The 68,373-nt window shown below is 39.6% G+C and overlaps 2 protein-coding genes across 5 annotated transcripts in view; both read left to right on the forward strand.

Moving 5' to 3' along the window:
- atp2b2 (ATPase plasma membrane Ca2+ transporting 2) overlaps positions 1-3,411 on the forward strand; it is a 145,647-nt gene extending 142,236 nt beyond the window's left edge. Inside the window, exons 23-25 of one of the 4 annotated variants that reach the window (XM_068315036.1) lie at positions 1-26; positions 335-384; positions 3,278-3,369. The exon at positions 1-26 is cut by the window's left edge and continues 164 nt beyond it. In XM_068315036.1, the coding sequence (XP_068171137.1) occupies positions 1-26; positions 335-342 (34 nt within the window). In that variant the 3' untranslated portion in view covers positions 343-384; positions 3,278-3,369. Of the gene's footprint in view, positions 27-334; positions 388-3,277 lie in introns of all 4 variants that reach the window. The other 3 variants (XM_068315037.1, XM_068315038.1, XM_068315039.1) reach the window with 3 other exon arrangements.
- Positions 3,412-32,238: 28,827 nt separating this feature from the next.
- slc6a11b (solute carrier family 6 member 11b) lies at positions 32,239-56,661 on the forward strand. Its single transcript, XM_068314721.1, has 15 exons — positions 32,239-32,418; positions 32,936-33,163; positions 33,519-33,653; positions 33,823-33,963; positions 34,099-34,180; positions 37,158-37,290; positions 41,501-41,635; positions 47,566-47,669; positions 47,898-48,022; positions 48,987-49,099; positions 52,025-52,162; positions 52,892-52,994; positions 53,454-53,554; positions 53,943-54,113; positions 54,714-56,661. Exons 2-15 carry the CDS (start codon positions 32,953-32,955, stop codon positions 54,855-54,857), a joined length of 1,836 nt encoding a protein of 611 aa, XP_068170822.1. The 5' UTR covers positions 32,239-32,418; positions 32,936-32,952; the 3' UTR covers positions 54,858-56,661.
- The last annotated feature ends 11,712 nt before the right edge of the window (positions 56,662-68,373 follow it).

The following is a 68,373-nucleotide window of genomic DNA, read 5'->3' on the forward strand; positions in this document are numbered from 1 at the left end:
TGCTACTGCTCCTCCCACTACTGGCCGTGAGTCAGATCTCTGTCTGCTTCTCTGCTCTGTTTGCTTCAGGGGTGCCATCATGTACCACAACTTATGTTTCTCTGTACATTATCTGGGTTATTATTCTTAAAAGAAATTACCTTGACAGTCTCCATTTTGGATTGGCATCTCTGAAGATTTTTGTTTTTCTTTCTTGCTTTTGTTTTTTTTCATTTTTGCTCTCTCTCTCCTGTCTTTTTTTGCTGTTCATATTAGATTTCAAATTCATCTTGATATCTCTTCCATGCTTTGGTGTACTGTCCTCTCATTGGTGAATGTATGTTTGTTTCCTCAGAGTGCTAGGACCGCGGGACTAAGGGTGATACCCACGGCGTGACATTTCAGGTTGTGAGTTTGTCTCCCTCTGCCCATCCCACCATCCATCTTCCCATTGTCTAGTCCTTCAAATTACATCTTGACAGAGATTAATATCAACTAATTCCAATCAACTCAAAAGGGGACTTGGTAAACATTCAAGTATAAGTTGCAATATTTTCTGATTCCATCTGTGATGTTCCTACATTTTGGAAATATGACAAATCACATTGCATTCAGTTAAAGCTGCGTTTTACCTGCCGTTTCATATATTCTCCAGTAACACATTGTCTGCAATTACCAGAAAGCATAAAAGAAGTTACAATATGTGCAGAGGAGGAAAAAAACATCAAAATGTTCTTTCAAATGTGGGTCCCATGTGGTGCAAATAACTACTGCCAGTATCAGGGACCATTTCTGTTTAAATCTGTTCATCCCCACTTCCTCTCTTTTAGTACCCCCCACCCCTCTCTCTCTTTCTCTCATCTTAATTCATTTGATCAATATCTTTGTAAATCTCAGTGTGTGGACAGGGACTGGGGGACAGGGGCATCATCGGGAAGCAGTACAGCACCTATAATTCATCCTGTCTTGTCGCTTCATACTGTCATCACAGTTGATGCCATGTTGCCATAGTTACGAGTGCATATCTTGTCCAGCACCAGCAATGAAAACCCCCACCTGTTTCTGGCACCCCATCAGTGTCACGTGTCAGACAGCCTGTCACATGTACTCATCAAGATACAGAAGGCTCTTATTATTATTTTTCTCTTGGCTGTTTTGTGTCGTAATACCTTACTCACAGTTATTAAACCACCAGTGCTGTCTATGATCATATTATGCTGTATCTCCAGTTTATATATAATTTTATGTAAAACCTAACAATACTTGTGCTTCACTTATTAAATGTAGGTAATTGAAGTGCAAAGTGTGTATTTTATTTTACAGTTTAGAGATATCATTTCCAGGTATCTTCATGAGAGATTGTTCATGATTTATTCACAACAAACATTCGAATTGAACCTCATTACTGAGTAAACTTTTTTTTTTTCTGTTTCAATAGTGCAAAATTGATAAAAGAAACAATTTAAAGATGCCACTTTCAGATTTTTTAAAATTACTGTTTTCACTATTTTGTAGTGGGAACAAGAAATCTGAAATAATTTGTAATAAAAACTAATATTGACTCACATGATTAAAATAGGGTAGCACAATGGCGTAGTGGGTAGAGCTGTCAACTCACAGCAAGAAGGTTCTGGGTTTGATTCCTATCTGTAGATAGTTTGTATGTTGTCCCCGTATCTGGGTTTTCTTCAGGTTCCCTGGTGTCCTCCCACCTCCAAAAACAAGCAATTTATATGGAGTAGTCACACCAAATTGTCTGTAGGCATGAGGGTGTGTTTGTTGTTTTTAATGTGGGCCCAAAATGAGCTGGCATCTTATCCAGGGTGTACCCCACATCTTGCATGTAGCTGGCTGGGAAAGGCAGATCCGTAACCCACAAGGCAGATAAGCGACTATCACGTGCACTCATCAAGATTATGATCGCATCGTCTACAAGAAAATAGATGAACAGATGAAGAAAATATCTTTGTTCAGACGTATCATTTTGGAAATAGTGTTCTGCTTCCACTTACTTTGAGCCAAGAGAATTGACTATTTTTCCATAAAACTTCAGTATTTGTCAGATTAGTTTTAATAATCAACATCTAAAGGCTCACAAGAGTGTTTATGAACAGATTCATAAATAATGATCCTAGAGATGGGCTGCATTGATTGGATTGAAACATGACCGATTCAATCACATTGACATAAATCACATTGTTTTAACATGAATCAGTATCCTGTGAAAGATCCTAATACACACAGCTGAGGTTTTGATTCTAGCATAATGCACAGGTTAAGTGAACTGACGTACAAATACTGTTGTTTCTAAAGGTTCACACAGCTGATTTGGGGCCTATACTTGAGTGTTTACTTAGATGTGCATGGAAAACATTCTCTGACATCAGACCTTTGACAGTTAACTTATTATTTTTTATTATTCACCTCTCCATGTCAGTGTTGCAGTCCGTGTGCCGCTGTCCACCTCCTCGCCATCCTGTCGTCTTATTGCATGTTGTTTGTTTTGACCTCTGTTCATAATGTCCCTACCTGCTGTGTTTGCTTGTTGTCCACTTGCCACTGTCATGCAGCTATTGTTACTGTGACACTCCAATGCTAGTGTTGAACCAACCTCCTCCTGCAGGCTTGAGTTTGACTTTGTCCATTGCTATGTTTGGAACCATGCTTTACCCACCCTGTGCTATATTTGTGTGTTTCGTGTGTCCCACCGGAGTCTGTGTGGATATTTTCACAGACAGTGCTCTGGTACCTCCAGAAGTTTTTAAGCCACCTGATTGGATCTCTCAGATCTAACCTCCTTCCTTCTTACTGACCTTGACCACCAGATTTCTTCAAACTTGCATGTGATATTCTCCTTTTAATTTTTTCTGTGAGCATTCCATTTATTAACGTGGCTTGTTTCTAGGTATACAGCACATTGGACTAAAGCGTATACTTACAACGAGCGCTTGTGTTGCTTTGGTATTTGTTTTTCTTGAAATGTATGATTTTGTTGTGTTTTTACGATTGTGCTCCTCACGGCTTTTCTTAATGCACGTCAAAATTGAGTGATTTGTGAACTGTAGTCATCTTGTGTGAAGGCAGAGCACAGACTGCAGTTACCTTTTATTATTGCTCCTACACCTTCTCTTCCTTCTCACCACAAATGAGAGGTTTGCTTCTTCCCCACTCTATCCCTTTTTTATCCCACTTCCCTCTGTTACTCTCATCCCAGGGGTCCCTCCAGCCCCTCATTTCTATCTCCAACATAACCTCTCATTGTTTTTTCTTTTCTTTTCTTTCCTCCTTTTTACCACAGATCCGCGTTGTGAATGCGTTCCGTAGCTCCCTCTATGAAGGCCTGGAAAAACCAGACTCAAGATCATCCATCCATAACTTCATGACACACCCTGAGTTTAGGATAGAAGACTCCACACCTAACATCCCCCTCATCGATGAAACAGACGACGACTCTGCTCGTAAGAGGGGGAAGTACTCCAGCCAGCCCTCATCCCCCAACAAGAATAACAACGCTATCGACAGTGGCATTAATCTCACCATTGACACCAGTAAATCAACTGCTTCCTCCAGCCCAGCCAGCCCCCTCCACAGCTTGGAGACCAGCCTCTAACCTCGCTTCTAATTTAAGCTCCTAGATTCTAATGTCATTTCCTTGCAGTAAGGGACTCCTCTGATTCCCTCAAACCTTAACTGCAACCTTGCACCTTGTCACCTAAAAATTTCACCCAGTCTATCTGAATCCCTTCCCTTAACACTCTCCTATGCTTGAGCTCTTAAAGCTCTCAGCTCCTCAAAATGGAGCAAATCTAAAGTAATAAGGCAAGGTGGAAAAGAAAACAAACTCAACATGCAATCCAAAAAGCGCCACAAAGCCACAAAAACCTACACAGCCATCCTGCTTTTGTGGTTGTATGTATACAATGGCTGTAGCGACGGTGTGTATGACTACATGCGTGCTAGCATGTAGCTTCTTTGCGTGCCGTTGACTGCACATATGTATGAACCGCATCTTTACTGGCACTGCAAGGATGATGGTGAGGACAGACACTGTTGAGGAGTAAAATCACCAACAGGACAGACTCTAAACTCCCCTTATGTCCCCTCCTCAACAAAAACATTGTCTATACTGATGATAGTTTAAATTAAATTGAAAAACATTGTTATTATTCTGATTCTCATTCTGATTATTATTGTTATTATTATGGTTGCTCCTGCATGAATGTACATTACCCCAGTTTTATTTAAAAGGGTTTCTTTTTTTTTTTAGTTCCTCTGTTGTAACAGGCCTTGTGGTGAACTATTGCTTTAAAGACAGCTTCTCTGAGTTCCTGGCCTGCAAAGTTCCCTCCTCTGTGTGGCATGAACTTGTACCCGACTGTAAAAATTTATTTCATCTATGAATGGAAATCTGTAAAGAGGTGGTAGGGCTCAACTTGCACAGTAGTTTTGCACCTGTCGGAAAAGAGAAATGCAAAATAATATTGGTGATCATAGCATTTATGGGATATATTATATAAATATAAATACATATAAATATATTTAGAGAGAGTTTATCTTTGTTGGCATGTTGCCTTGTTCTTGCTTCAATGGCTTAAAATACTTTGACTTATTTATGTCTTCAAGAGAATGTAATTTGTTTACAACCTCGTAAAGATAAACTTTCTGGAGAGAGGTGAAGCTGGAACTCAGAGTTGTGTTGGTGTGTTATTACTGAAATGCCATGTGCTGGAATTTGCCTGCTATCTTTTCAAATATTGTGGATGTTTTAGAGGATTGACAGACAAAAAGAAACCAAAATATAATGGGGAATTAAGTAAATATGGAATCTTAGTATTACACTCTATGATTGTTGGGATCAAGTTGGAGTGGCTTGCCTTTTCTAAATGGAGGCCTCCTTTTGGTGACAGAGGGGGATTTTTTTTCTTCTTTTTTTCTTTAGGGATGTTTTTTTTTTTTTTTTTTGATGGGTAAGCACTGACTTAGGGTCAGGGCTCGATTCAAAGGCTGATATCAGGACCTTCACAGTGACATGTCTACAGCATAACCTTGCTTGTTCAAAGGACTTCATGTTCTGAAAATATATGTGACCATCATCAAGACTGCAATCAAGTCATGATAGAGATCTGCAACATTATATTTGACTCGTGTGCTGAACGGAAATCAGACTTTATATTTCTGTTTGAAATTAATTTAATTTCGATTCATTTGTGCTTTAAAGGATTTCCTTTCCCTCTAGTGGAGAGAGACACACACACAACCATACAAAGCTGTTGGCATTTTTAACATTTAAAAAAGAAAAAAAATAGACAAAAAAATCAAATTACAACAAAAATGGAATGTTGCTTTGACTCTTTTTCTATATATAAAAAAAGATGATCCTTTTCCGCACTATCTGGTTATGAATGAAAACTTCTGTGGTGTATTTATAGATGTGCTTTTGTGTGTTTTAACCAAGCTTGTCTTCCTGCCGTCACAGAATATACAGTACTCTAGCATCTCAGCTGTACTCACTAGTTGTTATATATTTATTGTGCTTTGACCAATCAGACATTAGCAGAGAGGAGTTACATACAGAATGCACATTTATCCTGTCTTATTGCACTCAGAAGGACAAGGCCACTAAACTAGCCTGTACTGTTGTTCTTTCTATTACTAACTGAAGTCAACGACAAGCATGACGTGATAGGCTCATTATGCAACTTGAAAAAAATTAACAGATTTTCTACTTTCAAAAAATATGTCTACAGAACTACAGTATATTCAATCATTTATCTGAGCATCTTATTTTCTTTTTATATCCTCCTCCTCTGTCATTTCCCAGTCGATCCATCTATCTGGAGAGGGTGCACAAGCTTTACCAGTCAGCTCAGGCGTGTTGAAAAACAAACGTGGACCGTGTGAATAAAATCTGTCTTATCTAATTTTAAAGAATCTGGATTATGATGCTTTGCTTAAGATATTGATTTACTTTATTTCCAGAGATTTAACTTGAGACTTTATTTGTTTATTTGTCTGTAAAAAGGTCAAAATAAAAAAAAGCATAATTTTCAATGAAAGGTGACTCACATTCAACACTATCAAACCACTTTTACATCCACGAGGACATTCAGCTTTAAGAAGATGCAAAGACGTCAAGATTAAAAATAAATTTTGTAAATACAGCAATGAATCCCTTGAGGACTGACACTACATGCGGACTTGAGTGAAAACAGGAGCTGTTCCTGACCACATCTACCATCGTGCAACACAATGAATCATACTGCCAACGCAGCTGATTGGCTGCATGTAATCAATCACTGCTTGTGATAGAAACACTCCAGAATGTCATGATTCCACAAAAAATTATGTTGACAATGAAACTGAAAATAATGATGATGATAATGATGATGATGATGATGACAATGACGGTGATGGTGACGATAATGATGATGATGATGACAATGATGACGATAATGACGATATCAATGGTACTTCTTGCAATATACCCTCACCTGCCTCGATGTACTGTATTTAGCAGCATGCAGTTTGTGGAACAAAGAAAAAGAGAAATGCCAACAGATACCTTTTTGGCATACTTAGCCATTTATGGGTAAGTGATTTAAGTGTTCATCTTGTTTTTATGATATTTTTTTTATCTAAACAATAATTGTAAATAAAGAACTCAATGTCTTTGTTCATTTACTACTATGCAAAAAGTCATGCTTTTTTGATTGTTACCCATCCTTAATCCTGAGTGTGTTGCTGGAAAGTTTGTGGTATCAAAAGTCAGTGCAAACATGTGATGTAAATTATTTGCTAGCTTGAGGATAAAGTCAAATGATGATGAGATTATAATGATGATGATGATGATGATGATGATACTGATATTACGAGAAGGATATTGATAGTAATAGTTATTGTAGAGATGATGATGATGATGATGATGATGATGATGATGATGAACTGTGACTTGCTGCTTGACTGTCCCATTTACCACACTCCTGACAGGAGCGCGAGTGAACAACATAATAAAAACAAAAAAAAGAAAAATCACTAAATAAATCTCCCAGAGCAGCATGACCCAGCATGGTGTGTCCTGGCCCGTGTGACATGTCCTCTTCTGATTCGTTGTGCTTTATTTACCTCTGCCTTTTTAGTTTTTTTATTATTTACACTGATTAGGTGCTAAGGTTTCTACTTTTAGAATTATAACTATGATGATGATAATTATTGTTATTACTGTTATTATCATGGCTATTATTATTATTATTATTATTATTATTCATTCTACACTTTCAGCCAGGAGCTTTTGGCTTTTCAAAGTGAAGCAGTAATGGATTTGTTCATAACCAGATGATTATGAACAGTGAATCCATCATTATGGTTTTCAGTGTGGCTGATTTCCATTTCTGTCAACTTTTTACTCTGTGTCTGCTTTTTATTCCCTAGACTTGGGAGGTGAGAAGTAGAGGCCCGTAACTTGCCTTGCATGGTATTTTGAACTTTGGGCTAACACAAGTGTTTAAAAACTACGGCCCCCGGCCATGTACTGCCTTGTTAGCCTTTGCAATTGTGCTTGCCAAACTTGTATATCACTACATGTAATGACTACCAAATTCCACAATTTTAATTTTATATATAGTGACAATTCTTACATTTCATTTACAGTAGTACAACTACAACACTCAATATATCTGCTCCTCAGCTAGCCTGCCTTTGAAATTGTAGAACTCTGTTTGGCCCACCACTCAAAAGGTTTGCCCACCCCTAGGCTAACAGCATACTGACGTACTACCCAGTGCCAAAGTTAAATACACTGACATAGAAGATAGCAGATAATTTAAACTGGTCTTTGCAAGACCAACCCACCCATTTTTTAAATAAGAATTGTGGGTGGATGGATGGATGGATGCATATATGGATGGATGGATGGGTGGAATCTAAGACATAGCGCAAAAAAAATGTATGTCCACTGGAGGGCAGGATTCCTCTACAAATAACAGACTGAACACATGATCACCAACGTCAAAATCTTTACATATTCCATCAGCACTAATGTTTTCAACATGTTTAATACTCCCCAAAAAGTGTAAAAACAGCACAAAATTTTTGTGAGTGGTGCAGAGGGAACAGGATCCAATGGAATAGAGCCCCATCCATTCTCTTCATCACTTGTTTTTTTTGTGTTTAACTTCCAGTGAAACATAATGATTCCAAAAGATAGAAAGTCCCTAGAACTTTAGTTTTGATTGATCATTAGTACTCAATACCGGGATTAGGGTCAGGTATTAGTAGGCCATCACTGTGCCTGGGCTTTTCACTCTTCGGCTTGATTGCAATTGTTTAAGTTTTTCAGACATATTTAGTGATTGCCAAGTCAATATTTAAAACTTTATATATTACTAGAATAATTGGAGCTCTTTGAAGCTTTGCGTGACTTCTGGGACAATTTTTTGTGACAGAATAGTATTGATTTTTTTGTCCTCTTAAAACAGGACTATGAACACAGATTAAACTATTAGTTACTCACTCAGTGTTGCTTTAATGGCCTAGAGACACATTACCAAAGGTTCCTTGAACAGGACAATGATTCATTTGCTGCCATACATCAGTGTTTAATACAACATCATGGATCTACCGTGAACTTTAGTGTATTTGCAAATAATTTTTGTCTGTGAAACAACTGGCTAGTGCTTGTCCTTTATTAAAAGAAAGGCAAAGGATAAGGTTTTAAAATATGAACATTGAAACATCTAATCTATTTTGTTTGTCAATGTACCAACTTAAACTGAGAAGCTATCGGTATGCTAAAACATGACTATTGTTTGTTTTTATTATTTTGTCCTATTTGCTGACATGGTTTGTTCATGGTGAATGTGGTCACTGATTTTACTTGTGCATTTGTCACTGTTGTTTCATTGATTTCATATGTTTCATTCAAATATGTAGTACTTAAACTAAACTAAACTAAATTAAATCAGCTAGAAATAAGAAAGAGGCAGTCCAGCCTCCTCCCTGACATTTCTGAAAAAGTCAACTCAGTTTTCATCATCTCAGTAGATATATTGTACTGTGTTGTACATCTCTGGTTGTTCACATACAGTTACAATAAACTCATCCTCCATTTATGCATCAATGTCTGACTAACACTTGGACCTGTGACATCCAGAGGACCTGAACACTGATTCACAACACATTGTCATCCTTTTCTTTGTGTCACTTTCAATTTACATCTCTCAGCTTTGCACTGACTTTATAACAACTAAGTGTGCCATCAGCAAAAGGAGGAGCTGCCTTTATGTACTCAGCTATGTCTGTGATCAGGAATCCATTGTTTCAAAAATCTTTAGGGTTTATGACTACATTCCATTTTGACGCCATACAACAGAGGGTTACAAAGCCCCTCGCTACAGGTGAGGGGCTTTGTAACCCATCAATTTGTTGTCAGTAGACCTGTGAGGAATGAGTGAGTGTGCCCTGATTGACCAGTAACATAGCTATAAAGGAAATAGATAGGAATAGGCCTGTTTTGTGTTACAAACTTCACCTAGGACTATTTAAGGAGTTGGTTTATCTAAATGGCAAAAACCTGAAAAGAGGAACCAGTCAAAACCAGCTCCATGGCTTGACACCAATGAACAACAAAATATTACAGGTCTGTGACTTCATGATAAGTTTATTCAAAAGAGTTTGTTTCATATTGGCTGTACTTTGAATGACAAAAAAAAACCCAACCATACCCTTTTGTTAATTTAGAGTGATCAAGTACCTTTCTTATTTGTTTTTTCAGACACACAAATTCAACCAATGCGTTAACCCTGAGTTAGCTTTAGCATTGGTCTGATGGGAGGTGTTTTAGATCAGCATGCGTGGCTGTGCCTGCTGGGTGGCACAACTTGTGAATACAGAGTGGGCTCCCACAGCTCTGAAGATTAGTGTCCGAGTGTATTCAAGCCCATGTGCGAGGGCTGATTTCCAGGAAGAATAGTCCTTTACTGGGCCCCAAGTTGAATCTCACTGCTTCCCTTTGGCCTAAAAGAAGGCTGCAGTAACTGACAGCCCTTTACAATCAGCCCACACTGGTGGAGGTTTTGGGGCTCTCATTCTTGTTTTCACTCTTTTTCTCCAAAAGGATTGATTTGAAATTACTCCTTCTCTGAACGGTGTGTCTTTGGGTTCTTACATTTGTGTGCATTCGTCCATATGTAGTGGTTTTTATGTGTGTTTGCACACACCCACCCTCACCCACATCCCACACCCGCATGCACGTTTGAATGCCATTCTCCGCAATTGTCTTAATGGGATAAGGAGAGACTATGGTTCCTGTTTGGGGGGAATGAGACTGTGAGAATGACATGGGAAAACACACACACTCTGAATTCATGCTACCAGCAGCTGTGCTGTTGAATGTTTAAAGCAAATGTGATATGTAGCGACCCTTTATCACCGAAACACACCTAAGCACCTCAGCTATTTTGTGAAATGAAACAAGCAATATCAACAACAGCCCTAATAATAATAATAATAATAATAATAATAATGATGATGATGATGATAATGATGATTATAATAATAATAATAATAATAATAATAATAATAATAATAATAATAATAATACATGTTTTTTCAGATTTAATTCGTAATGTTGGACCTTTACTTACTTTGCTGCTGTTTCGTTTCTTTTCACATAGTGAAACACCGAGGGTCATCTGAGGAGAATAAACTACATGTAGTTGTGATTGAGAATGAGAAGCCGGTGGGTGTTGGTATGACTCACTCTGACCAGTAGGGGTCATCAATGCTGTAGTATTCCTAACACGTCTGATCCAGTAACTATCAGCTTTTATGCCTTTCAGCCAATAAAACAAAATCAAACAGACAGAATAAACTTCATTTGAGCTCAGTGGGCAAAGTGAATATATTTTTCTTTTCTTTTCTTTCTTTCTCATGATTGATCAGATCATAAGCTCTGACACACTCATGTTGGGAGTCTCTAGCCTCAGGGTGGCAACCACTGTTTCTGTTTATAAAGGCAAATCTTTTCCTGAGGATAAAAAAGCTACAAATTCACAATCTAGGTATATCCACAGGTGGTGTTCTGTGTTTGAAAAAGAAGAAAACGTTTCTTCCAATGTTTTCTGTTTGAAAACCAGTTATTCCCTCCACTTGGCTGGACCACATTTCTAAAACAGTCTTATCAAAAATTTACTACTCTTGATTAGAGATGCTGGCTAACCAGGTCCTTCCTTAACTGGCAACTAGACACCAAATTATATATAGTGATCATAGTAATCAAACCATGTGGTAACTGTCTAGTCACATGATCAGAACGTCCAAAAAAAACCTCAGAAATAACTTTGCTAGTTCTGAAATAATTTCCCAATTACTCTGTTAATCAGGGTTTGTTATCCTTGAATTCATACACAGAAATCACCCCCTTCAATTTGTCTTCAAAAATGTAAAAAAAAATTGAAAAAAAGAGTATGGAAGGATTACAGAAAAACAGATTTTGTTATGTGTTGTTGTGTCTGACCTGAACTTTTTGCCTTTTTCAATGACATAGAAAAAGAAAATAAATGTCATTTGAAAAGCTATTCATATTTAGCAAATATGCTTTCTAAAATAATCATTGAAAATGTCTGCAATTTCTTATCTCTCTTTTCATAATCAACTTAAAAATAAAAACCATGAGAGCATCAACTATTACCATAATCTTGTCCCCCCCCCCCCAAAAAAAAAACAAAAAAAACATGGTTATGTGATAATCTGCTAAAACCATTTTAAGAAAAACATTGTCAAGAGCACAGCATAACATTAAATTTAAGTTCTGTTATTTAATGTGGAAGACTTGCTGATTGAAACAATTTCATGTTTGTTAGAATGGCATTTGTGTTCATTATATAATTGAGCATTTCTTACATCATGCTTGACTTGGTTAATTGATGCTTCTGCCCAGAATGAGGGGAGTTGATTGGTGAACATATTGAAACTGTAGATTGAAATGAAACCCTGCTGTGCATGGATGGTGATAATTTGAACGCCTGTGGTAAGGATTCTCCAGAGATGTGTTGTAGGACCCACAGTTTTATTCCAGGTACCATTTACACAATTGAGATTTCTAGCAGGATTGCTTTCCGTTGGTCACACCTGGAGACACAATTATACTCCAAACCTTGGTGGCTTCAGATGGACAGGTATGTGATAATCATCCCACATTTTAACCTCACAGGTATTACATGTCATTCTGCCTTCAGTTTGTTGACTTAGTCGATGATAAGTGAAATGACAGATCCAGAGGAAGATGAGGCGGGTGTCATGTCTCTCCAACTGATCAACCCATCTTGTGTGGGATGAAAGAATGATATGGTGGTTGATGACAGTGTGAGGAAAAGACTATAGGCAGTTGTTATTTGTGTGGAATCCAGAGTTTGTCATCCATGGTCCATTGCGCTCCAGAATTTGCTAATGGCGCATGAATCAAAAGCTGTCTGGCAGGTAAGCTTGGTGACAGACAGCACTAAGAATAGCTGAATGCGTAATTGGCCATCAGGTTTACTATTATCATCTCTCATGTGGAATTTCCAGGGTTAAGAGACTTGAAACCAATTATTACCTTGGTGCTCATGAAGCTGCTGACTGTGAGTGATAATTACAGTTATCAACACTGACAGTTTGGTCTACATTTGACATTTCTGTCAAAGAACTGGACTCAAGACTGTTTAATCACAAAATCTATTCAGAAAATCAATGAAATCCAAACTATTTGACTTGAGTCAACATGCAAAAAATAGTTTCTATGCATTTTCCTGTTTCTGTCATAAAATGAGTTCATTTTTAAAATTATTTATTGCACAGAATGTCATGTCATACTCATTACGACATAGGTAATGAAAAGATGGGGAAAATGAGAGGTAAAAAAAAGTTCCTTTAACCCATGAATTCATGTAACCAGTAAGGAGATATTCCATCTTACGTCAGGGGATGACCAACTTAACCAGGTTTTACCCTCTAGGGACTATGATCATCTAATCATCTGAACAAAATGTAACTGTAATCACGTTCAACCTGGAACAAAGTTGTGACTGACTTGCCAACGTGAGCATGATATATTTAGCAATGGTGGTTCTGACCTATCAGCCCATTTCATATTTTGAACCAAAGCAGCACAGAATGAATGAATTCTGTGAAATCAAATTATTGCAAATTGTTATGTGTCATTTAGGATTAGTAAGGATAAAGTGAGGGAGGAGAGGACGAGGACGAGGAATGGAACAGCTCTTGTTACAGATAACATACCTGTAGATATACAGAAATGTTAAGGGGAAATGTCAATATGATTTCTGACTAGACTGTTTCACTCAATCATAGAAAGTGAGACGATGCCAAAAGAATAGAGAAATTATCTGATTCCCAATAGCAAGAGAGATTACGGAGCAGTAGTTACTTCAGAGCAGGGCTTTTAAATATAATTTTTGCCAAGTGGTTCGTTATGAACAGAAACAGTATTACAGCATAACATTTCCAGTGTTATGTTCTACCCATGAGAAAAAAAAAAAAATTCCCAAACCGGTCAATAATTCATTCATTCATTCATTTTCCAAATCCGCTTAATCCGCTAACGCAGGTCGCGGGGTAGCCAGTGCCTATCCTGGCAGTCTCAGGGTCTGAGGCGGGGGACACTCCAGGCACGACGCCAGTGCACCGCGGAGCCACATAGAAACAAACAAATCATTCACTCACACACTCACTCCTATGGTCAATTTGGGACCGGCCAATCAACCTGAAGCGCATGCTTTTGGAGATGGGAGGAAGCCGGAGAACCCGGAGAGAACCCACGCAGACACGGGGAGAGCATGCGAACTCCGCACAGAGCGGGACTCGAACCCGGGTCCGCCGTGTTGTGAGGCACCGGTCAATAATGTTCCTTGTAAATATAAATAGGTAACAACAAAGTTTCTGAAACTGGCTGCAGCCAATGAGTTAATGTCTAAATCAAATATTGTTCCAGATTGACAGACTGCAGTGTTTACCTATTATGAATATAACGACACTGGGAGACTGCCTTTTATTTGACCACTAGTGATACACTTCAACTTCTCTACACTCTCATCATGCCTTGAGAAACATGAGGTAAGTTATTATTTTCAGCAAAAAAAAGGTATTAACCGGTTACTATTATTTTGAATAACTGATTCTGTTCCAGAACATTACAAAAAACATCACGATTTTGGTTTTGGTTTTGTTCCTGGTAAAATACACTGTGGTGTAGTGTTTAGCACTGTCGCCTCACAGCAAGAAGGTCGTAGGTTCAAATCCACCTGGGGACCTTTCTGTGTGGAGTTTGCATGTTCTCCCCATGTCTGCGTGGGTTCTCTCCGGGTTCTCCGTCTTCCTCCCACCTCCAAAAACATGCACCATAGGTGAATTGGTCAGCCTGGATAAATAAAGGTTAAATAAATATAATAAAAAATACAAAAAGTTTCAGGTTTTCGTTTTTGTTCCATGAACCGGTTCAAAGCCCTGCTTTAGAGGAATAATGTGGATCAGTCACAGCATGAAGATGCTGGAAACAGTAGTAGAGGCTATATGAGGCAGATGATCAGTGAGCAGCAGTATGGTTTTATATCAGGAAAGAGATATACAGATGTGATTTTGGCTGTGAGAGTTCTGATGGAGCAGTACAGAGCAGGCCAGAAGGAGTTCTATTGCATCTTTATAGTTTTGTAAGAAGCATATAATAGAGTGCTGAGAGAGGTAGTTGCATATGGAGGTGGAATGGCAGACAATTTTGTCAGAGTGGTTCAGGACATGTATGAGGCAATGCAGTACAGGCTTGGTGTACTGGATGGAAAAAATTGCTCTGTGGCAGGCAGAAGAGTCCCTGCAAGGGTGAAAAGGATGGTAGTGAGACCAGCCTTGCTGTATGGTTTAGAGTGAATACAGTGAACAGATTGTCATTTTAGAACCAGTCTAAAATCCTACTCTGTAAGGCAGGTTTAAGTATACAGGTATTTTGACATATGTTGTCTGTAAGCAGCTCATAGTATGGTGGCTCGGCGGTAAAGCGCAGAGTAGTAGAGCGGGTCGTCAAGTGTTCCAAGATTGGCAGATCGATTCCCGCTCCCACCCAGCTGCCTGGAGAGTGAGCTGACAGTGGGAGGTGTCAGCTCACCTTCCGAGCACTGCCGAGGCGCCCTTGAGCGAGGCGCTGTCCCCCTTTACAAGTTGCTCATTTGGGGTGTACCATGTAGGATCTGCCAACCACTCTACCTCCCCCTGCATGCGTACAGGCCCCCTTGTGTGTGTTTGTGTGTGTTACAGGGGTCTGTACATACTAACATGTATATGCATGTGTTGTTTTTTTTCAAAACTAGAGTGTGCTCCCTTTCCCTTCGGGGATTACTAAAGTATACAAAAAATAGATGTTCCACATAGTTTGATCATTGTTTTATTTGTTTTCTTTGCTCCATCTGCAAGATTCGGTCAACAAAGTCCCATCTGCGTCATTCAGTTACCAGGACATCAGATTGACGCTGCTTGACTCAGCCAAAAGAAATAAGCCACATTTAAGCTCCCACCAAAGCACCTACTTGAATTTTCATTCTGACATTTTTATGATTTTGACTCAGCTGTTGATTCAGTTGTTTTCAACTGGTTATCATTTGCACTTACAAAATCACAAAGTGGAATTACCTATGCAGTGAGTTGAAGGTTAATGTTGTGTAGAGAAAAGACTCATTTTGCTCAGTCCTATGTTTGTCTCTTGATTTGTTTTTATATGTTAGCATTTGTCTCTGAAACTATTCATATTCTGCATACCATATCAGACCTCAAGCTTCATTGGCATGTCTTGAGTGTGTTAATGGCAGATCTCCCCATTACTGGGTGGCCTGTTTGGTATCTGCTAAAGAATCCCCTCCAGCCAATGAAAGAGAGCTGTTGGACGTGAGGAAAGTAGTCAAGGGTGTGTGTGTGTGTGTGTGTGTGTGTGTGTGTGTGTGTGTGTGTGTGTGTGTATTATCACACCCTCATACCATTATCTGATACTGTCACACTACTGCTTTGAGTGTAAATACGACCTTTTATTGGGCACCAGAGCAATTGTAGCAAATGGATTTAAAAAAAAAGCTGAATTCAAATGGACTGAATGGATGCAGTCGATTGGCTGTAGCGAGTTTGTTGAATCTGTTTTGGAATCTGTTTTGCCGAGCTCTTTGTTCTTCCCCCTAGCATCTTTTCTCTTTGCTTTCCCTTTAGCTGTTTGTTGAAAATTGTACATCAGTGTAGTCTCAAGCTTTCCAAGTGAAGTGACCCATGTTTAAGTGTTCTAGGGACGTCTTATTGAACAGCTCAAACAAATCGCTGTTGATTTGAAAATGTGGGATGGTGTCTTCTATTCAGCTGCGTGTATGTGGTCTTGGCAGAGGATTACTTTGCAAGCTGCAGACTGGCAGGTCTGGCCGGAGTTGTGACTCCTAACATCTCAAACACACCATAATTAGATTTATTCTATTCAACGTTGTTGCTTAAGAATGAATTTGTCAAAAGTTCAATTAAAAACACTATTTCAACAGTTATATTGTCTTTTTCCACTGTTTACGCAGTTCATCGAGTGTGTCAAAAGTTTCTTAATAATTCCCATATTCTCCTCAATGATTAAAAAAAGTATGAAATAACAGACAGGTTGTGACCAAGTTTTCTTCAGGGAAGCATATACTGTAGTCTGCATTGCTGGTTTTAATTTTCAACTCAAACTGTCAGCAGTTTCGATGTTCGTCAACATCCCCATACACAGAAATACAGTGCCTTAGGAAAGTATTGGCCCCCCAAAAACTTTTTGACATTTTGCCACATTTCAGGCTTCAAACTTAAAGATAACAAACTGAAAATATTTTTCAAGAATCAACAACATGTGAGACACAATCGTGAAGTGGAACCAAATTTATTAAACATTTTATATTGTGTTTACAAATAAAAAACTGAAAAGTAGGATGTGCAAATGTGAGACCAAATGACACACAGGTGCATTCTGTTTGTCATTGTTGTCATTTAGGTCAACATTGGATCATTCAGAAGTCATCAGAGAACTTCTGGAGTCAGTTAGCTGAGCTGAGAGAACAGGGGGCCAATACTTCTGTACATCCTACTTTTCAGTTTTTATTTGTAAATACAATATAAAATGTTGAATACATTTGGTTCCACTTAACAATTGTGTCTCACATGTTGTTGATTCATGAAAGATATTTTCAATCTGTTATCTTTAAGTTTGAAGCCTGAAATGTGGCAAAATGTCAAAAAGTTCTTGTGGGGGGCCATTACTTTCGCGAGGCACTGTACATTGTTACATTCGTTCCCTGCTCAGAATTTCGCAGACATGTTTATAAAATAATGACAAATTGCTGTAGATGGGTTATTTTAACATGCCATGAGAAATATCAATCTTCTTTTTCTTTTTCTCCTTTCGGCTTTTCCCTTCAGGGGTCACCACAGCAAATCAGTTGCCTTCATCTAACCCTGTCTTCTGCATCCTCTTCTCTCACACCAACTACCTTCATGTCCTCTTTCACTACATCCATAAACCTCTTCTTTGGTCTTCCTCTAGGCCTCCTGCCTGGCAGTTCAAAACTCAGCATCCTTCTTACCAATATATTCACTATCTCTCCTCTGGACATGTCCAAACCATCTCAGTCTGGCCTCTCTGACTTTATTTTCAAAACGTCTAACATGTGCTGTCCCTCTGATGTACTCCTTCCTGATCTTATCCATCCTGGTCACTCCCAAAGAGAACCTCAGCATCTTCATCTCTGCTACCTCCAGCTCTGTCTCCTGTCTTTTCCTCAGTGACACTGTCTCTAGACCAAACAACATCGCTGGTCTCACCACAGTTTTGTACACCTTTCCTTTCATTTTAGCTGAAACTCTTCTATCACACATCACACCTGACACTTTTCTCCACCCATTCCATCTTGCCTGTACACGCTTCTTCTCCTCTTTTCCACACTCTCCATTGCTCAGGACTGTTGACCCTAAGTACTTAAAATCCTCCACCTTCTTGATCTCTTCTCCCTGTAACTCTTCCACTTGGGTCCCTCTCATTCACACACATGTACTCTGTCCTACTGCGGCTAACCTTCATTCCTCTCCTTTCCAGGACAAACCTCCACCTCTCTAGCTTCTCCTCCACCTGTTCCCTGCTTTCACTACAGATCACAATGTCATCTCAAAACCTCATAGTCCATGGAGATTCTTGTTTAACCTCATATGTCAGCCTGTCCATCACCATAGCAAACAAGAAGGGGCTCAGAGCTGATCCCTGATGCACTCCCACCCACACCTTGACTCCTCTGTCAAATCTACAGCACACCTCACCACTATCTTACAGTCCTCATACATGTCCTGCACCGCTATAACATACTTTTCTGCCACTCCATACTTTCTCATACAGTACCACAGTTCCTCTCTGGGCACCCTGTCATAAGCTTTCTCCAGATCTACAAAAACACAATGCAGCTCCCTCTGGCCTTCTCTGTACTTCTCTATCAACATCCTCAAAGCAAATACTGCATCTGTAGTACTCTTTTTTGTCATGAAACCATTCTGCTGCTCCCAAACTCCTGCCCTTAGTCTGGCTTCCACTACTCTTTCCTATAACTTTATTGTATCAGCTCATCAGCTTTATTTCTCTGTAGTTGCCACAACTCTGCACATATCCTTTGTTCTTAAAAATGGGCACCAGCACACTTCTCCATTCCTCAGGCATCTTCTCACTATCTAAGATCCTGTTGAACAACCCAGTCAGAAACTCTACTGCCACCTCTCCTAGACACTTCCTAACCTCTACAGGTATATCATCAAGACTGACTGCCTTTCCACTCTTCATCCTCTCCAATGCCCTCCTCACTTCATCTTGACTAATCTTTGCTACTTCCTGGTCCACAACAGCCACCTCTTCTAGCCTTTGTTCTCGCTCATTTTCCTCATTCATCAACTCTTTCCAGTTTCCAGTACTCTTTCCATCTTCCCATGACACTACTGGCACCTGTCAATACACTTCCATCCCTATCCTTAATCATCCTAACTTGCTGCAAGTCCATCCCATTTCTGTCTCTCTGTCTTGCCAACCTGTATAGATCAGTCTCTCCCTCCCTACTGTCCAACCTAGCATACAAGTCTTCATAGGCCCGTTGTTCGGCCTTTGCTACCTCTACTTTAACCTTAAGCTACATCTCCCAGGGCTCAAAATTGCGACCATTTTGGTCGCATATGCGCCCAAATTTTTATCAGTGCAACTATTAAATATATTTGGGAGCACCGGTGCGACCAGGAAAAATCTGGTGCACCTTTTTTTTTCCTCTTCTCTCTCGCTCTTTCTCTCTATCGATAGAGTTAATACTATCTGTCCCCTCATTTGGGACGTCCCCTCCCTATTTGTGAGCTAAACAACACTAATATGACAGTCAGCAATAATATCCTATCAAACGTGGACTTTCATATGCTCAACTTTGCTTGCTACGCACTACCGCGACAGCTTGTTTGATGCGGACACGTGAGTATGGACCTGCCGGAGAATGTGCGCGAAACAGTCTGAGCAGGACCGCGGTCATGTCAACCAACTATCTACCTTTTCCTGTCATAGTTCCAACATTCAACATCCCTACTCTCAGTCCTATACTCTTGACTTTCCTCTTCTCTCTCTTCCTACAAACACACTTTCCTCCTCTCCTTCTTTGACTAACAGTAGTCCAATTTCCACCGGCAGTCAGGGGTATTCAGTTAAAAGTCCCAGAGGTCAAGTTATTAAAATTTCCTCTTAATAAGAGATCCGAACCCAAGTCCAGTTTGTGTCTTGTAGCCGGCCCCTTTGTCCATGTTTTCAGTTATTATCAATTTTCAATGCAGGAAGTAGACACAGGCAAATAAATTTAAAGCCTTTATATAGGATTGAAAAACACATACAAACCTCAGAATTAGAAATAAAGTGCAAACAGAGCTGAATAACCCTTTTTTTCTCATAAATTAAAGAGGTCCCTAAAGAACTGAAGGCCTACACTTCAAATAAAAAAACATTAACATCTTCAGAAAGCATAAATAAAAAGTAGCTCTTTCAGGGGGAAAATGCAAGCAGACTTTTCATAAATGAGAGAAAGGGGCATGGAAATGGCCTGCTAGTCATTTAAATCTTGGTTGGAATGGACTCATTGTCATTCTCAAGCAGACATGCAGCTGTTCATCGGTGATCCTAGAACAGTATTTTGATTCTGGATTAGCAGTAGGAACTGCTGCCTCAGGCCAAAGCTACTGAACCTTTTCCTGAAGTTTAGCAACTGAATTATTCTGGCCCTGCAGCTTTAAATTGATCTCACTGAGCTGTGATGTGTCAACCAAAAAGGCAACCATATTCATCATGTACTCATCTTGCAAAAAGAGTGAAAACTGTTGCTCTATAACTTTTGCCCTGCTAAAAAGCTGCTATTTCTTTTCGAATAGACAAAAACTTCTCCAGGGCATTGCCTTTACTCAGCCACCTCACATTGTTGAGAAGTAGCAGGTCATTGGCTTTGCCTCAACAGCTTCCAGAAATCCTCTCAGGAGGCAATGCTGAAGGGATGAGGATGTCTTAAGGAAGTTGATGAGTTTCATCGCTGTGTTCATTACTTCAACAAAATTTTTGCATAGAGTGGCAGAGTGCAGTCTGATGGATGAGACAGTGGTAAGGAATGGTACCTGGGTTGACCTCTTTCATCCAAGGCACAGCCCCCCTCTCTTTTCCCACCATGTCCCCATCTGTGGTGACAGAGACCAACCGCTTCAGATCTATGCCCCTCTTTGTCAGCATCTCTTTTATTGCTGCATACATGTCCCCTCCTCTTGTGTGTGTTAGTGGTGTTACACCCAGAAAAGAGCTCCTTGTCTTTGTGAATGGACCTGACACACACAAAAGCTGGACATTACCAGTAACATCTGTAACTCATCAATGGCAAAAGATATGCGTGGCGCTCTATGAATAGCGGCATCAAGCTGTTAAAATTCCTGATTTTCTGGTTGCTGTTGAAGCTGATATCGGGATTTGTTTGATTTTTTCAGACATGTCATATTTGTTGTCCCTCAAATAAAGTCTCAACAACAGCGTTTAAGCACTTCACAAATGTCCCATCACCTAAAGATTTTTTATGTTGCCCCAAAATCCACCATGCCTTTAGTGAACATTCGTTTGCATTTTGATGGGTTATTTTGTCCTCAGCTTGGACTTAAGGGGGATAACTTTGCTCAAAAGTGGCGCTTCACGTCATCATTTTAAATGAATGATACGTGTTCGGACCATATGAGGCACGGTGGCTTTCAACTGCCTCACGGAAGAATACCCATAAATTTCTCCGTCCACTCATTGTTAATCAGCGGTTTTCCTCATTGGCCTCCCTTCATTTAGAGCAGTGGTTGGAGGTACCGAACCCTGCCAGTTTCATATGCTCACTCACCGAACCCTTCTTTAGTACTTTGTTTTTTTTCAAATTTGAGACACAAGTGTATGTTTTACTGGTGCATTTAATGAACTGTGCATTAATGTCACCTTTTTCAAAGAACAAAACCAAGACAGTGCCTGAACTCACATGAAATTACCTACCTGCAAATCAGTGACTTCTGCTGTTGTTCAGGCAAGCTTGGCTTCACCTTGGCAAGTGCTACTCTTATGTCATTTGCACAGCAAAGTCTGTTTCTGTTGTTTTCCATGCAGCTTAAGGAAGTGTTATTTATTTTTGCCAGTGCGATACTAGAGTTGCTCAACTTGAGATTGCAAATCATGCAGAACGATGACTCCCATCATGTTCCGTTATACAGTACATGTAAATTCACGTTGCACATATTCGTCCGACCACTGTCTTTTTGTGCTCAACATAGTTACTATGAATTAAAATATTAAAAAAAGCATGACGTACCATCATGACAGGCATCGACTACTGAGTGCGCAAAATCCCATGTAGCACAGGTAGACTAATCGATGAAGCGTGATCACCTGCAGCCAGTGATGGCTAAGGGGGGCGTGTCTCCACGAATTGACACGATGTGTCAATGTAGACAGAATGTAGACGATGTAGACAGAACTGCATGTGACTGCACTTCGTATGGGAAATGTGGAGCTAACATGTAACTAAAACATCCGACACATCGTGTTGGGTGTTTTGTTCTGATCGTTGTCTCCACTGAACCCTTGTGACCGACTCACCGAACCCCTAGGGAACCCAGGTTAAGAACCACTGATTTAGAGCAAGCTATGCTGTCCTCACTGTCTCCCTTCCTCTGTGCTCCACTGTAACGGTAAACTCACAGTGGTAGCGGTACTTCCAGGTAAACAAATGATCTGATTGGCTGAACTGAGTGGAGCTACTACTGTATTAACTGGAGGAGCAGCATCCGTTGGCTACAGCCACGACTGTCAGAAAAAATGCTCAGAGAAAATCTATTTTCTTGAATCTATCATGGAGTGGTCACGGGTCCCGACAGAACCATCACACAGTCTGGATCTGGACCGCTGTCCGCCATTTGGTGACCCCTGCTGTAGATGAACAGCACGGATGGCGGTCATTGTTAACCTGGGCCTCGAGCGATCCAGTATGGAAGTCCAGGAATCTATAATGTTTGCAGATGACATTGTGATCTGTAGTGAGAGCAGGGAACAGGTGGAGGAGAAGCTAGAGAGGTGGAGGTTTGTCCTGGAAAGGAGAGGAATGAAGGTTAGCCACAGTAAGACAGAGTACGCGTGTGTGAATGAGAGGGACCCAAGTGGAAGAGTGAGGTTACAGGGAGAAGAGATCAAAAAGGTGGAGGATTTTAAGTACTTGATGTCAACAGTCCAGAGCAATGGAGAGTGTAGAAAAGAGGTGAAGAAGCACGTACAGGCAGGATGGAACGGGTGGAGAAAAGTTTAAGGTGTGATGTGTGATAGAAGAGTTTCAGCTAAAATGAAAGGAAAGGTGTACAAAACTGACCAGCGATGTTGTTTGGTTTACAGACAGTGTCACTGAGGAAAAGACAGGAGACAGAGCTGGAGGTAGCAGAGATGAAACCAATCTATGGCTAGTTAATGTCAGTTCTTACAGGCTGTTTGCATTAGGCTAAATTAAAAGTTTCATGTCTTTTTAAGATTGGATTTTTTAAAGATTGGATTTAAGTTTGAATGAATGTTCAACCGCTTGGAATTTAGGCTCATAGGGCATAGCATTAACCTAAAACAAATTTAGACAAGTTTATTACATATTTTTTCATAAATAAAAAAAAAGAGAGCAGAAAAAGAAATAAGAACCCCCCTCCTTTGTTTTTTTGACAAATCAAACCCTGGATGTCTGTATTAGGGTAAAACAAACAGCAACAATTGCAAAATTCCAAATGTTCTTGAAATGATCCCCAAGCTGAATCAACCTTTTGAACTCAATTTTATTCCTGCTTGTTAATGGTAGCTGTCCAGATGAATTTTAAACTACTCTAACCACATGGTAACTGTCACTTGCTGTCCGTCCTGAGGCAGCCGATTCTTGCAATAATGTTGTTCTAAATAAAATAAAAAAATCTTCATAGTGTGATTATGATGGAGGCCTGGCTAAAGAGAGCAAAGGGCATGGGTGGAAGGCCTGTGAAAACAATCAGGGTAGCTACAGGTGCTTAGCAATTTGTATTTTAAAAGCCACAAAGAACATCATGCATCAAGGTGGAACAGACCATGATGACCCTGGTTTCAAACTGGCATCATCTGGTGTTCCAAGAAGTTGTCTTTCACTTGTATGATCAATGAATGCACTTTGTGGTTACATAAAGCTTATTTTTTAAATTTATTTTATTCAACTACTTACGTGTTTGACTCTTCGGGTAAACTCTAAACAACAACAGAAAAGGAAAAACAATCAGAAGAAAACCACCCTTCAGTTCCATTAATGTTATTCTACTAAAAACTGCTCCACCTGACATTTTCAGCTCATACATATGACCTTGCACAAATCATAGTTTATCACAGGTTTTGCCTAAGCAGCTCAATTTATTAATTACTACTAAATAAACTGACAGGGGCGGCAGTAGTAGTGTGTGTGTGTGTGTGTGTGTGTGTGTGTGTGTGTGTGTGTGTGTGTGTGTGTGTGTGTGTGTGTGTGTGTGTGTGTGTGTGTGTGTGAATATTTAGAGGGGAAAAAAGTAATTTCCCGACGGTGATCATTAAAGGATTGATTAGTATGATAATTTTTCGTTTTTCCCTTTTTAAATAAAACTTTCTATTTCATCAAATGCTCTACATGGAAACTTACATTTTTAGAACTATAATTTTGATGTGACAAGGATTTTTTCTTTTAATATTTATTTGCTTCCTTATACAATTTTTTTCTGTTCTTTCCATCTAACAGTCTAATCTCCTTGCTTTATTTCTCTCTAATAAGCAACACCTCATAAAAAGGACTGATGATAGATACCATAGCAACAAGGGCTTTTATCAAGTGTCTGAATTGGACAGCAAAGTTACTCTGTTCCTGCAGCCCAGGAACCAAACAGCAAGTCTTTTATTCTTTGGGTGTGAGGTGGCAAATCAGAACAAGCATTCTGCTTGTACTCATGTGAGTAGTCCAGAAGAACAATAGGTGGAAAAGAGTAACCTGCAGATATCTTGTCATTATGTCATCCAGTGCTGGAGGGAAATGCTTTAACACTTTTTAACACATCACTTAGAGGCTCTCTCTTTCTGTCCACAGCTCACTGGTGACCTGCCTAAAGTCTGACAATGCAATCTGTATGTAACAGGGCCAAATGTTACCTTCATTACCTTCTATGAATACACTTATTTAGCCCTTATAATGTCAACTAAATATGATTCTTCAGAAACACGAGCCTCTGAAGCAGCTTTAGAACTGCAAGAAATTATCAATACATCCTCATTTACAATTACCCTCTGATAACATTGTATAGGACGACATAAACATAGGATCTGAAAAGCACAGTGAGTATTTGCCAGTCGCTTTGGGTGGGCATGCTTTTTATGCATGGCACTTCCTTCAAGCTTCTAATGACGATTGACCCTATCGTGAACAGATTCTTAGAGACAAGGTCAAGCTTTTAGAGTCAGGGGAGTTCCTAGTGGACCGAGTCTATCACGCCTGGAAACCAAGCAATCAACGTGTGCATCACCAAACCACACAAACCATACAAGCTCTTTTTTCAAACCCATACAGAATAAACATTCTTCAAGAAGCATGGGTAACCCAGAGCTTATGATGAGTTGATCATTCATCATTGCTATGTGATAACAATCCAGTGTTTTTAGATCCATTCATGCTGTAAGCTTGTTGCAGCATGATTTTTGGAAAGCAAAAAGAGAGGGAGTTGTTATGCTGCAACAAACCACAGGAGCAGCTGCTTTGACAAGAGTCGTCAATGGACATGAATGTGTAAATGGGTTCAGTGTCTCTTGGAAGTTGGACTTGAATGATCTGCCAACGTCATAGTTCAGTTTCAGTTTCCTTTATTTGTCATTATACAGTACAAGCACCATATAATGAAACAGCCTACTAGTAGGGAGGGTCTGATGGGTCGCCACTTAGGGGGACAGGTCAGTGGGGGAAGGAGCTGTAAGAAAAACTCTTCCCCATGCTTTCCACAGGAAGCCTAATGAGGACTGGCAGAAAAATAATCCCCTTATTTACAACAAATACTAGCACATACTAACACCAATCACATGACAGGTAAGAGCAGAGGGTAGACGTGTGTGGGAGTTATGTCTATGTATGTGTGTTCTGTGGGATGTTCATGGTCTAGATGACACACTGCCAAAGGTGTCCAGGCAGTGACGTGCGGTCAGGTGAGGCAGGTGAAATAGGTCCTCACCTGCCATCATAAAAGACAAATATGGAAAATAGAAGGAATAAATTAAATGGTTATATTTATCCAGTGACATGAATTATATAGTTATTTTCCGTTTAAACGTCACCAATTTTAGGTTATTTTACTCAAAATTGCTGAATTATCACATATACCTCTGAAATACTGAGAAGAGAACTGCAGTGAGGCACCAGCCAGCCGAGCCTCACCATGGATTGTGCAATGGCTCGGCTAATTTTGTTGGCGTGCTATATAGTGAGACCGGAAAGCTATCTCGCTATACGTCGCAGTTAAAATGATCCAACACATTTCCTCTATGAACTAAATTTCCATAATTTAACTAATGTACAATGTACAGTGTTTTTTGTCAACAACTGCATGTATGTAATGTCTTTCTTGAGTTGAGCAGTCCTAAAACCCTAGAAAAAGGTACAAAGTGAGGCATGTTCTTGTGCCCCATAGTAGGGGGCGCTGGTGATCCCAGGGATTTGGCCGAGGATTCCTTTTCCTCAGCCGTAGAAGAATGTGACAGTACACGACAATCTATAGTCAGCGCATCAAGTACAGCCATTCATTTTTTCCCCGCTCGCCTTTGTCACAATCCGCTCCTCCTCTCATCTGCCCAGCTCTACCTGCCTTCCACTCCCACCTCATCAGTGCAACTACCTTCACCTGTGTTTCCTCACCTGATTATCATCTGCCTGTTCGGTACATATACCCTCCCATTTCTCTCAGTCTCTGCCAGATTGTCTTTGTGTCATGCATAGCTCTCTCACGTTTATCTCCAGACTGCTCCCTCAGTTTCGACCCTGCCTGTCTTCGACCCGTCTTCCTCGTCTCTGCCCCGGTAATCTGACCAGCCTTCTGTCTTTGACTGCCCTGCGTGCTCGTTCCTTGTCTGCTACCTGTCAGCTGGGATTCCTGTTTGCTGAGACTGTTTTTCTGGGATATTGCTGCCATTCTGTGCGAAGTTTCAGAATAAACTGTTGGACTATTCCTGCTCTGGTCTCAGTCTGTGCTGTACTTGGGTCCTACCTTGACCTGTTACAGCCTTGCCTTTCTATAAAAAAGGAGCATTACATATCTCAACTCAAATGTAGCCGCAAGAGGACACAAGCCAGTGTCTTATTATGTCGGTTCCAAGCCAGGATAAATATAGAGAGTTGTGTCAGGAAGGGCAACCAGCATAAAACTTTTGCCAAATCAAACATGTGAATCAAACCTATGACTTCCATATGGGATCGGTCGAGGCCCGGGTTAACAACGACGGCCATCGGTGCTGTTGACCTACAGGGTGCAGGTGGAAATTGGACTACTGTTAGTCGAAGACGGAGAGGAGGAAAGTGTGTTCGTAGGGAGAGAGAGAAGAGGAACGCCGAGAGTATAGGACTGAGAGTAGGGACGTTGAATGTTGGGACTATGACAGGAAAAGGTACAGAGTTGGTTGACGTGATGCAGAGGAGGAAGGTAGACATACTGTGTGTCCAGGAGACCAGGTAGAAAGGTAACAAGGCTAAAAGTTTAGGAGCACGGTTAAAATTGTTCTATCATGGTGTAGATAGGAAAAGAAATGGAGTAGGAGTTATCTTGAATGAGGAGTTTATTAGGAATGTCCTTGAGGTAAAAAGAGTGTCAGATAGAGTGATGAGTCTGAAGCTATAATCGAAGGTGTGATGTTCAATGTTGTTAGCGGGTATGCTCCACGGGTAGGATGTGAGCTGGAAGAGAAGGAGAAATTCTGGTTGGATTTTGATGAAGTGATGCAGAGCATACCGAGAAGTGAGAGAGTTGTCATTGGTGCAGACTTCAATGGACATGTTGGTGCAGGAAACAGGTGATGAGGAGGTGATGGGCAGGTTTGGTAACCAGGAGACAGGTAGGAAAGTACAGGAGTGTATACAGAGAAAGAGGTTAGCTAAGAAGAAGTGAGACACTGAGAAGTCTGAGGAGAGTAGACAGGAGTACAGGGAGATGCAGCGTTAGGTGAAGGTAGAGGTAGCGAAGGCCAAACAAGAGGCTTATGATGACTTGTATGCTAAGCTGGACTGTAAGGAGGGACAGACTGATCTGTACAGGCTGGCAAGACAGAGAGACAAAGATGGGAAGGATGTGCAGCAGGTTAGGGTGATTAAGGATAGGGATGGAAGTGAATTGACAGGTGCCGGTAGTGTGATAGGAAGATGGGAAGAGTATTTTGAAGAGTTGATGAACGTAGAAAATGATAGAGAACAAAAGCTAGAAAGGTGACTGTTGTGGACTAGGAAGTAGCAAAGATTAGTCAGGATGAAGTGAGGAGGGCAATGAAGAGAATGAAGTGTGGAAAGGCTGTCAGTCCTGATGATATACCTGTAGAGGTATGGAAGTGTCTAGGAGAGGTGGGAGTAGAGTTTCTGACTGGGTTGTTCAACAGGATCTTAGATAGTGAGAAGATGCCTGAGGAATGGAGTAGAAGTGTGCTGGTGCCCATTTTTAAGAACAAGGGAGATGTGCAGAGTTGTGGCAACTACAAAGGAATAAAGCTGATGAGCCATACAATAAAGTTTTGGGAAAGAGTAGTGTAAGCTAGACTTAGGGCAGAAGTGAGCATTTGTGAGCAGCAGTATGGTTTCATGCCACTAAAGAGTACTGCCGACGTAGTATTTGCTTTGAGGATGTTGACAGAGAAGTAGAGAGAAGGCCAGATAGAGCTGCATTGTGTTTTTTGTTGATCTGGAGAAAGCTTATTACAGGGTGCCCAGAGGGGAACTGTGGTATTGTATGAGGAAGTCTGGAGTGGCAGAGAAGTATGTTAGAGCGATGCAGGACATGCATGAGGACATTAAGACAGTGATGAGGTGTGCTGTAGGTGTGACTAGGAGTTCAAGGTGGAAATGGAACTGCATCAGGGATCAGCTCTGAGCCCCTTCTTGTTCGCTATGGTGAAGGACAGGCTGACAGACGAGGTTAGACGGGAATCTCCATGGACTATGACGTTTGCAGATGACATTGTGATCTGTAGTGAGAGCAGGGAACAGGCGGAGGAGAAGCTAGAGAGGTGGAGGTTTGTCCTGGAAAGGAGAGGAATGAAGGTTGGCCGCAGTAAGACAGAGTACATGTATGTGAATGAGAGGGACCCAGGTGGAAGAGTGAGATTACAAGGAGAAGAGATCAAGAAAGTGGAAGATTTTAAGTACTTAGGCTCAACAGTCCAGAGCAATGGAGAGTGTGGAAAACAGGTGAAGAAGCACGTACAGGCAGGATGGAACGGGTGGAGAAAAGTGTCAGGTGTGATGTGTGATAGAAGAGTTTAAGCTAAAATGAAAGGAAAGGTGTACAAAACTGGGGTGAGACCAGCAATGTAGTTTGGTCTAGAGAAAGTGTCAATGAGGAAAAGACAGGAGACAGAGCTGGAGGTAGCAGAGATGAAGATGTCGAGGTTCACTTTGGGAGTGGCCAGGAAGGATAGGATCAGGAATGAGTACAACAGAGGGACAGCACATGTTAGAGGTTTTGAAGATAAAGTCAGAGAGGCCAGACTGAGATAGTATGGACATGTCCAGAGGAGAGATAGTGAATATATTGGTAGAAGGATGCTGAGTTTTGAACTGCCAGGCAGGAGGCCTAGAGGAAGACCAAAGAGGAGGTTTATGGATGTAGTGAAAGAGGACATGAAAGTAGTTGGTGTGAGAGAAGAGGATGCAGAAGACAGGGTTAGATGGAAGCAACTGATTTGCTGTGGCGACCCCTGAAGGGAAAAGCCAAAAAGAAAAGAAAACACATCTCAACTCAAAATGTTTCCAATGCTGCTGTTCAGAAGGAGCTGCGCATGGACTTAATAAGTAAACATAACATATAAAAAAACATGTAGGCAACAACATAAGGTTTTTATTCAAATGTGCTTATTTTTGTGTTACAGTTTGTATGTGTGAATAATTCTGCTTGAGACTTAAAAATAACCCACTCATTGTTGCTTATTAAATGATGAATAAGCTACACTGTAGGTTCATATTTTTGTAAACATCACCTGATTATGAAATCAGTGCCTCACCAGCCACGAACATTACCACAGGTCACTGTGTCCAGGAAAGGGAGAAAACTAGTCTTAGTCTTGTCACCACCAGAGGAATTTTCTTGTTATCAGCTAGCCGATAACATGGGAGGGTAACAGAATGGGGAAAAAATGTTAAGTAATTTAAACATTTATGAACCCTCCCCATAATGATTTTATACCACTTTCTGTCTGTATTACATTTTCCCAAACTCTTATCTACTGTTTAAAGCACTTTTGTGTCTCACGAAAGTCCGAGACTGATGGAACAAGCGCACTTCCGCATGCCGTCAGGCAAGAGATTGCGCGTACAGTATCATGTGACTGCCGACCAAAAATCTGTAATGAGGTGGAGTTGCAATTGTTGATGCACAATCATGCGAGGGCGCACTGTGTATTAGTCCTTCTAAGTCTAGCTTATTTGCAATGTTATGTCATACATCCCTGGACATAAAATATTAAATCTTATTTTACATTGTTCTATATATGACAACTACTGCAGGGCACAATTCAACACTATGGGCATTTTCTTGTGTAGAAGAAAGTGAAAAAAGGTGATCCAGAATTTATTTACATCCACCTCAAAGTTTAATGAACCCGCATTGGTTAAGGAACCAAATTTTCATCAAATTTAGTCACTGGCTATACCTCAACCCCAACCACCCTCCCCTCAATGTACATGTTTACTGTATTTTCTTTTTTGGCATGTCCAAATGATCATTTTCCATACTGCCTGTGTGTGTGTGTGTGTGTGTGTGTGTGTGTGTGTGTGTGTGTGTGTGTGTGTGTGTGTGTGTGTGTGTGTGTGTGTGTGTGTGTGTGTGTTTGTGTACTGTATAGGTGTGTAAGCATTTGGGGTTAAACAAAAGTAATTTCCCTATGGGAATTATTAATAGATTTATTCGATTTTAGTATATTTTATTTTTTACACACACACACATGCACGCACGCATGTACGCATGCACACATGCACACACAAACAAACACAAACACACACACACACACACACACACACACACACACACACACACACACACACACACACACAAACACACAGTGTACTGCCATCACTAAAACACGTTTTGCATACTTCCTTATTTTGCTGACAGTTTTATTCACAGGCTTTCTCCAAAATACCACACACTTCAAACTCGTGCTGACAGATATTTTAGAATTCCAGTAGATGTCATACTAGAGCAAATGAAGCCTCATGAAGCTTCGAACCGCAGAGAACCAATTGGGATGAAAAGCTTCAATGCTTCATGGGGCTTCATCTGCCCATCGCTAACTATACATGGACTTCCCAGTTACCATAATTTTAGAGTGTCAGAACTGTTCCAACAAGTTTCATGTTTTTGAGCAGAAAGTCCAAACAGCAGGAACGACACAGAAAATGGCAACAAATTCTGAGTGGCTAGCTGGCAACCAACAGTCTGTCAACTATGGTTTCCGTTAGTATTAGTATCCAAAACGTTCCTCGGGCATCTGACAAAAATGGTCTTTAAGTAACTACATAGAGTTCTGCTCATGTAGTCAGCTAACAGAACTATCACTTCTTCAAAATTTCTTATCCACTTGCTCTTTTGACAGGTGACTTTTCCTTTAACGTTAGCTCCTTTCCCAATCTCATGATTAGTTAGATTTCTTTCTCCAGTTAACCTGCTGACATTCATCTACGGCCCGCTCAGTGCAATCTGTGATTTGCCAACACAAAGTCGTTACGTCACCACGTTGATTTTGGACTATGTTGGGTGCGCTTGGCTTATAATGCCAATACACAAGCATGCTCTTCAGGTCAATTGTGTGTGTGTGTGTTTGTCTGTCTTTGTGTGTGGCTTCACGGCACACTGGCGTCGTGCCCAGAGTGTCCCCAGCCTCACGCCCTATGACAACTGGGATTGGCTCCAGCTCCCCGTGACCCGCTGCGGCGTATAAAGTGGAAGAAAATGGATTGATGGATGTTTGGTATAAAGTCAGATATTATTGTTTTATCCTTGAATTTCCACACAAGCTAGTGTGTGTGTGCGTGTGTGTGTGTGTGTGTGTGTGTGTGTGTGTGTGTCAAAACGGTTTTGAAAACAAAATTCTGCAGAATGCCCAAAAAGGCTTTATTCAGGATTTATTTCCATGTTATAAATGATCGTTATTTGGAAAAGGATCTTAAACTAACACCTAAATTGCATCAGAAGTTTTTCCTCGTGTTCTGCCCGTCTCCCCGTGACACCCGGCTCTCTGTGCGCCGGACCAACGCCGATGGGAGAGCCAGATTGGTTACCACATGGCTGTTATCCAAGAAGAGGCACTTGAGAGTAGACCGCTTGGAGGGAAGCAGCGCAGTCGCAGGTTTTCCATCGCCTGGTGAAACAGCCACCGTCACTGTACAGTCTGGGATCTTCTTTTACGCAGACAAGAGACTTAACAGAACCACTTCACTCAAAACGGATCCAAATTGTTGTCTTTTGCCCCCTTCTCTCCTGTTTTATTCAGTCCCCTCATCAGACTTAACCACCCTGTGTTTTCTAAGGGCATTTGTTAGGGGCCTCATCGCGGGAGCCAAAAGGAGGTTACAGTTTCGTTGGAGACTGGTAAGTGAAGTCGGTCATTTTTAATTTCCATGATCCCCTCTGCTTTATATTTATAATAAATATCACAACACTTCCTGCATGTTCAGTCAGCTGAACGATTCCAACTTAACTAATTATCAACGACTTTTTATTTATTTATTTTTTTGGAGCTGCGTAAAGTGTTCTGGAGAGGATGAGCGATGAGCTGCGTAGCTCCAGGTCCCACAATGGAAGCACAGTGCTGTAGATAAAAGCCTCATCGTTCTGGTTGGAAACCCCCAAAATAGTTTCTTGTCGTGAATTAATTGCTGTTTTCAAGCAAATTGAAGTGAAGTGAGTTTGTGTTGTGCTTCTCTCACTTGAATTTAACTTGTACATACATGTGATCTATTCAGTAGGCGTGGTTTCTCATTGATGGGACAGCTCCATTCATTATCAGATGGCCCACCAATTATATTTATTCCAGTAAAAGTCCGATTTAAAAAGTTTATGCAGTCACCTGTACAAACACTTCCCTTCTCTGTGTCATTTCTCTCAGCAGGCTGCTGGAACATCATGACAGCTGAGAAGAGTGGGCCAGTTATAAATGGCAAACCAGAGGAAGGCAGAGACCCGGAAGGGTCCAACTCCAGTCTTGGCAGCGGGGAATACTACGAGAGAGGCCAGTGGAACAACAAGATTGAGTTTTTCCTGTCTGTGGCTGGAGAAATCATTGGGCTTGGGAACGTCTGGAGGTTTCCATACCTCTGCTACAAGAACGGAGGAGGTGGGGAAGTGTTTCAAATACAGTGTGATTAAATATTATTTACAAAATCAAACATTACTGATGCAAGACAAGCGCTCATATCCTGTATTGCACCAAAAGAAGGTGCAATCCATAATGTGTAATGAAAGAAATGGGCTCCCCCATTAGGCCCTATTAGTCAGCACAGTATGAAAAGGTCATCCTGCAGGAGTGACATCCCAGGGAGCACTTTCATTCAAATGTTGTGACACCTCCTTAGATTAAATTGAGAAGAATAGAATGTGATATATTTTGAAATTACTTTTTCGCTCTTCAATTTTACGTTTTAAACAAATGGTATTTATGTTCTGTATGTATTTTCTTGTGTGTGACACAGGCGCCTTTTTCGTCCCTTATGTGATCTTCTTTGTATGCTGTGGTATCCCTGTGTTTTTCCTGGAGACTGCTCTGGGTCAGTTCACCAGTGAGGGAGGCATCACCTGTTGGAGGAAAGTCTGCCCGCTATTTGAGGGTGAGAATACATCTTGATTTTTTTTCAAGGTGTCAGTGAGTTTTTAATAAGGAAATATGGGGAAAGTACAGACACAATAATTTATATTTTGTAAATGTTACTCACGGGATGGTGTTTCATTCCTTTATTTGTACTTGTTATATCTGTTATAATCTGTAACTCTTTTCAGGTATCGGATATGCAACACAGGTGATTGAAGCTCATCTAAACGTGTACTATATAGTGATCCTTGCCTGGGCCATCTTCTACCTCTTCAACTGCTTCACCACTGAGTTGCCGTGGGCCGGCTGTGGACACTACTGGAACACAGGTAGGAGGGGGAAGACGGCAACCTACAAAGGTTTAATCATTTTTCAAGCAAATTTTTTTTTTTTTTTCAGGAGAAAATAAATTAAGATTTAAATGCTGTTAATACTCCTAATAACACATAATTGTGTATTCACAGAGAACTGTGTTGACTACTACGGAGAAAATGCTACCAACATAACAAACGTCAATGCAACTTCTCCAGTGATTGAATTTTGGGAGTGAGTAAATGTTTTATTGTCTCTACTTCTTTCATGTTGATAGGCTCTTATTGAGAAATCATGTCCTGTTAGTCTCATTACCCAACGTGTGAGGATGATGGCTTTCATCTGTGTGCATATAAAATATTAATGCAGAAGCTTTGTTGTGTCAAACAATTTGTCATTGTCTTCTGCAATGCTGAAAATATGAGCTCCTGACAGCTCCAGACTGTTTCATTGCCCCCCCACATCCTAACGTTCCCCAGTAATTAGTCAGCCCTTTTCATATTTGTGTGTTAACAGGCTCTGGTAGGCCAGCTGTCACCCAGCTGGAACCATGTGTGTGGCAGCAGATCAGACCCTGTCAGTGTGTAATGCTGACCAAACCTCCAGTATCACTGCCAATTGCTATGTTTACACTACTGGAACAAATCTCATGATTCACAACTAGTTATTGTAGTCAGATGGTTAAATTATAATTGTGATCTCTTTATTGAGTCCAAATCACAATTAAAGTTGACATGGGTTTTGCAACAGAGATGAAAACATCAGACGTGTCCAAAGGAAATGGCCAAAGAGCAAACCACCATGCTTCTGGCAAAAGAGCAACAGACCAGGCTGTGTTGAGCCAAAGCCAAGACGAGCTGCTATGTTTTCTACTAAACATAAAGAAATGTCAGAGCATTTTGTTTATGCTACAAAAAATGCTTTTTTGTTTTATCACATGGCTTCAAAGTATGAAACTAAATATATTAAGGAAACTGTGAAAACAAAAATATCTTTGTTATCGTACAATTCTGATGACTTTTCTTCTGCATATAATGATATGGTGCTGCAGTGTGTAGCACTGTCACCTCACAGCAAGAAGGTCCCAGATTTGATCTATTTCTGTGCACTTGGTATGTGTTTGTATTGACCACTCCAAAGGTATGTCCGAAGGTATGAGGTATGGGTGCATGAGCATTTGTTTTTCATGTGGCTCCAAATTCTGCTGGTGACACGTCAAGGACGCACTCTACCCACTCTTGCCCATCACCAGTTGGTATAGGCTACGGCAAAACCGTGACCTGCGCAGATCTAGACTAGATGATTACGGTTGTCTCGTCATCAAGAAAATAGATGGACAGATGGATTATTATGATTTGTAATAATAATAATAATAATAATAATAATAATAATAATGCATTTTTGATAAAGTACTGTCTTTACAATCTTTCAAATGAATTGGGAATATTATTATACACTTACAGTCTGCTGAATGCAGATGTGGAATGGGCTATAGTCATCCTCTTATTAATCTCACAGGATTCAGTAATATGTAATGTTTTTACAAATTCAAATGCAGTAGTACTTTAAAATACATGTAAAACACATTCCATGATTGAGTGTAGCGCAAAATAAAAAAAAGACCTGGAAGGCAAAACAATCTTAAGTGCCGATGATCAATCAGCTCTGCTAGGTATCATAGACAGCAGCAATGTCAGTTCTCAAGCCAATGTACTGTATATTATATTATATTATATTAATGACAGACATTTCATACTAAAAATTGCTTCTTAACTGTAAAGTGACTGAGTTCATCAATCAAACAAATTTTACCCATTTAAAATAACTAAAATTATTTTCATCCATTTCAGCCTTGTAAATAAGCCCCAACCCCAATAACCCCAATAAGCCCCAATGTTTTATCACACAATAGACAAACCTACTTTACTTGTGCATAAATAATTATATTTCAGTTGCATAAACAATGGTACAGTATGAAAACAAATGCAAAAGTCACTAACACGGATGAGCTACATCTGTTGCATCCGTCGCCAACATGTGGGAAAGAATGAGTTGCAGTGTCAACTGATGTTGTATCCATTCCCCAACCTAGTGATGGTGTCCTGAAGCACATCTCACATCTTGAATTTTTGTTCATATGTCAAACAAAAATATGGACAGAGCAATGGCTTGTTTCTCCATTAACTCTTATGTCGAGCAGTTTGTATCTCAAACTACTACTGTACCAGCATGTGACCTAAGATAAATCACACACCTTTTCTGTAACAATGACATAACTGAATGTGAATTCACTGTGTACAAAAATGTAATGTTTACTCATATTAAAACAGATTACATATATTCACAAACATGCACATGTACATTGACACACGTTGGTGTTCATGTCTAGCCTTTTAGGTGACCAGTGGGCTGTGTTTAACCTAGTCTGTGGCCAACCACCAAGAACATGTCAACATGATCAATGGGTGGTCAGTAGCTCTAGGGGTGAACTTGGTGGCAAAGACTTGGCAACATGATGTAGCTCTATGGCCCCGAGTTTTGCTTCTCATCCTTCATCAATGCTGTTGCCTGGATATGCTTAAATAAACAGGAAACATGCCGTTGATTCACCAGGGCCAACAAGCTATATCTTACACCTACACTGTAGGCTTGTCATAGGAAAGAACATTTTATAACTTTAGCTCTGGATTACACTTCAACCATTATTGCAAGCAGACAAGCTGATTAGAGACAAACCTCTTCACTGTGACACCAAGCTGTAGATGGCTGCCATCTGCCTACTGAGCTCCACAAGCACAGCGACATAAAGACAGGCTTGTTGGTTTCTTCACTGGTAAACCATCAAGGTGGTCAGTGGAAGTCATTCCATTATCACTTTATGTTTGAACATGGCATGGGGAGGATGTTGTTTTCCTCCACAGCTTTAATAACCGTGGTTATGCATGTCTCAGTAAAGCCTCTTTCCTTATCAAATGACAAGGTAGAAGATTGTTAATGTGGAACATTTTCCAAGAATTAATGGTTTCTCCAGAAGTAATTCTTAAGTTTCTTACCTTGAATCCTGATTGATAGTTTCCAGGTTTACAGTTTATGTTTCCATGGGTATATCAGAATATACCCATGGAAAATTAAACTGATAGTATATAAAGGTATTGTACTATAATGGGATTTTTTTTATCAGTAATCGCCTGTGTTCTCTGTGCTAAATCAGACGCAGAGTACTGAAGATATCAGATGGTATTGAACACATGGGAGGAATACGTTGGGAGCTGGCCATGTGTCTGGCCTTGGCCTGGTTCATCTGCTACTTCTGCATCTGGAAAGGACCCAAGTCAACAGGCAAGGTGAGAGAGAGCAATTCATGGTTTCTATTCCTTGCATGCTACTTTGCTACTTCTGTCAGGTTTTATTAACCAACACAGTTTTACTCTTCACCTCAAACATGAAAATTTTTTTTCCCTTTTTGCTCTCAAACAAGTTCTTTACACAAAAATGGGCTATCTGCACTACCCACTTCCCTCCCTTAACATTTCCTTTTTAATGTCCTTCTCAAGGCTTTTCTAGCTACCTTGAAGAGGAGAGTAAGGACTTTGCATCTTGCTGCAAGTGCTCGACAGATCTTGACAAAATCATTTCAGATTCAGTGAGCCAGATTGAGTACAGTGATTAACAGATAAAATACATGGATAAAAGAGGTAGAGGAAAAATTTGGAGATATGTTGGTGGAAAAATGAATGGGCTCACATTCTGACTGGACAAAAAAACATAAAGACAGTGTTATCTATATTTCCATGAAGTGTTTTTTTGTGTGTCTGTGAAGTAAGAGTAGAGAGGCTTCTTCATGGCTGGGCTCTTGCAGCCAGTCCAAGACTGATTCCTGCATTCACTAGAGGAAAGAGGAGCATTCATGAGGAGCATGCAGAGTATATCCTCAGCTTTAGCCTCCCCTCTCTCTCTCTTTCTGCCTCTCCTTCTCTCTCTCTCCTGCTATGAGAAATTAACCACAGGTCGCTTGTTGCAAGAGAGAAGCGCTTTCTTCTCCACAAACCCTGCAGCCCATTCAATTCTGACTCTGCTAAGCTGTTTGGTTTTGTTGGCCATTTGTGCCAGCCATTCTTACATTTAAGCCCTCCTGCTAGATTTACGGCGAGGCAGGGACAAGTTTGACCAGTAAATTTGCAGCAGCTTAAATGTTTACCCGTGGTGAGCTGGAAGGAGTATAGGGAACATCAAAAGTTCACGGAGAGACCGAATATTGGCCTTTTTATCTCCAGAGAGATGAAAAGAATAAGGAAGAGAAGGTTTAAGATGCATGATTGTTTTACTTGACAAATTAGAGGAGGGATCTGCTGGGTTAGAAGACAACTTTTCCCACACTTTCCCTGTCGGCCTAGGATTAGCAGAACTTAGTGTGGGCAGTCCCATTCAGCCTCAGATCTTACTGTTAAAGCACCTCCTAATTTATTGTTAAACTTTTCATTCAGGTTTTGAAGGTGCAGGTAGAGAATATTCAATATTAAGCTCTTTATCATGTTAGAATTACCATATGTTGCACACTTTTACAGTATCATGACCAGGAATTTTCAAATAAACCTGTTAGGCATGTTTGAGTGTGAGCGCAGGCTCGTGTATGAATGGTCCACTTACTGTGCTTTATCTGTATCTGTAGTATTGTGAATGAAGTTGTGATGAAGTGTGTGTATGTGTGTGTGGGGGTGGGGGGTGTGGGGGTGAGGGGGTATGCCCTCCTGTTTGTGCTTCAAAGAAAAGCACATTTTCCCACACTGCCAGCATCACTCCTCTGGCCTTCTCATGTGTTAGAGACAGGGCCAGAGTAGCCTTCTTTTCTTTTCAGTCTCCTGGCCCAGCTCTGTTTGTCCTCAATTGGACTTTGACTGGATGCCAGCAAGCCAAGGGATGTGTGTTGCCCGCTTATGCCTTCCAAGAGGCCAGGGTCTTTGTTCAAGTGGTTTCTAAGAGCCTTGAGATGTTGAACACATTTTTGCTATACCTTATAGTTCAGCAAAAATGGAGTGTTGGTTTAATGGTGAGCAGCTGTTAGCTACTACTCTGTGTCATGTCTGCAATTGTGGCTGTGAATCCAGTCCTGTGCATGATACCTTACCAACATGCCTACCAACAAACTGGATATTTGCTACGACTGGCTGTAATATTGGAGAAAACTGCACACTTAGTTGATATAATATCAAACTCAACGTGTAGACTGAGTGATGTAGGTGCAAAAAAGCAGTCAACAGGGTACTGAATGGTGAGTGTTATCAACCTAATAATGCAGATACAAAGGCCTATCAGTGCTAACCAATTAATGACACACCCAACCAAGAACATAGAGGACAGACGACCCAACCAGAAATATGCAGATAAGACTGATGGACTGGGGCTGTCGTATGTTTTGACAAATGCCGCAGAAAGAATGATGAAAGCCTGAGCTAACATGTTTCATGCTACATTCAAATATTCATTCGTCTCGAAGATGTTAGGCTAGGCTGGAGTTTGTCCCAGGTGATCACGAGTGAGAAGCAGGATATATCCTGGACAAGTCACCAGTTCATCACAGGGCCACACTGAAACACACCTACTAACGCTCAGGCTTATACTTACGGACAAGTTATAGTGACACATTGACTTAAGTATCATGTTTTTGGTGGTGGGAGGAAGTTGTAGAACCTAGAGAGAATGTAGAGACTTGGAACACATAAGCCCTAAGTTGAGTCGAACCAAAGACCTTCTTGTTGTGGGGCAACAGCGCTACCCACTGCACCATTGTGCTGCCCAAAAGCAGATATATTAATTTTAAATGCTAACATTAATAAATCCCCAATCAGTCTCAGAAAATCTTAACTACTATGATTAATTTCAGCCAAAATGTACTCAAAATTATGGCAAACAATGTTTCACCTTGTAATCTTTGTAGAACCCAGTGCAAGAGCTGACAGACACCCTGCAGACTCATCAAATTCACATTCATTTATTTCCATGTAAAACACAAAGAACCATTCTCAATCACGTTCATACCTATGATCAGTTTAGAGTAAAATTCACATTTACTGCAAGTGTTTGGTGGTGGAAGAAAAAGCAAAGAACCATGTAGACACAAGGAGAACATGCAAACTTCATAATAATCCCAAGATTTGAGCCCCTTCAAACCTTGTTTCTGTGAGAAACAGTGCCTCCCTCTACACCACCATGTCTTCTTCTCGTAGGTTCTTAAATTTCAATATGGATCTATGTTGTTAAAAATTATAATGACTCGTGGGCGTTACAGTGTTCATCTCTGTCTGTCTGTTTCTCTCTCTCTCTCTTTCTTTCTGTGCATAGTTTCATTTTGTCTTAAGGTGATACCAGGGCTTTGAACCAGAATTTTTAACCGATTTATTCGTTCTGAACAGAAACAGGTTTTTTTACATTTCCGATTTTTCCGATTTTATGCTCCACCCATGAATTGACATTCCTGAATCAGCTAGAATAAAAAAATTTAGTTCCCGAACCAGTTAATAACATTCCTTGTAAAAATAAGTAGTTACGTAGCTTTAGGACTTTTAAACTGGCAGTTAGTTGACATACTGTAGATATGTCCCTACAGTAAACAGGATAACAGCACTGAACGAGTCATGACACAGAGAATGGCAAATCACATGGAGACGGAGAAGTTGCGACTAAAGATGCAACAAAGTTTGTGTATGTCAGAGATCACCACGGAGTGAACACGTGAAGCTCTGAATGAAGCGTCTTGTGATCGGTAAAGAATAGAGAGAAAAAAAATAAACGTCCGGAGCGTTGGAGGAAGTCCACAGAAGGAGATTAATTGTTACAAAGCGCTGGCAGTACGGGGAATTTGGCTCTGAAAATGGCTGCAGACAATTAATATCTAAATCAAACATTTTTTAAGACTGATAGAAAGCAGTGTTTACCTGTTGTGAATATAACAAAATTAGGAGATTGCCTTTTCCTTGACTGCTGGTGATGTGCCTCAACTTCTCTCCGCTCTCATCACGCATTTAGTGAATGACACGAAGTGAAACATGGGGTCAGATATTTTTTTCCAGAACAAAAAAAAAACGGTATTAACCGGTTACAGATGTTTTGAATAACCGATTCTGTTACAAAACGTTAAAAAAAATAACATTATCAGTTTTGTTTCATTTATGGCAAAATACAAGAAGTTTCTGGTTTTTGTTAGTTTTCTGGTTTTTGTTTGTTGGTTTTTTGTTAGTCCAAGATACGTAGTTGCAGCCAGGGCTTTGAACTGGTTCATGGAATGAAAAGAAGCATTTAAAAATAATGTTGAATTTGGAACCACCTATTCTTTAATGGGACTCATATGGATGGATGATAACATTGATACGGTCCGAGCTTTTGCAGGTTAAGATCGTGCTTCGCACTATTTCACTGCAACCAGATTTTGTGTGTATCAAATCAGTCTACATAAGCAGCTACCTCTATAGGTTCTGACTGTAGCTTTGTGTTAACTCTATTTCTCTATGTTCTGTGCATACATTAATGTACCAAATGTGTGCTTGCTTATACTTGCAGGTCGTGTACGTCACAGCTACATTTCCCTATGTGATGTTGTTGATCCTCCTCATCAGAGGAGTGACGTTACCTGGAGCATACGAGGGCATCAAGTTCTACCTCTATCCAGACATTTCCCGACTCTCTGATCCTCAGGTATGCTTTGATATGCTGTCTTCCCAAAACAGCAAAAGCCGCAGGTGAGAAAAATAAGGTTTTGTGCCACGGATCAATGTGGTTGCAGTTTCACTGTGAGATGCTGTTACCTTTGTTCGCGTGTTATGGTCCCACATCCTCCCTCAGAAATCATGGATGGATGTGAAGAGGCACACATGGATCATTTCCCCCTAATGTCCAACTTTTTGGAAAACATTTTTTATTTCAAGTTTAGTTCCTATAAAGTCAGACACATAAATTGCAGCCATAAGTAATTTTGTAACATGTATTAAGTGTAGGTGTTACAGTTGTCAAGTGTGCAGAAGCTAGTGTCCTTGCCTGCAGCAGAAAACACAGCCTTGCATTGTGGCTGCTGTTTCCTTTCTTCCTATTTATACTGATAAAGTAGAAGGACTTCTTTAGAATAAAAATAGCCTACTATTTCATACAGTTATAACCATTTGCATGCATTTTCAAGGATCACTCTTGTTTTAGTGATGCTACTGTGCCTTAATGTGTGACCATGATAATTATCACAGATCTTGCTGCTTATAAGATACTCAAGGATCAGGTTAATAGTCAGCTTTTAGAACAGAAATAAACCATTAGGATTTGATGCTGTTAAAGTTTGTTTTGTTAACACATACCTCGGACATATTTCTTAGACAGACAGACACACAGAGAGATGGATGGATGGACGGGCAGGCAAGTAGGCGGGCTGGCAGGCTTCTTGACCTCATCTAGAAAAGTCAGAAGGATTGGGTCGCTAAGCAACAGTAACACTAGCAAATGTCAGTTGATGCGGCGCCATGACAACGTGAAATAGGAAGGATAAAGAGCAGGAAAGAGAGATCATGTCAGATGCAACAACTGATTAGGAGCTTATGGGTTATGGTTAAGATGGTGAGACTTGCGTGTAATGAAAAATGTTAGGAAATTAAAATCTTCCAGTTAAGTTTCAGTGTTGATTTAGTGTTTCAGAAATAAAATAAATATAGTGGTGAATCTGCGAGTGTTAGGAATGAAGGTTAGCGCTGTTCAATAACGAAAACTTGGGCATGGAAACCAACAGTTATCTCATATGAGCCTCAACATTTGAGTTATTTTTAAAAATGTTTTATTTAGTTTATTTTTTCCCCCGGACATGTTAGTATAACAAACTTCACACCTTCATCACATAACATTAATCACATATTAATTTTAACTTGAAAACCGTTTTTCAAAACCTACATACAGTATAATATCAAACCGAATGTACAACACAATATTAAGTTGACATTTTTTTAGTTTGTTGTGTAATTGCAGATTAGCAGATCATTAAATATGTATCCATTAAAGTATGAATTCACATATTTTACCAAAAGCATATGAATTAATTGTGGATTGTTGATTTGATTGTTAAGATGTTGTTGTTGCTGTTGTGTGGTTTGTCGGGGTTGATTTTTATTCATAATCAGTTCAAAATGAGAAAGGCTTCAGATATTCCAATAAAAGAGTCACATGAGATACAAGAAATGAACTCATTACCTATGACTCCTAATTATTGCAAAATAGAATAGTACCAGTAAATTAAACCCACAAATTTGAAAGTGTTGTGTACCCTGATGACATAATGCAAAACATTTTGCAGCACTTTATTGTACATTAAAATGCAGTGATCTTACAGTGAAGCAGATGGGGAATGAATGAAAAAAATGGACAAAGGCACAGAGAATGAAGGAGGGTGATAAAGAAGTGCTGCTGTTTGACAAAGGAAGACATTACTTCTGACACTAATGTTAAATGAGCTTCCCCAGGGACAATCGGACCTCTGTGGTATTCATCACGAGGTGTGGAGTGAGTGTTTGTGTGTGTGTGTGTGTGTGTGTGTGTGTGTGTGTGTGTGTGTGTGTGTGTGTGTGTGTGTGTGTGTGTGTGTGTGTGTGTGTGTGTGTGTGTGTGTGTGTGTGTGTGTGTGTGCGTGTGTGTGCCTCTCACGCGCTCTTTTACATCCATGAACTTCATCTTGTTTTTCTATACCTTTTCCTTCCCCACTGTCACCCACCTTCTTACCCTTCATTCTGCTCTGTGTATCTCCTCTCTCCACTTTTCTTTCACTTTCATGCACATACTTATTGCTCATTGTTTTTTTTATTTTCTACTTATCATAGACTTTTTCTAATTTCCATTTCCTTCCTTATTTCTAGCATCAGAACAAGTGTTTCCATTAAATAATGCATGTTGTGTTGTGTTTGAAAAGTGACCATGCACAGGTTTGTATTTTGAGGTTTGAGGTACAGCTTAATCACTCAAATGAAATGAATCATTATTGATCACACTGATGCTTCACCTTCACCTCTCTGCTGCTGTCAAGGTGTACTTCACTGGGGGATAACTATAGGATGGAGAAGAAAGCTGGCCTGCATTTTAAGAGATGGCAATGTCAAGGTGCTATGATAAAATTCATCTTTAAATATAGTGTTTAAAAGGCTCAGTCCCTTTTTAACAGAATTGACAGAATTACATTGAATGTCAACATTTTATCTCTTTCAAATTTTACAATGACAAAAATTTTTAAAAAAAAGTTGTTGCTTTTTTCCACATTTGTGCTTTAATTTGATGTTGGAAAAAATGTATTGAAAAATACAGGCTTTTAAAATATTTTTTGTAAAAGTTTTTTCTTCTGCTTAAATCTAGTATCTAAATTTGAAACATGACTCTACAAACATGATGAATTTTTCAATGAAAACATAAAATAATATAATCATTTTTACCCACCCCATGAAAGCGATTAAGCGCCTGTAGATAAAATGAATCGTCTTGTCTACAAAAAATGGATGGATGGATAGATATTTACCCAGATATATTAAGACTCGTCTAATACCTGTGGATCTAATTCATAAAATTTATGTTGCTTGAGGAGCACCTAGATTGGAGCATTTGCATCACAAGAACACAATCTTACAACCAACAGTATCCAGCTTTCACACAGTAGAAGTGTTTCCTGGAGCTACAGTCTCAACACAAATTGGCCAAATTAGGCACAACATCCACAAGTGATTCTCTCCGAGCCTGGGCCTTTAAGGTTTCCCTGTGCTGTGCGACCATCAGCCGAGGGTGAACTAAAGAAACATTAATGAACATTAGGAGAGAAAAGCCTGTTCTTCCACAGGAACAGTCTTGTGTTTGTGAGGTCACAGAAGTTACCGTGGTTACTCCGAAGAGGGAGCGAAGACCGTGCGTTTGTTAATTGTTTATCGGTGAGGAAATGAGATTAGTGCCTGAATGGTGATGGGAGAGAGTTTTCAAAGAGCCATGCTGCATTAAGTTTGAATTCGCTAGACTCCTTGCTATCTTGTGTGTTGTAAGCTCCTGTGCACATTTTACTGCTGTCTCAGTGAAGAATCTTACATGTGTAAATCTGCATGATGCTGGCGAATTACAACAGTGTTACTCATTTACTCATATCAAAATGAATTGGCTAGGATGAAGGAAGGAATGCAGAATTTTCATTATCCTCCAACTGGAATTATCTACAGCTTTATCTTGGGTTTTATATTTTTATCTATTATCTGGTCCACCCATGATACACCTGTGCACATTTCTCTCTATTTCAGCAGGATTTGTTGAGCTGGGCGTGAGTACACTAATTATAGTGAGTATACAATAATTGTGAGAGTTTAAAATAAAACATACATTTCTTATTGTGTAAATCAGTCTAAATAAGCATTTTTGTACATGCATGAATTAGCCTTGATCCAGTTTTGTTAAGTTGATTACTGATTAGAACAGAAAGTTTAAATTCACAGCTCAGAGTGCAAGGACTTCACAATTACACATCTGGACAATTTACGAGCAACAGAAACAAGATGAAAATTAACAATGTGGGTATTTTACTTACGTAGCTTCTACGTTTCGTTTTTAGTGCCTGGTGATAATGTGTTTTAACTTTTTACACTGACGAACTTTACCTTTTATTTGTATTGTTTTGACATGCTTTCACCGCTGGGTCAATGGGTCATTCTGGATATGTCCATTAAACTCATATTGTAGGTACATACAGTATGTATGTAGACCTTTCTGGATGCTTGTGTGAAATAACTTCCTATTTATTCCAAAATTATCACAATACTACTTTGATGTTTTTATAAAATTATATTAAAATGGGTTTCATAGGGTAGTTTGAAATTTGACGAGCAGCAGATTTTCATACAGTACAACTCATTTTGATGCTACTGCTACCAAAGTTAATAGACATGCAGTAATTTCTTCACAGCTGACATGCAGAATAGAACCAACCAAAATGTCGATTAGTCTCTGCTGGGCGTGATATTTTTAACTAACCTGACCAATGTATTCAATGAGCTTAATCTAAAGCTGCAAGGAAATGACTCAGTTAATGCAATCAAAAAAAAAAAAAAAGCTGCAACGGTATGATTTTGGGATTTTCCAAATCCTCACATCAGAGCTAGACAAAAAGCGTGAAAGCGTGAGTGCAAGTTGAGAGTACACGCTACAAAAAATAAATTGACAAGTCTATGTCAGCCTTTTCTTTACTTGAGCCCACCACCACATTTATTTACTATCTATTTCTGCAAGATTTTTGAGGTTGATTCACTCGCCACACTGTTTCATCTGAACTTGTCTGGTGTGGACAAGTTGACATTCACCGTCATACATGGCTCATGGACAGTTCTGGAACTTACTCACAAAGGAAACGTATGTAAACATGGGGAAATGTGCTGCCTCATTGATTGCATTATTCAGCTTCACTTATATGACTTATAGTCTCTTCCCTCATGAAGAATATTAAATCCAAATACTCCCACTATGACTGATAATCTGCTTGACGCTGGGTAGCAGCAGCTACTGTCCAGACAATGAATGCAACTATGGCTGATTTGTTTCAGTTCTCAACAAGGCAGCTTACCACAAAACAAACTTAATCCAAGACAAAAATTGCAATGTATGCCCAAAAATGGCGGAACCAAATACAGCAAGTGAGTGCAGAAAATGAATGTATTCACAAGCCCCTGCTATATAAATTCATTCAGTTAAAGTTAATAACAAATTTTCTAACAGTTGATGTTTTATCAACACCACTAACTTCTTTCTATTTTTTACTTTAAGCATAGTTAGTTATCAAAAATAATTTACCTTCGTGCCATCAAAATCATTTCAGATTTTTAAAACAGTCATGCTAGTATGGCCCATGAATAACGCAGTTCTAATTTTATTTGTTTCACATATTGAGTCGTAACACCACCACAGTACGAGAGATCTCAGTCTCGACTGTTTTCTGTTATTTAATACATATGAAAATGTCCATAGTGTTTGCTTGTGGACTATCTAAACATTTTAGATAGTTTAAGCTTCAACAGAGAAATCTTATTGACAACCCATTTAATTTTCAACTGTACTTCCAACAGTACAGTTTAATCTGCATCAAACACAAGGAAAGGATGGGGTGGAGTAAAGCAGGGACTGGAACGTTTAAAAAAATTTAGGATGCCACTCAATGATTCAGCAGGGAATGGAAATGTTGAGCTGTGCTATAATTTCATTTTAAACTCACTCACATGAGGGAGATGGGGTAACAAAATAAAAATGAGCTTTTATTAGGGAAGATAAGCACTCACCTCTTGGATCACAATTGTTCACTAGAGTTTCATGTTGTTGGTGTTGGTCTCATATTATTGACGTTGGATTCCATCTAGTTGTTGTCAGTGTTGTTTGTTTTCATGTTGACTCTAAGAACATTTTTGAATGTTTTCTTTTATGCTTGTCTTTATGTTAAGGAAGGTTTTTTGCATTGTTAACATTAAATTGTCAGATAATGTCCTATGTTTTACACAGCACCCTAATGCTTTTGCAGTATGGTTGTAAATGAATTTTTATTTTGTTTTTTTTTCCAACTTTTTTTCTGGTGGCTGTGCTCACTTTTCCTTCAGGTGTGGGTGGATGCAGGAACCCAGATCTTTTTCTCTTATGCCATCTGTTTGGGTTGTCTCACTGCTCTGGGAAGTTATAATGCCTATGACAATAACTGCTACAGGTAGGAATGTCTTCTATTCACTGTATACTCCTACATAAAGAATATAATACATGTAAGCCTATTGATAGGAATGAATGAACTGACACTTTCTACTTCATTTAAGCTTCATCACACAATAAACTTATACATGAGACACAGTAGTCAGAGACCCCATAGCCTCCACCTGATACTCCAGTGACAACTCCAACACTGAGTGTGGTCCTTATTTCTTTTTGTCCTGTTCCTTAGGGATTGCATCATGCTGTGTTGTCTGAACAGTGGCACCAGCTTTATGGCAGGTTTTGCTATCTTCTCTGTGCTGGGTTTCATGGCTTATGAACAAAATGTTCCTATTGAGGCTGTCGCAGAATCTGGTGAGACAAACAGTCATGTTTCTGAATAGAAATCTGAATAAGGACCAACTTGTGGCCATGAAGAAAACAATATTTCATGCTATGTCTAAAGCAAGTACTGTAGAAGAAAGAAAGCTAGTCTGAGGCTTTGTGCATTCATCCACCATGCTGAGTATGAATGATAAACACAGACAGTTATATAACTCTTTGCACGTCACCTAGGCTCTCAGACCAATGCATTATGATTTATTCAAGTCAGTATGAATGATTTAGTGACAGAGCAAGAGAATTTAAATGTTTCTCTCAGTGCATGGTGAGGGCAGTGTTTAACGTATTAAATTATAGGTTATAAAGGTGTTTTACCAAATGATTTTGTTAAATAAGATACCAGGAGGTGTTCAGATATTTATGCCTCCCTAAGATTTACTCCCCTTCACGGAGACACTGCTTACACATTGATTTTTTTCATGGTTATTGCAGTTACTATGTAAGTTAATGAACTTAAAGTACTAAAGGTTTTCTAACTTCTGATAGAAATGTTCCATTAAACTGGACTAAGAGACCTATAACATAGAATGTAAATAATAATACAAAGAAGTAAACAAAACACCTTATATAGAAGAAACAAAAACTAAGGAGGAAGGAAGACTTCAGAAAGTTTTAGAAGGGAAAGTAAAATAAATAAGTGACTTACAAAACTAAAAACACAGGATAATATGTAAAAGTGACAATAACTGTAAGGCAGAGCTTTCAAAACAACCAAAAGGATAGTAATGTGTTAGTTCAAATGAACTTCATACGCACCTTCCTATGGGCACACCATAAAACAAACAATAGGCAAAGTTAAATATGCACGTAGAAATTTTACAGTCATCTTACTTAAAAAACATAACAACCCAAATTTATGAAAGGTGTAATTAAAGTTGAGAGCTTCACTCTCCTTCTTCTATTTGACTGATATTAAAGATTAATTTTTGTGACGCAGGTCCTGGTCTTGCATTCATTGCATACCCTAAGGCTGTTACTATGATGCCTCTGTCCCCTCTCTGGGCCTGTCTCTTCTTCATGATGCTCATCTTCCTTGGTCTGGACAGTCAGGTGAGACGGAATGCTATTATTTTGTTCATGTTATAAAGATATTTGACAAAAAAGCCTATGTTAGTATGAATATAAACTAAATCAGGTGAAGGCTGTTTTGAGTCTTATCTGTATATAAAACATTGATTAATGGATAACAATTATGTATCAGTAATGTGTAGAGGTATTCCTCAACTTACAAATATTCAGAGATACAAACGCGTGCTGCCATATCCGATGTCCTGTGGTTCTGCTTTCGTCCGCTGGAGCGGCACCGCTTCGTTCGCGCATCTCGAACACTCGTCTCTCCCTCTGGTTCTAGTTTTTCTTTTTTGTGCTGCTCACAAATGCTCACTTCTGCCCTTAGTCTAGCTTCCACTACTCTTTCCCATAACTTAATTGTAAGGCTCATCAGCTTTATTCCTCCATAGTTGCCACAACCCTGTACGTCTCCCTTGTTCTTAAAAATGGGCACCAGCACACTTCTCCTCCATTCCTCAGGCATCTTCTCACTATCTAAGATCCTGTTGAACAACCCAGTCAGAAACTCTACTCCCACCACTCCTAGACACTTCCAAACCTCTACAGGTATATCATCAGGACCGACTGCCTTTCCACTCTTCATCCTCTTCAATGCCCTCCTCACTTCATTCTGACTAATCTTTGCTACTTCCTGGTCCACAGCAGTCACCTCTTCTAGTCTTTGTTCTCTCTCATTTTCCACATTCATCAACTCTTCAAAGTACTCTTTCCATCTTCCAATCACGCTACTGACACCTGTCAATATACTTCCATCCCTATCCTTAATCACCCTAACCTGCAATGTCCTTCCCATCTCTGTCTCTCTGTCTTGCCATCCTGTAGAGATCAGTCTCTCCCTCCTTACTGTCAAACCTAGCATCAAAGTCATCATAAGCCCCTTGTTTGGCCTTTGCTACCTCTACCTTCAACTTACGCTGCATCTCCCTGTACTCCTGTCTACTCTCCTCATTCCTCTCAGCGTCCCACTTCCTCTTAGCTAACCTCTTTCTCTATATACACTCCTGTACCTCCTCATTCCATCACCAAGTCTCCTTATCTACTTTCCTTCTGGATGACACACCAAATACTCTCCTACCTGTCTCCCTGATCACATTAGCTGTAGTTGTCCAGTCATCTTGAAGCACCTCCTGACCACCCAGAGCCTGTCTTAACTCCTTCCTAAAAGTCATGCAACACTCATCCTTTTTCAGCTTCCACCATTTCATCCTCTGCTCTGCCTTTCCCCTCTTCATCTTCCTCACCACCAGAATCATCCTACACACCACCATCCTATGCTGTTTGGCTACACTCTTTCCTACCACTACTTTGCAGTCACTGATCTTCTTCAGATTACACCGTCTACACAAGATGTAGTCTACCTGTGTGCTCCTACCTCCACTCTAATAGGTCACCCTATGTTCCCACCTCCTCTGGAAGAAAGTATTCACTATAGCCATTTCCATGCTTTTTGCAAAGTCAACCACCATCTGTACTTCTGCGTTCCTCTCCTGGATACCAAACCTGCCCATCACCTCCTCATCACCTCTGTTTCCTGTTCCAATATGTCCGTTGAAGTCTGCACCAATGACAACTCTCTCACTTTTAGGTATTCTCTGCATCACTTCATCAAAAGTCCAACCAGAATTTCTCCTTCTTCTCCAGCTCAAATCCTACCTGTGGAGCATACCCAACATTGAAAATCACACCTTCGATTTCTAGCTTCAGACTCATCACTCTATCTGACACTCTTTTTATTTCCACGACATTACTAACAAACTCCTCCTTCAACATAGCTCCTACTGCATTTCAATCAATCAATCAACTTTTATTTATATATTGCTTAATAACATCTGAAGACATTTCAAAGCACTTTACAGATAGAAAGCCAACAACAGATAGAAAGCCAACAATCCCCTCCAGAGCAAGCATAAGCGGCGTAAGCGGGGAAAAACTCCCTCATTGAGGTGTTTTTTCTGTCTTCATTTCTCTTCCTATCTACACCATGATAGAACAACTTGAACCCTGCTCCTAAACTTCTAGCCTTGCTATCTTTCCACCTGGTCTCCTGGACACACAGTATGTCTACCTTCTTCCTCAGCATCGTGTCAACCAACTCTCTACCTTTTCCTGTTCCAACAGTCAACATCTCTAGTCTGCGTCCTATACTCTTGGTGTTTCTCTTCTCTCTCTTCCTACGAACACACTTTCCTCCTCTCCTTCTTTGACCAATTTCCATCGGCACCCTGTAGGTGAACAGCACCAATGGCGGTCGTTGTTAACCCGGGTCTCGACCGATCCGGTATGGAAGTCATATGTTCGATTCGCATATTGATTTGGCATAAGTTATACGTCGGATGCCCTTCCTGACACAACCCTCTGTATTAATTTGGGAGGTTTGGGAGCGGCACAATAAGACACTGGCTTGTGCCCTGTTGCGGCTACGTTCTTTAAAGGGGCTTTATATCTTGGCATTTTCAAGCTCATAATATTGAAGATAATTTGGTAAATGTTCTTGTTATTTTATTTGGAAACTAAGCAAGGCAGCGTAATAAATGCATTAATCTTACAATATAAATTACAATTTAATCTGATGTCAGGCTGTGAGTGTTAGATTATAAAACAATTAACTGACCAGATGCATTTGCAGTACAGTAATGATATTATGTTTAATCCTAATTATGATGTGTTTCATTGTTTTTCTGACAAATTAATAACAAACATCCCAAAGGAGAAGAGTACAAATAGTCAAGTACTAAAAGAGCGATGACAGTTAGTATATGGTCAAACAGTATCCAGAAAAACTAAAAAAAAAAAATCCATGAGGAATAACATGTGCACTAGATTATTTGTTTGTGTGTATCTTTTTTGTTATTAATTTCTACTTTTTACATGTCAGAACCAATTTTTGATTTTTTTTTTTCTCAGTTTGTGTGTGTGGAGAGTTTAGTGACAGCTGTGGTAGATATGTACCCAGAGACCTTCAGGAGAGGCTACCGAAGAGAGGGGCTGATATTGGGCATGTCTGTGGTGTCTTTCTTCATAGGACTCATCATGTGTACAGAGGTAAGGCACAATCTATCTATCTCTCTCTCTCTCTCTCTCTCTCTCTCTCTCTCTCTCTCTCTCTCTCTCTCTCTACCTATCCAACCATCCATCCATCTTGCTTTCTGTCTGTCTACCTGTCTGTCTACCTGTCTGTCTGTGTCTGTCAGTCTGTCTGTCCTCAAGCGCAATCATCGTCATCTTTATCATCATCATCATCAAGTCAGTGATGAGAAGCAGTCAGTAAACAGGATAAGTAGCAGCAATCCCATTTTTAGACACTGTTTGGATCTACTACATCAAGTTAATTGATTTGATCCAGAGGATATCATGTGATCCACCGCTTTCCATTTGTCAGTATGTAAGACATGAAAGCTACTCCAGATATCATTTATTCCATTGGGTACTTCATTTTTGATTCTAAAGCTGTAGAACAGTCTGCATATCAGCTGTCTGCACATCTCTGCTGTCCTCTGAAAACCTTTTATCTTAATGTAGTAACAATGGAAGACAATCTGGGTCCTCACTATCAGGAGGTCCTTCGTCCTCTAAAAGCTTTTCTCATGTCCATATGCACTGCTCTCACTGAACAACATGCTATTCGGTTCTCCCCACAATGGCCAAGAAACCAGGAAACTATATCCTGCAATAACCTGTGATTAATTTCGGACAAATTGTTAGATCAGACTCATATTTGTGGTTTTAATGATGCTGAAACAGACTTATGACAGACTTTTTTCATTCCTTTAGGGGGGGATGTACGTCTTCCAGCTCTTTGACTCATACGCTGCTAGCGGGATGTGTTTACTGTTTGTGGCCATATTTGAGTCCATATGTATCGGCTGGATATACGGTAAGCTAAGAGTCTCAAGAGCTTTCAAAGAAATACTCTGAGCTGCAATCATCTTTCTTCTCTGCCCTCTGCTGGGGACTGAGCTCAGACACATGCGTCACTCACTTTTTTGAAGGGATGTTTTTAAATGATGTCTAAAAAACATTATATGCCATTACAGTACTGTGAAATGTTGCTATTTTTATGTCATATCCTGCTGAAACATAATTAAATTTTTTATGTAGATTTGTGGGAAGAAGACAGACCTATCTAAGGTCCTCTGGCCTTAGGCGCTGTTTGTTTTTAGGATTAGACATGTTGACAATAAATCCCCTGAATTAGAAAGTTTTATATGAAGCAATGAAGTTTGAAGATGTTTTGTTATCTACAGTCAGTCAGCAGCCCTGTTCAAAGAGCCTTACCCTGTCAAAATACATCAGTCATGTCATTATTTTGACATCACACGTATTTATATTTCAGGTAGTGACAGATTCTACTTGAATATTGAGGACATGATTGGCTACAAACCTGTCTTCTTCATCAAATGGTGCTGGATGATCCTGACCCCAGGAATCTGTGCTGTGAGTCTCACTGAAAATCCAAAGATCAGCTTTAGCATGAAAGAGAGCCAGCAGTGATTTGTTTGAGCAATTAAATAGATTTTGGGATCCACGTCATGAGTCTTGTTTAATGTTGAAATTCCGTTGCCTGTAATTTCTCAGTTAACAGGGATTGTATACCACACAATTTAACCAGATATGTTTGACTTAACTCAGGATTTAAGAGAAAGATTAAAGAAGAATAAATTGATTTCGTTAGTTTTACATGAATACAAAAAGAATGTTATGCGGTCTTATATTTACCAGGCCAGAACCATACCAATTCTGAATATGAAGTATTTCACATTTAGTCGTTTCTTTCTCATTTCAGTAATATGTAAAATGAAATGTTATTTCTGGTCTCTTTCAGGGAATTTTTCTGTTCTTCTTGATTAAGTATAAACCACTGAAGTACAACAATGTTTACACCTACCCAGACTGGGGCTATGGTATTGGCTGGTTCATGGCCTTATCCTCCATGGTCTGCATCCCTCTTGGGATTATCTGGATGATTTGGAAGACTCCTGGGACCTTCTCTGAGGTTAAAAAAGCATACAAGGACAAGTTTTAGTGGGTTATTATAGACCCATGCCTCATCCTTCCGCTAATGTTTGTGGAAATTTGTGTAATTGGGGAAAATTGTCAAAAACAAATATTGAAACGTACCTGGACTTGCTCCGAATTTAAAGGAGTTCTTATTCTATGAAATCCAGTTTCTTTTGCATAATCAGACAATCCGACAAACAAATTACACTGATAGTAATTTGTGCTCATCTTGAATGAAATCAAAATTAAATGAAAAATCAGAACATTTTTGTTTTGTGATTATAGATAATTGAAAAAAATGAGAGATGATAGATTGCCTCAGATTGCCAGATAGACAGTTTTATATTCAGCATATCACAGCAGCTTTTCGGTTTTCTTAACCGCTGATTGTTTTGTTATGTTCTTACACATACCTAGAAGACATGTTTTAGTTTCATATAGTTTGTTACATACTGTATTTTTTTTAGAAGTTTCTCAGTGCTTCTTCATTCACTTTGATGCTTCTATAGTCAGTTTAAGAAGTGATACATGGATAATCTTGGTGCTGCTATTTCCAAGATTCATTCTCATTCCTCTCTGTTGTTGCTCTCTGCAGAGAATGAAGAAGCTGACAACTCCCAGCAAGGATCTGAAAATGAGAGGAAAACTTGCTGCCCTCAGTCCCTATGCTGCCAATGATGCAAAATTGAAGGCTGATGGTAAAATATCCACTATCTCAGAGAAGGAGACACATTTCTAAGAAATCAAGCTTCCTGCTATCTTCATAAGCTCAGTGAATGAAAGAAGCAAGCAACAACAGCATTACCACCACAATACAAAACAGGAAATGAAAACAAATGACTGGAAGCATTGATTTTGTTTTGTAAAAAAAAAAAAAAGAAAAGAAAAGAAAAGAAAAATGTCACATAGTCTGTTTCTGTTTTGCACAAACATTCATAACAAGTTTGTTCTCAGTTGACTAAAAGAACTGTTTTCTCTTTTCTAACCATTAATATTTTAAATCTGTTTTATGACAAGGAACATGAGGATACTATGGTTAAAACCTGGTACCTTATAAGTATTGGTCACACTATTGTCTGGACCTTTAGAGAAATACCAATGTGTTATGTTGTAAATGTCATTCACTGTACATTTATTGTGCTCTGGTTCTATTTGGTACGAGGCGCCCAAACATGACTAGGATTTAGCAACTTGGGGACCACTCTACATTGTTTTTTCTGTGAAGAGAGGATTTTGTCTTTGTACTTAGGCTATAGGGCAGCATAAATATGAATTGAGTTGTATATAGAGTTTTATCATTTACATTTACCAATACCTGAACTAGATGAAATTGAAAAGCCTGCAGGAGCATTTTTAAGGCCTTCAGTGATTCCTGTTTACTTGAATTCATTGTCATTGAACCACATGGAAGAAATAATATAACTCGATAAAGTGAATGATATCCTTACGTTTTTGATTACTGTGTGAGGACATTTGAATCCTCAGGGGTTAGATGGATTTCCAGCATTCAGCGTTTAAATTTTTCATTAAATTATTTTCATTTTCTATTTCCAGTTTTGAAATATAACTATCAGAGAACTACTCACAGAATGAGTCTAAAACTACACCTCTCTCCTTCAGATTTCCTCCTGTTAGTTGTCATTTCATAGTAACTGTGCAGAGCCTAACACAGAGTGACAGACACACATGCTTTCATCCCTGCAGTTTTACCTCTTTCTATACTTGTGTTAAAATTAAACTTGCTTCTTATTTTCATTCATTTTATTCTTCTTCCCTTTATCCTGTTGTCTATTTTTCTTCTGTCCCTTCCCCTCATCTTCACCTTCAACCTGTGCTCATCTTTTACTGTCCAGTCCTGCTTTTCTGTTTGCCCAATGATACAGACCTGTGTGTCACTTGTAGTCTCACTGTTTGTGTCTTTACTTCTCTGGCCTTTTAGTTTGCTTTGTTCACCTTTAAAGGAGTGGCCAGTCTGCCCATGTAATTATAGTGACAGTAAATGAGCTGGTCTCGTTGTTGGATCAGTCCATCACAACTTCATTCACCCGATTCATGCCAGTCGTCCTACCTCTCTTCTTGCTTTGGCCGACTTTATTTGCCTTCCCTTCCTTTCTTCCCACTCTCCTTGTTTCCTGATGAAAAAATTATTTCTCCCTACTGTTTTTCAGGAGGAGGCAGTGAGAGAAGGGAAGGAAATAGGGGGATGATCAGTTGAGGAAATGTGTGATGGATTAAGTAATGAGGGAAATCAAGGAAGTAATTAGTGACTGCAGCCCCTTCTGTCTAAACTGCAACATCCTCTTAAACATGTGATTGGTCCCTCTGGTGTGGTTGCATTATGACATGGTTATCTCCTCACTGATGTTTGTGCAAAGCTAATAATTGTGTGTGCATCAGAAATTGTAGCCTGCTGTTTAACACTTATCACATTGATGTATATTTTTACATTTCTATCTAGAAATATGTGGTCTATTCTTGAGATGAAATTGTTTTAAGAGAAATACTGTATTAAAAAGAATATGCCCTTGTTTTGACTTTTGATATGCCACTCAAAAGGTCTTGTTATAGAAATATAATGACAGGTGTTTTACTGTTCTGCACTGTTCTCCAGACATTTTGGTATTCACAGAACACATGAACTGTCTGCTTACTCATTTTTAAAAATAAATGTCTTGAATGAAAGTGGAGTAGACTTGTTTTTATCTATATCTTAATTTCACTAGTGAGCACTGCAGTTATCCTAAAAATATTTCTTAGATGCCGATAGTTCTTCTGGATTTAGTGAATGAATTTGTGATTATATTTTATATTAAATGAAATTCACTTAATGTCCCATTAGTATTTCACTCTTCCGGTTCATACATCAACTGGAAGAGTTCATATGAACATATGTATGAATGGCCATGCATACGTGTATATGGCCTCTGAAACAAACAGACACACCCACCAGGGACTTGTTAGAATGTAGTTTTATATACACACATATTTTAACTGATAGGATTAAAGAAGTCTTTAAAGTTTGATACAGCAAGCAGATCATTCACAGACAAATAGCAGTTGAAAAAACCCAAATCAATTCAAATATGTCAAATTTCATAACGTGGTTTTAAATGAATCGAGACTGAAAACAGTTGCTTCATGGTGATATGGTGATTCTAGTAGCTGCAGAATTATGGTAGACCGAGTGTTAATGCCATTTTTGTTTCCAGTATTGTAATTTAGCATCCTCCATTTCTTATTTAAATTCCATTATTTTAATTGAGTGATTGTTTTTCTGTTATTCTACTCTCTGTTTTGGTTTGAAGTAGTCATAAAAGTAACAAATCACAATACTAAATATACACAATCATGCTGGTACACAATTATCACTTGAAGGCAATACCAGATCAATGGTCAAGTTCATTTATCCATCCATCCATTTACTTGTAGATGAGATGATCGCAACCACCTTGTGTACAGCCTTTTAATAACCTTGTGGATGATGGTAAACATCATCCACAAAGTCCTCCAGTCTGAGATTTTTCTCAAACACTCTGCAAGTACAACAGAATGCGGAATTTGTTCAAGCTGAATACAGTACTGTAAGCATCTAACACTCTAGAACCATTTTCAGTTATCATGAAATACTAAATATACTATGAATGGATTTTCTCTTGTGGCACGGTGGTTAGCGCTGTCGCCTCACAACACGGCGGGTCCAGGTTCGAGTCCCGCTCTGTGCGGAGTTTGCATGTTCTTCCCATGTCTGTGTGGGTTCTCTCCGGATTCTCCAGCTTCCTCCCACTTCCAAAAGCATGCACTTCAGGTTAATTAGGCTGTCTCAAATTGCCCATAGGAGTGAGTGCGTGGTTGTCTTTGTGCGTGGCTCCGCAGCGCACTGGCGTTGTGCCCGGAGTGTCCCCCGCCTCACGCCCTGTGCCAGCTGGGATAGGCTCCAGCTCCCCGTGACCCGCTGTGGTGGATACAGCAGCAGAAAATGGATGGATGGATGGATGGATGGATTTTTTTCTCTTTCTTTTTTCTTTCTTGCTTTACCACTGTGACAATTTTAACTTCACTGTCTCTTTCACTTCATTTTCTCACCTGGTTCTGACTTTTGTCTTATCTCTGTCCTCTCCCTCCCCATCTTCCTATTTACAAACAATAACAATACTCAATTAATTTATTCAAACAGCATTTGTAACAAATACCAAAATGAGTACAGGGCAACTGACACTTCATTATAGCATCAATATGCGATAGCTTAAATATTTTTCCACATCTCATCTTGTACTGGCTGCTCTCCCTCTTTTTACTCTCTCCCTTGTTGTACTGAAAACCATGAACAATCACCTTCATGTTCAATGAATTTATCCGAGCTATATTTATGGCATAAATATCAGAAAGAACTGAGGACCAATATTTTATAACTGTTTGCATTACTTTTCCACTATCCCTGATGGCGTTCCATTATCTCTCTTTACATATAAATAGAAAACACAATGAATATAAACTTTGTCACCTTGCTCTCTTGCCTCCTGGTTCTTTTCTATCCACCAAAGTCAACATTGCAAAGATTAATGAGAGGGTAGAGATAATGTTAACATAATTGTTTAGGGAATTGTTACATTTAATGCAGCCGGCAGGTCACACACTGCACATAATTTTGATTGGTCTCACCTAAAAAAGTGCTATGAAAAAAGAGATACTGCAAGTGAATGAAAGTGCTGCTCATATTACTCCTTACAGGCTAATTCTTATTTTCATTACAGGAAAATAAGAATTAGCAAGCCTTGAAGCAGGTTTTAGAGTCATGGTTAATTAGCCATAAGTTGTTAATGTTACCATTAATGTTAACTTGTGTAATAGTATGTAATAGTGGGTAACAGACAAGAAGCCGGACGCTGTTAGAGATGTTACAGGAAACATCACAACATGGTCAGGTGAAAGATGTTAGACAAAGAAAAGAGTTAGTAATGGAGTTAAGAAAAAGGGAAAGATATATTAGTTGTCTGTAGGAGTTTAGATGCTGTTGATGTGGAAAAAGCAACAGTTAAACTTTGAAACAGGACGATGTGGATTTAGGCATGTCTGAATAATTTATTTTTTGTGAATACAATATGGATAGTTGGATTGTGTCTGATCATAACTGTAAAATGTATATGTGAATTTGTGTTTATTGATGTAAAGTATATTCGGAGATATAGTGTACTGTTTATATATGTTGATGTTTCAGTAAATGAATTGTTCATCGGATTTCACAATTTTAAATTTCAACTCACCATTCATAGTTTGCCACAGTTTGTATATAAGAAGTATCTGAACAAACATTATAAAATTGTTTATCAATGCCATTGGTTTTGAGTTTGTCACAGAAAACACAACAATGTTATAATGATTATATATTCATTTCAGGGGTTTTGTTTCTTGCATTTGGAAAACCAGTTTAGAATGATTTTTGCTTCGATTTGGAATGTCTGGATCTGTAGATATATAAATGATTGGTTAGGTCTGCGACCAGATGGGAAAGGTTTGCAGGGTTTGTAGAAAAAAAAACAGAAGAGAAAAGGGAGAAATTTGCAGGTTTAGTGTTGACAGGAAAGATAAAAAACACATAAAACATACATCTGGTTGAAGGAGCTTGTGTGGTGATTTTTATCCCCCGTTTTCCGTAGTGTAACACTTGCTACATAGCAAACAGCATAAAAAAACTGACCAGCTTAAACCAACATGCACACGCAGGATGTCAACATCATTCATTCAGGATGTCATTCTTTTCTGTTGGGTTTCTCAGTCTGTTAAAGCGCTTCCAAATGTCTGATGATGTGATTAAGTACCATATAATTTCTCAAATAGGACAGAATATTGTTATTATATTGTGGCAAGCTTGCAAAGATTTTCCAACAGTCACAGCTTTGTCACAATAAACAATTTGAGAGCAGTTTATGCTTTTTATTTAGCATCACTAAATAAAAAGCATAAACTGGTCAGCATAACTAAAACAAATATTTTCTTGTATACAGTTTTAACTGGCGTCTACACGGAAGTTTGGGCCGCTAGCTGAGTTAGCTTTGGTCTTCACATTTGTTCATGTCTCTCACTTACGGAGCCATTTTGGCTTCGTCAAACATAGCGTTTTATATTCGTTGATTGTGACGAACCCAACGTTGTTGTGTGGGGAACCCGGATGCTTTGTTCATCAGGACCAAACCCATGAAGCTGGCGTCTACCCGGATGGCCGGACCGTAGCGCCGAAGAGGCCTTCGTCTTCGGGTTCTTCCGTCCCACACACACGGAGCCGTTACGGCTTCGTCGGACACCGTGGTTTGTTTTCTTGTGACGGCGAAGAAAAAATAGAAAACAAATGAAGTCTGATATTATTGTTTTATGGTGGAATCTCCACAGGTTCCCGCTTGTGTGTATGTGTGTGTGTGTGTGTGTGGGGGGGGTGATCATAAGCAGAATATCTCACAAGGCTTTGAAAATATGTCAATGACCTTTTTAGGAAAGGTGGGTCCTGGTGAGGAGAAAAGCTGTTTAGATTTTGAGGCTTGTCTGGTTTGGCTAATTTAGGTTTATGTTTATGTTTATGTTTATGTTTATGTTTATGTTTATGTTTATGTTTATGTTTATGTTTATGTTTATTTATTTGGCATGGAGATAACAATCGCATTGCTCATTGCACAGTTGCACAACTCGTAGATGTGTCATTTACAGTGTGTTAGCACGAGTGCTAATTTTCACCACTTGTCCATGGGAGACTTTTCTAAAAAACGAGAGAATACAAATAGAAAAACAGTATCACTATAGTTAAAAAGAAACACCCAATCAAGTACAAAAAATGAAATACATTCTGGTAGTATTTAGAGCAACATTTCAGTACATTACATAACCTTCAATACAAAAGTAAACATTATTTAGTAACCAGTCAGAGGCTATACATGTGAGCACAGTTGATTTGATTTCAACCATAGTTTGAGCCCTCTGTAGAAAACACCACCATCTGTCTCTAGTTTTAGAACTGTGGGCAAAGACTTCCATAGGTTTGCTCCCTATACTGAGAAGGTAGACTGTCCGAATGAGTTGTTACACCTGGGAACAATACAGTTGCCACTTGCTGAGGCTCGTGTGGTTGCTCTACCAGAGCTCGGGAGTCTATTAATCAGTCCAGAGAACAGAGGTGAAACATGACCATGCAAACACTTAAAAACCAATTTGATAGTAGAAAAGAATACAAAATTTTCAAACGTAAGAAGGTTGTGTTTTTTTAGGATACCACAAAGGTGCCATCTCATCGGTTTTTGATCCATGATTTTTATAGCCTGTTTGTATAATGATGTTATTGGTTTTAAGACAGTTTGAGAGGATTGTGACCATGTTGTAATGCTATATGATAGGTGTGAGAAAATCATGGCATGCATGTACAGTACGGTGGAGGCACGGTGGCGCAGTGGTTAGCGCTGCCGCCTCACAACACGACAGACCCGGGTTCGAGTCCCGCTCTGTGCGGAGTTCGCATGCTCTCCCCGTGTCTGCGTGGGTTCTCTCTGGGTTCTCCGGCTTCCTCCCACCTCTAAAAGCATGCGCTTCAGGTTGATTGGCCGTTCCAAATTGCCCGTAGGAGTGAATGTGTGTGTGAGAGGTTGTATGTCTTTGTATGTGGTTCCACGGTACACTGGCATCGTGCCCGCCTCACACCCTATGTCACTGGGATAGGCTCCTGCTCCCCGTGACCCACTGCGGCGGATACAGCGGTGGTAATATGGAAATGACTGACATGACTGACTGCATGTACCGTAGTGCAGTTTTGGCTGGTAGGTCCCTTTAAATATGACGGAAACAATTTAGATTTGGTTTAACCTTCTTGTATATATGCTTTCCATGTTTTTCAAATTTTAGGTTTTTATCCAAGATTATAGCTAAATATTTTACTTCGCTCATTTCAGCAAGAGTTTCATTTTTGATACGAACCTCAAAGCTATCAGCAGCTGGCCTGCTGCGGATGGAGATGCACATTGAAACTGTTTTCTGTACATTTAAAGTTAGTTGTGATGACTCTAGCCTGACAATTCCAGTGTCAGCTGCGTAGCTGCCATGCTGGCTGTTTTAGCAGATGCATAGATAACAGTGTCATCAGTATACATCTGAGAGCAAACAAATTCACACAGAAAGGAATCAAACCCAGAATATTCTTGCTGTGAGGAAACAGCACAACCCACTGTACCATTGTGCAGCCCTGGTGTGTCGCTCCTAAAACTGAGTACATTTTTGACATTTGTTTTTATTATTTGAACTTCTACAAAAAAAAGTAAACTAAATTCCATGATTAGAAGTCTGAATTTCACTGACCAGCTCCACTAGAATGTCTCCCAGGCCTTCCCGTAATTGATGATTAGAGTCATCATTGGCAACCAGGAAGTTAAGGAACTCATTCAGGAAACAGGAAGTAACACTGTAAAGTTTTGAAAACATTTCAAAGATAAGTGGGGTACAGGCAGTGACGTGGTGGGTGAGGCACGGCCTCACCTGCCATAATGAGAAAAAATGGAAGAAATAAATTAACGGTTATATGTATCCAGTGATGTGAATTATAGTTATAGTTATAGTAAGTTATTTTCTATTCAACATCACCAATTTTAGAGTTATTTTTACTTAAAATCGCTGAATTTTCACTTTTACGGCTGAAATACTGAGAGCAGACCTGCGGTGAGACACCAGCCAGCCGAGCCTCACCATAGATTGATCAATGGCTCGACTAGCTGCGCTATATGCTATAGAGTAAGACCGTAATGCTGTCTCTCTATATGTCGCTATTAAAATGTTCAAACACGTTTGCTCTGTGAACTAAATTTCCATAATTTAGCTAGTGTATATAATGTAGTGGTTTTTTTGTCAACAACCGCATGAGTGCAACGTCTTTCTTGAGTTGAGCGGTCCTGAAACCGCTGGGACAAGGCACTACATGAGTCACGATGCTGTCGTGCCTCATGGAAGAAGGCACTGATGATCCCAGGGATTCAGCCGAGGATTCCGTAGAAGAAGTGACAGTAAGGTACAATCTATGAGCAGCCATTCATTTGTTTTCCACTCGTCTTGCCTTACTATGAAAATGGAGGATTACATATCTCAACTCAAAATTTTTTTGATCCTTTTTTTCAGAAGGAGCGGCGCATGAACTTTATTTATAAGTAAACATAACATATAAGCAAACGTGTAGGAAACAACACGTTTTTTAAATCAAATGTGCTAATTGTGCATTAGTTTGTGTGTAAATAATTCTGCTCCGAGACTTTAAAAATGACCTATTGCTAATTAAGTGGTGGAGAAGCTAAATTGTAGGTTCATATTTTTGTAATTATAATTATGATGAAATCAGTGCCTCATCAGCTATGAATCTCACCGCACGTTACTGGGTACAGATGATTAGATTTTGAGGCTTATTTGAAAGCTGCATGACGAACATCATTTTATCATCAACCTGATTAGAATATAACAGGCATGGTGGAGGTATACACTCTCTGAGCACCCTCTAGTGACGTATGATATTTTATAATTTATGTTCATTGGCTAATTAGTTTTGTTAGTATGCTATAGGTGTAGGGTGTATTTTAACTTTATTGTCAACTAGTTGCTAACTGTCAGTGGTTTTACATTGAGGTCATTCACAATACAGTTGATTTTGGAGTGTCTTTAATAAAAGAATTACAAAAAAGTTCACTAGAATTCATTAATATTATCTTTGGTCATAAATTGTGATGAAAAAACATAAAAGCCAATTCCAATATTTTCCTCCTCACTTTGTAGTGGGGTACAAGTAACTTAAAGTAGTAGGAATTATATTTTTCAGTGACTTTGGTATACAGTGTGCCCTCATAACTCATGGTTAAAGCATTCCAGGAACCACACGTGAATAAAAAAATGCCATGATATAGCGACAAACTATTTATCTTATTATTTACGGTCATTTAAATGTTTATGAACCCTCCCCGTACTGATATTTTACCATCTTCCATCTGTATTACCTTTTCCCACACTCTTATCGACTGTTTAAAGCACTTTTGTGTCTCACAGAAGTCTGAGACTCACGGAACGTAGCACACTTCCGGATGCCATCAGCCAATAGAATGCACGTACGATATCACATGACTACCTACCTACCTACCGCGATGAGGTGAAATTGTGACTGTTGATGCGCCAATGCGCATCAGCAGTCGCACTGTATATTGATATACAGTATATTAAAAGTACACCTGAAATTTCAGCTGAATATTTGCAATAAAACACAAGTACGTAGTGGACAATTATAGAAACGGAAAAACCATATTTAATGGGACACTGATGGCGACCTGAAGAAACAAAAATAAAAGGGAACAATACAGGTAACTGTAGGACAAACAAGACAACCAATGAGACAAGCAAACACCGGCCATCATCAACCCATTAAATTTTTTAAAGAGCATTCAGCACAAACAGACAGCTGAATATAGGCACAAATGTATAAAGCGTGACGGAAATGCATCCGGATTGATGCAGATATCTTACACAGATGAGGAAAATAGAAATAGCAGACAGATAAACAATAAGATAGGAAAGAGAGAAGTCATATTTTTCCCTTCCAATTATGGAGAAGGCACAACAGATTAGTTGACTCATGCACAATGTTCTGGGGTGGTGCTGCTTTAGGGCAGAACCAAGACAAAGACACAATGGTCCACAGCCAACCGTCAGTCTTGCCTAAGGATCCCAGCAACCTAGATTTGCATTCTGATCTTTTGATAGGGAGTGAAAAAGAAACATAAATGTACAAGAAAATTGCTTTACTGTAAATACAAGACTGACACAGTTAAAAAAATATGTCAGCTGTAGCAGACACTGATTTCCTAATTCTTTGTTTGTTTGCTTTTGTGTGTGTTATTCAATGTTTATTTCATTGAGTAAATTAATCACAGTAGAGAACTGCAAACTTCAATGTTATTCTGCATTTCTGACATGTAGAATGACAAAGCACACCTGGTTGAATGAATTATTATGAGAAGAAATAAATTAAACAAAAGGCAGGAAGCAAATTGAGAAGACAGAAAAATCATAGATTGAAATAAAAAGATAGTAAGGAGACTAGAAGCAGAACAGCAAGTCCTGCATTGCAGAGGATTCTAAGTTTGCATCATGCATGATACATGATAGCTCAATAATCATATACATGAAGACAAAGCCAAATGATATAGACATATGTCTGAACTGACTTTCATACCACATATGCCAATCAAGTGAGACATGAGGCTGGCATTATTCTTTTAATATCAGCAGGTGGCAGCAAATTCCAAAGCACCAACAAGCTATAACACCAGGGACAAAAACGGAGTACAGTATGTGAGTGTTCTGCTCCTGTACACTGCTACATCTATTGAGCATAGGATTGTGTGTATATGTGTGGGTGCACGAACATGTGTGCAAATTATTGATGGACGATATCAATACATTTGTATCTTCAAGCATGATTTATGCCTTTAACCCTGTCTTTATTACCAAATTAATGACTTTCACGCTTGATACCGATAACATTTCTGTCCTGTAAGGATCTCAAATACGCCATGATGAACATACCTTTGAACACGAGTTATTTCCTTCTTGTTTGTCCTATAAGATTTGGAAGCTTGTGCATCACAGATGGGCAGAGTGAGATAATAGAAGATGGATGATCAATAACGGCAATATACTGATATACTACGACATAAGAAAAGCAAATGCTGAGGGGAGGGGCATGTGTTAGAGTAATATGGTGAGTATTGAAAGCAGGCAGGAAAAAGAAAATGGTTTCTATACCTGGGGAGAAATTGAGCGGAGAGGCATGACAGGAAACTGGGAGGTCAAAAGAGAGGTTAGCCATGAAATCAGTGTCCAATGCTGGTGAGCTGGTGAGAAAATATTATATTATACTAGGGGGAACCCTTGGAAATTAGACGATAAAAGAATAATATCAGACTCCATACCAAACATAAAATGCTTAATATTTGTCTGATTTTTAATCCTTGAAATTTCATATCAACCTGACACTCTGTATGGAATCCAAGTGGATGGTGCCCAAAAATGTGAAGAATCCCATGCTTGTACTTGAACTGATGATCTGCTTTACACCATAACTTATTAGAAGTATGTTGCGATATCCATTGAGTAATGTATGGCTCACTTTTCTTTCTCTGGACGCTTTTCTTTTTGCGCTAGTGATTCATTGACTCTACAGAAGCGGTACTTCTCCGTTTGTGATGCTGATTTAACGTTGTTTTTGTACTTGCAATATCATATCATTTAATTTCCTTTTGGTAGCTCAGTGAATGTATAGCATACTTTTTGTATATCACACCTTCCTTTTTCTTGCAGATTTTCCTTTTGTGCTTGCCATTAATTGGCTCTGGCTAAGTACTACTTCTCTTTTTATGACGCAATCCTTTCCTCTCTTTCAGTCGGAGTTTCACTCAGAATTCGCTGCCGTTTTCTGTGTCATTCCTGCTGTTTTGACTCTCTGCTGAAAACATGAAAATTGTTGGAACAGTTACGACACTATGTTGTCGGGGCTTTATGCTCCTGGTAGGTTCTCCCATGGCAAACAAGTCCTAGATGATGGGACAGACTAAAAGTACTTCAAAAACACCTATGAAGACAAATAAATAAAGGACCATGGTATCGCCTGGAATGGGGTAACCAAGCCCCTTGCCTGGGGCCAGGCCCCAGGTTGGTGCTTGTATACAAGTGACTGGTGGCCGGGCCTCTACCCACAGGGCCTGGCCGGGCTCCGCCCAAAAGGACAACGTGGGGCCGTTCTCCGGTGGACTCACCACCTGCCAAAGGAACTGTAGGGGTTGGGTGCAAGGTGAATTGGGTGGCAGTGATCAGCATGGGGTTCGACTACCCAATTTCCGGACAAACAGACTGGCTCCAGGGACAAAGAAGTTCACCTCGCTGGGGGAAAAGGTGCTGAAGCTTGTGAGGGAGGTTGAAATATAATTGAGCTCACCTGTGTTGGCCTACAGGTTGATTGGCATTGCAAAATACCCTGTCTTCTTGGAGTCCCCGGAAGGAGTACGAAATAGTACTCTGACCAGGGACTCCATTATTCCTCTTGGGAATTTCTTGACAGTGACCTGGAAAACGTTTTTAATCATTTTTAATTCTTTCAATACATACACACAGATGCACGGATGGATGGACGGACAGACTGACTGACAGACAGGCATCATTTGGCATTGTGGCAAAACATAATTGCTGAACAAAGAGATGATATCCTGCATATTCTTCCCAAACTGACTCCACAACGCTTACTGCAAACAAGCAGTAAGAGTGGAACATTTAAAATATTCTACAAACATCATTTACTGGGTTCAGTCAAATACCTCTTCTCCTCTATTTTCTTCTCAGTTGTTGCCTACATTTGTTCCTAAATTGAAAATCTTGTTTTTACTGGCATCCAATATTCAAAGAAAGGTTATTACACTTCAGCTTGAACCTTGACCCACACACTACACACAGGGAGTGTGTGGTGAAGGAAAGGGAGACAGAGAAAGAGAAAAAGAGAGAGAAAGAGAGAGAGACATTTGATTTTTAAAATCACATTCATTCATGAAACTGTATTACAAGACAGTTTATTAACAAAAGATATACTCAAACATGAACACACACTTTAAAAAAAAAACTGTCATGTGAAATGTGGGCAAAATATACTTGTATTAAACCAAACAGGGGCGGCACGGTGGCGCAGTGGTTAGCGGACCCGTGTTCGAGTCCCGCTCTGTGCGGAGTTCGCATGCTCTCCCCGTGTCTGCGTGGGTTCTCTCCGGGTTCTCCGGCTTCCTCCCACCTCCAAAAAGCATGCGCTTCAGGTTGATTGGCCGGTCCCAAATTGACCATAGGAGTGAGTGAGTGTGTGAATGATTGTTTGCTTCTATGTGGCTCCGCGGTACACTGGCGTCGTGCCCGGAGTGTCCCCCGCCTCACGCCCTGAGACTGCCAGGATAGGCACTGGCTACCCCGCGACCCGCGTTAGCGGATTAAGCGGGTTGGAAGATGAATGAATTAATAAACCAAACAGTGTCTGAACTTGAGTTCCTCATTTAACATGGAACACAAGACACCTTTGACGCACCATAGATTCGTAAAAGCGTCTAAATCATTCATAGCTCTGAAATAGTTAAAATCGATTCTGATTATATTGACAGATTCTTTTTAAAATGGCGTCCGCACTGCAGTCAGACGAACCTTCAACCTTTTCCTTCCCGCTTAGA

The sequence above is a fragment of the Antennarius striatus genome, chromosome 5 (assembly GCF_040054535.1).
Source record: "Antennarius striatus isolate MH-2024 chromosome 5, ASM4005453v1, whole genome shotgun sequence".
NCBI classification, from domain to species: Eukaryota; Metazoa; Chordata; class Actinopteri; order Lophiiformes; family Antennariidae; genus Antennarius; species Antennarius striatus.

What these genes read in the sequence shown, in the direction of transcription:
- slc6a11b (XM_068314721.1), top strand. Translation starts at nt 32,953, where the DNA reads ATGACAGCTGAGAAGAGTGGGCCAGTTATAAATGGCAAACCAGAGGAA. An exon ending in TGAGGCTGTCGCAGAATCTG is followed by an intron (nt 48,023 to 48,986) that starts GTGAGACAAACA and finishes TTTGTGACGCAG; the next exon opens with GTCCTGGTCTTGCATTCATT. An exon ending in GACTCATCATGTGTACAGAG is followed by an intron (nt 52,163 to 52,891) that starts GTAAGGCACAAT and finishes TCATTCCTTTAG; the next exon opens with GGGGGGATGTACGTCTTCCA.